The sequence below is a fragment of the Oncorhynchus tshawytscha genome, unplaced genomic scaffold (genome assembly GCF_018296145.1).
Source record: "Oncorhynchus tshawytscha isolate Ot180627B unplaced genomic scaffold, Otsh_v2.0 Un_contig_4684_pilon_pilon, whole genome shotgun sequence".
Classification (NCBI taxonomy): Eukaryota; Metazoa; Chordata; class Actinopteri; order Salmoniformes; family Salmonidae; genus Oncorhynchus; species Oncorhynchus tshawytscha.
In genome coordinates, this window is record NW_024609537.1 from 5,220 (window position 1) to 77,308 (window position 72,089).

General features: G+C 42.0%; 4 protein-coding genes across 7 annotated transcripts; all 4 read right to left on the reverse strand.

Annotated features, from left to right (window-relative positions):
* Positions 1-3,213: 3,213 nt before the first annotated feature.
* On the reverse strand, positions 3,214-15,912 carry LOC112241459 (zinc finger protein 501). 3 transcript variants are annotated; one of them, XR_006082318.1, is made up of 3 exons: positions 15,328-15,912; positions 6,250-8,589; positions 3,214-6,112 (listed from the first exon to the last, which is right to left on the reverse strand). XR_006082318.1 is itself a non-coding variant. In XM_024409568.2 (2 exons), the coding sequence occupies exons 1-2, from the start codon at positions 15,665-15,667 to the stop codon at positions 7,685-7,687; spliced, it is 1,245 nt and encodes a 414-aa protein (XP_024265336.2). In that variant the 5' UTR covers positions 15,668-15,912; the 3' UTR covers positions 6,180-7,684. The 3 variants fall into 3 exon arrangements, 1 of the variants encoding a protein (XP_024265336.2); XR_006082317.1 differs by having other exon boundaries at positions 6,203-8,589; XM_024409568.2 differs by lacking the exon at positions 3,214-6,112 and having other exon boundaries at positions 6,180-8,589.
* Positions 15,913-19,374: 3,462 nt separating this feature from the next.
* On the reverse strand, positions 19,375-43,307 carry LOC121845054 (zinc finger protein 32-like). The gene is made up of 4 exons (XM_042315760.1): positions 43,206-43,307; positions 42,672-42,769; positions 42,315-42,492; positions 19,375-19,664 (listed from the first exon to the last, which is right to left on the reverse strand). The coding sequence occupies exons 2-4, from the start codon at positions 42,672-42,674 to the stop codon at positions 19,411-19,413; spliced, it is 435 nt and encodes a 144-aa protein (XP_042171694.1). The 5' UTR covers positions 42,675-42,769; positions 43,206-43,307; the 3' UTR covers positions 19,375-19,410.
* LOC121845053 (zinc finger protein OZF-like) lies at positions 22,336-31,124 on the reverse strand. Of its 2 annotated transcripts, none has more exons than XM_042315759.1 (2): positions 30,432-31,124; positions 22,336-23,712 (listed from the first exon to the last, which is right to left on the reverse strand). In XM_042315759.1, exons 1-2 carry the CDS (start codon positions 30,862-30,864, stop codon positions 22,937-22,939), a joined length of 1,209 nt encoding a protein of 402 aa, XP_042171693.1. In that variant the 5' UTR covers positions 30,865-31,124; the 3' UTR covers positions 22,336-22,936. The 2 variants fall into 2 exon arrangements, with proteins under 2 accessions (XP_042171693.1, XP_042171692.1); XM_042315758.1 differs by having other exon boundaries at positions 22,336-23,715.
* A 2,483-nt stretch (positions 43,308-45,790) lies between the features above and the next one.
* Positions 45,791-47,641, reverse strand: LOC112241324 (zinc finger protein 239-like). Its single transcript, XM_024409443.2, has one exon. It carries the CDS (start codon positions 47,485-47,487, stop codon positions 46,588-46,590), a length of 900 nt encoding a protein of 299 aa, XP_024265211.2. The 5' UTR covers positions 47,488-47,641; the 3' UTR covers positions 45,791-46,587.
* Positions 47,642-72,089: the final 24,448 nt, after the last annotated feature.

Below are 72,089 nucleotides of genomic sequence, written 5' to 3' on the forward strand. Positions count from 1 at the left end.
GATGTGCTTTGTGTCTTCGACGTAAAAACAAGTTTTGGACTTCCACGCAAAATTACTTTACAATTTTTTGTTCAAGGAAGTGTGTAGGTCGGATTCTGTATCGTACAGCTATGAAAATTATATATTTAGAACCACCTGCTCGATTGGATTCCAGCGACATCTGTGTCTTGAGTGTCCGAGAACTGTTTCTTTTTTGTGTTCTGACTTGTAAAACAGGATGAATAAATTAAGTAATGTAAATATATCAGTAATTACCAGGAAGCGCTACATTTTGTTTTAAAATCACACCAAGATTGTTAAAACTGGCCTCAGGTTATTGAGGGATCTAATTAGGATTTACCCTTGTAGTAAGGATATTTTATCATGTGGAGGTTTAATTCAGGTCTCTACTTAAATAAACACTCTGTCTTTGACAGGAGAAAGACCAGACTCCCAGGAGACGTCCAAACCAACAAGACGACACCACTGCTCCCACTGTGGAAAGGGTTTTAAACAGTTACGGGACCTGAAACAACATGAGAGAATACATACAGGAGAAAAGCCGTACCACTGTGCCCAGTGTGGAAAGAATTTTAACCACAAAGGATACCTGAAACAACATGAGAGAATACACACAGGGGAGAAGCCTTACCACTGTTCCCAGTGTGGAAAGAGCTATAACCAGAGAGGATACCTGAAAAAACATGAGAGAATTCATACAGGGAGGAGTTTTAACCAGAAAGGACACCTGATGCAACATGAGAGAATACATCCAGGGGAGAAGCCATACCACTGCTCACAGTGTGCAAAGAGGTTTACAAGGTTAGGGGGCCTGAAAATACACGAGACAATACATACGGGAGAAAAGCCGTACCACTGCTCCCAGTGTGGAAAGGGTTGTAACCACTTAAGTGGCCTGAAAAGACATGAGAGAATACACACAGGGGAGAAGCCTTACCACTGCTCCCAGTGTGGAAAAAGTTTTACCCAGTTATGTAACCTGAAAACACACGAGAGAATACACACAGGGGTGAAGCCTTACCCCTGCTCCCAGTGTGACAAGAGTTTTAAGGAGTTAGGTAACCTGAGAAGACATGAGATAAACCACACAGGAGGTAAGGATGTAGACTGTTGAACAGTAGGACATAGGACAGGTGTAGGCCTCTGAACACAAGGACATAGTAGAGGAGAATGCCCAATAAATTGTGGGGCAGTAGGATCGTAGTCCTTTCATTCTTAATGCGTTTGAGCCAATCGGTTGTAATGTGACATGGTAAGGGTTGGTATACAGAAGATAGCCCTATTTGTTAAAAATATTAATTCAATATTAGGGCAAGAACAGCTCAAATAAGCAAAGAGAAACAACAGTCCATCATTACTTTAAGACATGAAGTAAGTCGATCCGTTTCTTCATGTGCAAAACTATAAAGTGCTCTGATGACCGTCACAGGAAAGGAAGACCCAGAATGACTTCTGCTGCAGAGGATAAGTTCATTAGAGTTATCTGCCCCAGAAATTGCAGCCCAAATAAATGTTTCACAGAGTTCAAGTAACAGACACATCTCAAAATCAGCTGTTCAGAGGAGACTGTGTGAATCAGTCCTTCATGGTCGAATTGCTGCAAAGGAACCACTGCTAAAGGGTCACCACTAAGAATAAGAGACTTGCTTGGGCCAAGAAACACGAGCAATGGACATTAGACCGGTAGATATCTGTCCTTTGGTCTATTGAGTCCAAATTTGAGATTTTTGGTTCCAACCGCCATGACTTTATGAGATGCAGAGTAGGTTAATCTCCACATGTGGTTCCCACCGTGAAGCATGGAGGAGGAGGTGTGATGGTGCTTTGCTGTTGACACTGTCAGTGATTTTATTTCAAGTTAATGGCACACTTAACCAGCATGGCTACCACAGCATTCTGCAGCGATATCCATCTGTTTTGGGCTTAGTGGGACTATCATTTGTTTTTCAACAGGACAATGACCCAACACACCTCCAGGCTGTGTAAGGGCTGTTTGACCAAGAAGGAGAGTGATGGAGTGCTGCATCAGATGACCTGGCCTCCACAATCACCCGATGTCGATCCAAATGTGATGGTTTGGGATGAATTAGATCGAGGTTAGGAAAAGTGGCCAACATCAGCATGTATTGGAACTCCAACAAGACTGTTGGAAAAGGATTCCAGGTGAAGCTGGTTGAGAGAAAGCCAAGAGTGTGCAAAGCTGTCATCAAGGCAAAGGGTGGCAATTTTGAAGAATCTAACATATATTTTGATTTGTTTAACACTTTTTTTTAGTTACTACATAATTTAGCGTGTTATTACATAGTTACGATGCCTTCACTATTATTCTACAATGTAGAAAAGAGTAAAATAAATAAAAACCCTTGAATGAGTAGGCGTGTCCAATCTTTTGACTGGTACTGTACATTAAATCCCCTGGCAAACGCTCCAGTGGACATTCCTGCAGTCAGCATGCCAATTGCCCACTCCCTATGTGACATCTGTGGCGTTGCGTTGTGACAAAACAGCACATTTTTGTGGCCTTTTATTGTCCCCAGCACAAGGTGCACCTGTGTAATGATAATGCTGTTTAATCAGCTTCTTGATATGCCACACCTGTCAGGTGGATGGATTATCTTGGCAAAGGATAAATGTTCACTAACAGGGATGTACCACTGCTCCCATTGTGGAAAGAGTTTTAGCCGGTTAGGAATCCTGAAAGCTTGTGACCGAAAACACACAGGGGAGAAGCCTTACCACTGCTCCCATTGTGGAAAGAGTTTGAACATGTTAGGAAGTCTAATGAGAGAATACACACAGGGAGAAGTGTCACAGTGCTGACTTTTGCCCGTCGCCTGCAGCATAGGCCTCTATCCCGTCCTCTGGCTGGGCAGAGTACTTTAGGATTTTTGTCACTTCGGTGTAACAAGGGCCTTGCCGTGCAGCCCTACCAACTCTTCTATGTATTCGTAATGGCCCTTCGCGTGAGTTGGGTTTGTTCCTTCGTTCACGTTGTCACTCCCTTATTTTCCGGTCTAGTATGGGGCCTTGGATAGATGATTACTTTATGTTTATAGACTCTTCCTATACTCCCTTACCTTGGGTCTTCTTCTCTTATATATCAATACCTAATAACTAATCTTCTGTTAGTTATTATGCTCGTCAGCTAGTAGTCACTGGGAAACTATATGTATTTGACTTTTCCAAAGATATATTATTGTCCACACAATGAAATATTCTTTAGTGCAATCACTTTAACCTATAACCAGGGTCACTTTCTGTTCAGTGAGAGTGTCAAAGGCGTTTGCTCTCCAGATCGTTAATCTGGCCTAGTTGTCAAAGTTTCAAGCTTTTATTAAGTCACTCTGTTTTTTGTCTTTATACACGCTATTACAATTCAATGGTTCTACAGTTTCCTAATACATCAATAATGCTCAATCAATCCTTAATGCGCTATACTGTGCCAAGTCATATTTAAAAAGGTAAAAAGCTTAACACACTTCTTTATGACTCTTTAAACAAAGCAAACACCCATATATTTACCTTGAAGCTCTGTTCCCTTGGTCCTTCCCGAAACTGGTCTTTATAAGAGTAGTAATATTTGTGCAGCCTCTGCTGTTTATACGACTATAATCTTCTTATTTAGTCCGAATGGTTTTTACTGCCTACTGTTTAGATATTGATTCCTTTTTATTGACTCTTGGCTACTACGAGGCTTTAACTATTTCTGGGCTTTTCCAATCTTGCCGAACTGCGATTGTTACTGACACACCAAAGATGGAATGTTGTTGCTATCAAGATTTCTCCTCGCGCTGTTGAGGGGTGAAGTCCTCTCGTACACAAACTTGTTCACTTATTCTTTTTATAAGGAGTGAGCTTCCAATGTACAACACAATTCTTTAAGATATACCAGTCAATAGTTTTGCTCGCGCCTTGATGTCAAAGTAGTCAATACAAACAGAGTATAGTACAAGTAATTTACCTGGTCTGATGATTCTCTATGATGTCCAAATCATATAGGTTGAGGATCATGCCTTGGCACTGATCTATCCTCCTTTTATACCTCTTTTAGACACTCAGTTTGGGGGAAGATGTTCGGGAGTAGAATCTATCTTAACACAGTGTGCCATTACATTACGTATTAAGTAGCACTTAGTCCAATGTTAGTTCCTTCAGCACTGGTGCCCATAGGTATTCATCCGTTGGGGTGTTGTCTTGGTAGGTCGGTTCATACCACTCCTCCTCAGTCTCCCTGTAGGTCAGTTCATACCACTCCTCCTCAGTCTCCCTGTAGGTCGGTTCATACCACTCCTCCTCAGTCTCCCTGTAGGTCGGTTCATACCACTCCTCCTCAGTCTCCCTGTAGGTTGGTTCATACCACTCCTCCTCAGTCTCCCTGTAGGTTGGTTCATAGCACTCCTCCTCAGTCTCCCTGTAGGTCGGTTCATACCACTCCTCCTCAGTCTCCCTGTAGGTCGGTTCATACCACTCCTCCTCAGTCTCCCTGTAGGTCGGTTCATACCACTCCTCCTCAGTCTCCCTGTAGGTCGGTTCATACCACTCCTCCTCAGTCTCCCTGTAGGTTGGTTCATACCACTCCTCCTCAGTCTCCCTGTAGGTTGGTTCATACCACTCCTCCTCAGTCTCCCTGTAGGTCGGTTCATACCACTCCTCCTCAGTCTCCCTGTAGGTTGGTTCATACCACTCCTCCTCAGTCTCCCTGTAGGTTGGTTCATAGCACTCCTCCTCAGTCTCCCTGTAGGTCGGTTCATACCACTCCTCCTCAGTCTCCCTGTAGGTCGGTTCATACCACTCCTCCTCAGTCTCCCTGTAGGTCGGTTCATACCACTCCTCCTCAGTCTCCCTGTAGGTCGGTTCATACCACTCCTCCTCAGTCTCCCTGTAGGTCGGTTCATACCACTCCTCCTCAGTCTCCCTGTAGGTCGGTTCATACCACTCCTCCTCAGTCTCCCTGTAGGTTGGTTCTTGTTTAATTCCCAGTACTTGTATTTCCCATGCATTTGGCTCCCTCTGCTGGTCACCTGCTGTTGTGGCGATTTCTTCTTTTATCCCCCAGTCAACAGATGGCCTTAGAGCCCATGAATGTGGCCCTGGAACTGGACCGGCCACTGAGGGAGGGGTCTGTTCTTTTTTGCCTTTTGTCCCCCCCTCCCTCTCCAAGATCTTCCCTTGACTCTTTTCCTGCTTTTCCTCGTTGCCTCAATATTTTATTGCTAGAGCCTTCCCATCCTGTGCCTGTACCATCCCATACTGGTCCTGTCTGTTTCTCCTCCCTATCTATTAGGTGCCTGCTCTTTACAAACCTCCAGTCTCTGGTAAGCCCTTTAGCTACTGTTCTACCTCCTAGCATAAGCTGCGTAAATGTGCTTTCAAAGGGCCAAGCTTCTTCTTCCTCCCGATACCATATGCCCTTATCTCTATGACAGGTCATGTTGCAGAAGCAATCCTTACAAAAGGGACTTGTTATTTTAGTCCCTGAGGCCGACTGCCTAGTCAACTCTCCATAGGTGCCCCTGTCACACCCGGTGCACCGAGGGCTCCATGAATCCGTTCTTTTGGGTCCATCCTGTGTAATATATTTCATTATTTAGTCCTGTCATCCTTATCCTACCTGAGTCTTTATCCCACTCTATCTCTTGTCCTAAGTACATTATTCTTAGTCTGGCTTCTTCCCCATCAGTTGTCACTTCCCATGTGTTCCCTCTCTTTACTACCAACCTCATTTTAGGCCTCTACCTTCTGTCAGGCAATCTAGGTCTCTCCCTCTCCAGGCCAGTCTCTACCTTCTGTCAGGCAATCTAGGTCTCTCCCTCTCCATGCCAGTCTCTACCTTCTGTCAGGCAATCTAGGTCTCTCCCTCTCCATGCCAGTCTCTACCTTCTGTCAGGCAATCTAGGTCTCTCCCTCTCCATGCCAGTCTCTACCTTCTGTCAGGCAATCTAGGTCTCTCCCTCTCCATGCCAGTCTCTACCTTCTGTCAGGCAATCTAGGTCTCTCCCTCTCCATGCCAGTCTCTACCTTCTGTCAGGCAATCTAGGTCTCTCCCTCTCCATGCCAGTCTCTACCTTCTGTCAGGCAATCTAGGTCTCTCCCTCTCCAGGCCAGTCTCTACCTTCTCAGGTCAGGCCAATCTCCCCTCCCTCTCCATGCCAGTCTCTACCTTCTGTCAGGCAATCTAATTCCTCTCCAGGCCAGTCTCTACCTTCTGTCAGGCAATCTAAGTCTCTCCCTCTCCATGCCAGTCTCTACCTTCTGTCAGGCTATCTAGGTCTCTCCCTCTCCAGGCCAGTCTCTACGTTCTGTCAAGCAATCTAGGTCTCTCCCTCTCCAGGCCAGTCTCTACCTTCTGTCAGGCAATCTAGGCACGTACTTTCTAAGTCTCTCCCTCTCCATGAAAGTCTCCCTTGCAATCCTCCTCTAAGCTTCTTTGCACAACCCCCACATATATCTAGGTTGTCTGTTGTTGTCCAGCTTAACATGTGTCCTTCACAACAATTGTGAAGGTCCGGTTTATCGAATATATGCCAATGTTTCACATATTCCCCCATGTACTCCATGTACCCCCATGTACTCCCATGTACTCCATGCTCCACTCTCCTATAATTATCTGAAGGTCACTACTTTGGTCTCCCTCTGATTCTTCTCTCATCTCTTTCCTAGAATCAGGGGACAATGGGGTTAGAATCAGGGGACAATGGAGTTAGATACAGGGGACAATGGGGTTAGATACAGGGGACAATGGGGTTAGCAATTTCTATCTCTTATAGCCCTTCCTTCCCCTCTTCTTGTCCTTTCTGCTGGGTCCTAATATCTTAACCCACTGATCCCCTACATATTTTAACTCCCTCCTTAGATCTCCTGCTGCTTCCTCGCATCTCATCACTTCCCTGGAGAGTTGATCCATCTTCTCCCAGTTAGGCGGGTTCCCTACTCCCCTTTCACTCTGTCTGCCTGGTCTTTCCTTATCTCTCACTTCTGCTTTTTCTACTGCTTGTAGTGCCCATATGGGGCACCACTCTTTCCTCCCCGTGGGCCCTGTCCTCCTTGCGCCGGCATCCAACAGTAGTTCTTTCCTAACTCTTTCTGCCATCTCTCCGTCTATTAGCTTGGAGAGGTTACCTCCCCCAAAGGTGGCTGTCCTGGGCCTCTGATCCTTTGTCTTTCTGTCCTGCTGTGTTTCTTGCCTGTGTCTATGGGTGAAGCTTTTTAATTTGGTTACTGCTACTCCTGCACCCTCTCGCTTACTGACTTTCTTTCGGTACACCTCTTCCTTTCGTACCCTTCCCGCCTTTCTCTGGAGTAGCCTATCCTCCTCAGTAAGTTCCCATTTCTTAACTTCGGGCCTATTTATCCATTCCTAAACCAGGTTCAAATCCTGTATCCAACCCCTAAACCAGGTTCATATCCTGTATCCAACCCTACCCCCTAAAACAGGAAATTAAAAAAACATTAAAATGTATTTCTGAGTAGGCTTTCTCCAATCTGATTTCATTTGGCAATAAGGACATAAACAAAAGCACCAACTTTCAGTCCAAAATTAGACAAATGTGGGAGCAGTGTGTTAACTCATGAACTGTAAGTTTGTGTGAAATCTCACACAGTGGGAGCAGCATTGGTAAGGTTTCTCTTTCATGTCATTTCAGTTGCCTTAACCAGGTACATGTCATTCCACAGTGGGAGCAGCTCAAAAAGGCTTCTCCCTAGTGTGTATTTTCTCATGCTGCTTCGGTTTCCCTAACTTCTTAAACCTCCTTTCACAACGAGAACCCTGGAAACGCTTCTTTACAGAGTGTGTTAGCTCATGTTTTTTCCAGTTACTTGAGTCAGTGAAATTCTTTCCACACTGGGAGCAATGGTAAGGCTTTTCTCCTGTGTGTGTCCTCTTATGCGTTGCCAGGGCCCTTGATAGGATAAAACTCTTACCACAGTGGGAGCAGTGATAAGGCTTTTCCCCTGTGTGTATTCTCTTATGTACTTTCAGGTTATATAACCGGTTAAAAGATTTTCCACATTGAGTGCATTTGTGAGGCTTGTCTCCTGTGTGCATTCTCTCGTGTGCTTTCAGGTTCCATAACTGGGTAAAACTCTTTCCACACTGGGAGCAGTGGTGATAAGGCTTCTCTCCAGTGTGTGTTCTCTCATGCACTTTCAGTTGCCTTGACCAGCCAAAACTCTCTTCACAATGGAAACATTGGTAAGGCTTTTTTCCAGTGTGTACTCTTTCATGATCTTTCAGGTTACTTAACCGCTTAAAAGTATTGCCACATTGAGAGCATTTGTGAGGCTTGTCTCCTGTGTGTATTTTCTCGTGTGATTTCAGGGAACTTAACTGTGAACATCTCTTTCCACACTGGGAGCATTGGTAAGGCTTCTCTCCTGTGTGTATTCTATTATGCAATTTTAGGGTCCCTAACTGGGTAAACTGCTTTCCACACTGGGAGCATTGGTAGGGCTTCTCTCCTGTGTGTATTCTATTATGTATTTTCAAGCTCCCTAACTTGGTAAAACTCTTTTCACACTGGGAGCACTGGTGTCGTCTTGCTGGTTTGGACGTCTCTGGCTCTGGTTCCTCCGAGTCTTGTCTCTCTCCTGCCAAAGACAAACAAAGTATTTCATGTAACAGATATTGGTATCTTATTCACAAGAAACGAATGAAAACAGATGGGAAATGGAGAAGGACGAGAAGGGGAACTTGTCCAATAAGAAACGCTTGTTTTTGTTTTCCGATGCAAAACATTTTGCTACGTTTTTCACTAATGAATACGACCTTGAATGAAACCTCCACATGATAAAACTGTCTTCCTATTTAAAAGGGGTTTTAATCCAAATCAGATCCCTCAACCTGAGGTCAAGTTATTCACTATGACAAAGTCAAAAGCTGTACAACAGCTGGAAACCAAGTCTGGTCTAGAAAAGTCTGAAAAATCTACTATAATAGGATACATTTGATCCATTGTTACATTTTGTTGGTGACAAATGATTGGTTCAAGAGTATGGATGACAGGAAGTTAGTTGGTGCAGTGTTGTTAGATTTCAGTGCTGCTTTATTTACTAAATCAATTGTGTAGGTTGTTTTTTTGTTGGTAATTCTTTTAGGGGCGGGGGGGGTCCTGGCTTTCCTTGGCATCCATGAATACACGCCACTGGCTGGGGGACTTGTTGACCCGGGATCATTGATAGCCAGCAACCCCTGGAAGGTAACCCCAATCATGACCATTAGGACTGCTCAGATGGGGGAACGTTCCAATTCTCAATTGGTAGAGGACACTTTCATTCAACATGTGCCGTCCCCGGACTGCAGGGAACATCTCAAATGTTGTCAGTCACCTTTTGCACTCCCATGATAAACAAAATATGTAGTGAACTCAACTCTTGACGAAATAATGTTCTCTAATGCAGTAATGTTTTTCTAGAGGCAGATGATCACCATAGCTTGGAGGAGACTTGTCTTAACAGGATGAAAGTCAGCCCGCTACATCTGCAGCAGACAGGAAGGAAGATTGACCTCTGACCCAGGTTAGTGACACAAAGACAGAGGCTGAGCATGCATGAGAAACAGCCATGGAATTTCATGAGCACAAACTAATGTATTTAAAAAGAAGAGCATGATATGAAGATGTGAATCCTTCATGTTGAGTTGAGTTGTTGAGTTGAAGAAGGAGGACAGAAACATGAAGCAGCTGGTGTACCAATAGTAGGGTAGGTTTTACTAGTAGGGTAGATTCTACTAGGGTTTTACTAGGGTCTGCTAGTAGGGTAGATTCTACTAGGGTTTTACTAGTAGGGTAGGTTTTACTAGGGTCTGCTAGTAGGGTAGATCCTACTAGGGTTTTACTAGTAGGGTAGGTTCTACTAGGGTTTTACTAGTAGGGTAGGTTCTACTAGGGTTTTACTAGTAGGGTAGGTTTTACTAGGGTCTGCTAGTAGGGTAGATTCTACTAGGGTTTTACTAGTAGGGTAGGTTCTACTAGGGTCTGCAAGTAAGGTAGATTCTACTAGGGTTTTACTAGTAGGGTAGATTCTACTAGGGTTTTACTAGTAGGGTAGGTTTTACTAGGGTTTTAATAGTAGGGTAGATTCTACTAGGGTTTTACTAGGGTCTGCTAGTAGGGTAGGTTCTACTAGGGTTTTACTAGTAGGGTAGGTTTTACTAGGGTCTGCTAGTAGGGTAGATTCTACTAGGGTTTTACTAGTAGGGTAGGTTTTACTAGGGTCTGCTAGTAGGGTAGATTCTACTAGGGTTTTACTAGTAGGGTAGGTTCTACTAGGGTTTTATTAGTAGGGTAGGTTTTACTAGGGTCTGCTAGTAGGGTAGATTCTACTAGGGTTTTACTAGTAGGGTAGGTTCTACTAGGGTCTGCAAGTAAGGTAGATTCTACTAGGGTTTTACTAGTAGGGTAGGTTCTACTAGGGTTTTACTAGTAGGGTAGGTTTTACTAGTAGGGTAGGTTTTACTAGGGTTTTACTAGTAGGGTAGGTTTTACTAGGGTTTTACTAGTAGGGTAGATTCTACTAGGGTTTTACAAGGGTCTGCTAGTAGGGTAGGTTCTACTAGGGTTTTACTAGTAGGGTAGGTTCTACTAGGGTCTGCTAGTAGGGTAGATTCTACTAGGGTTTTACTAGTAGGGTAGGTTCTACTAGGGTTTTACTAGTAGGGTAGGTTTTACTAGGGTCTACTAGTAGGGTAGGTTCTACTAGGGTTTTACTAGTAGGGTAGGTTCTACTAGGGTCTGCAAGTAAGGTAGATTCTACTAGGGTTTTACTAGTAGGGTAGGTTCTACTAGGGTTTTACTAGTAGGGTAGGTTTTACTAGTAGGGTAGGTTTTACTAGGGTTTTACTAGTAGGGTAGGTTTTACTAGGGTTTTACTAGTAGGGTAGGTTTTAGTAGGGTTTTACTAGTAGGGTAGGTTTTACTAGGGTTTTACTAGTAGGGTAGATTCTACTAGGGTTTTACAAGGGTCTGCTAGTAGGGTAGGTTCTACTAGGGTTTTACTAGTAGGGTAGGTTCTACTAGGGTCTGCTAGTAGGGTAGATTCTACTAGGGTTTTACTAGTAGGGTAGGTTCTACTAGGGTTTTACTAGTAGGGTAGGTTTTACTAGGGTCTACTAGTAGGGTAGGTTCTACTAGGGTTTTACTAGTAGGGTAGGTTTTACTAGGGTCTGCAAGTAAGGTAGATTCTACTAGGGTTTTACTAGTAGGGTAGGTTTTACTAGTAGGGTAGGTTTTACTAGGGTTTTACTAGTAGGGTAGGTTTTACAAGGGTCTGCTAGTAGGGTAGGTTCTACTAGGGTTTTACTAGTAGGGTAGGTTCTACTAGGGTTTTACTAGTAGGGTAGGTTTTACTAGGGTCTGCTAGTAGGGTAGATTCTACTAGGGTTTTACTAGTAGGGTAGGTTCTACTAGGGTCTGCAAGTAAGGTAGATTCTACTAGGGTTTTACTAGTAGGGTAGGTTCTACTAGGGTTTTATTAGTAGGGTAGGTTTTACTAGGGTCTGCTAGTAGGGTAGATTCTACTAGGGTTTTACTAGTAGGGTAGGTTCTACTAGGGTCTGCAAGTAAGGTAGATTCTACTAGGGTTTTACTAGTAGGGTAGGTTCTACTAGGGTTTTACTAGTAGGGTAGGTTTTACTAGTAGGGTAGGTTTTACTAGGGTTTTACTAGTAGGGTAGGTTTTACTAGGGTTTTACTAGTAGGGTAGATTCTACTAGGGTTTTACAAGGGTCTGCTAGTAGGGTAGGTTCTACTAGGGTTTTACTAGTAGGGTAGGTTCTACTAGGGTCTGCTAGTAGGGTAGATTCTACTAGGGTTTTACTAGTAGGGTAGGTTCTACTAGGGTTTTACTAGTAGGGTAGGTTTTACTAGGGTCTACTAGTAGGGTAGGTTCTACTAGGGTTTTACTAGTAGGGTAGGTTCTACTAGGGTCTGCAAGTAAGGTAGATTCTACTAGGGTTTTACTAGTAGGGTAGGTTCTACTAGGGTTTTACTAGTAGGGTAGGTTTTACTAGTAGGGTAGGTTTTACTAGGGTTTTACTAGTAGGGTAGGTTTTACTAGGGTTTTACTAGTAGGGTAGGTTTTACTAGTAGGGTAGGTTTTAGTAGGGTTTTACTAGTAGGGTAGGTTTTACTAGGGTTTTACTAGTAGGGTAGATTCTACTAGGGTTTTACAAGGGTCTGCTAGTAGGGTAGGTTCTACTAGGGTTTTACTAGTAGGGTAGGTTCTACTAGGGTCTGCTAGTAGGGTAGATTCTACTAGGGTTTTACTAGTAGGGTAGGTTCTACTAGGGTTTTACTAGTAGGGTAGGTTTTACTAGGGTCTACTAGTAGGGTAGGTTCTACTAGGGTTTTACTAGTAGGGTAGGTTTTAGGGTCTGCAAGTAAGGTAGATTCTACTAGGGTTTTACTAGTAGGGTAGGTTTTACTAGTAGGGTAGGTTTTACTAGGGTTTTACTAGTAGGGTAGGTTTTACAAGGGTCTGCTAGTAGGGTAGGTTCTACTAGGGTTTTACTAGTAGGGTAGGTTCTACTAGGGTCTGCTAGTAGGGTAGATTCTACTAGGGTTTTACTAGTAGGGTAGGTTCTACTAGGGTTTTACTAGTAGGGTAGGTTCTACTAGGGTTTTACTAGTAGGGTAGGTTTTACTAGGGTCTACTAGTAGGGTAGGTTCTACTAGGGTTTTACTAGTAGGGTAGGTTCTACTAGGGTCTGCAAGTAAGGTAGATTCTACTAGGGTTTTACTAGTAGGGTAGGTTCTACTAGGGTTTTACTAGTAGGGTAGGTTTTACTAGTAGGGTAGGTTTTACTAGGGTTTTACTAGTAGGGTAGGTTTTACTAGGGTTTTACTAGTAGGGTAGGTTTTACTAGTAGGGTAGGTTTTACTAGGGTTTTACTAGTAGGGTAGGTTTTACTAGTAGGGTAGATTTTACTAGGGTTTTACTAGTAGGGTAGGTTTTACTAGTAGGGTAGGTTTTACTAGCAGGGTAGGTTTTACTAGCAGGGTAGGTTTTAGTAGGGTTTTACTAGTAGGGTAGGTTTTAGTAGGGTTTTACCAGTAGGGTAGGTTTTAGTAGGGTTTTACTAGTAGGGTAGGTTTTACTTGTAGGGTTTTACTAGTAGGGTAGGTTTTAGTAGGGTTTTACTAGTAGGGTAGGTTTTACTAGGGTTTTACTAGTAGGGTAGGTTTTACTAGGAGGGTAGGTTTTACTAGTAGGGTAGGTTTTACTAGTAGGGTAGGTTTTACTAGGAGGGTAGGTTTTACTAGTAGGGTAGGTTTTACTAGTAGGGTGGGTTTTAGTAGGGTTTTACTAGTAGGGTTTTACTAGTAGGGTAGGTTTTACTAGTAGGGTAGGTTTTACTAGCAGGGTAGGTTTTACTAGTAGGGTAGGTTTTACTAGCAGGGTAGGTTTTACTAGTGTTTTACTAGTAGGGTAGGTTTTACTAGTGTTTTACTAGTAGGGTAGGTTTTACTAGGGTTTTACCAGTAGGGTAGGTTTTACTAGTAGGGTAGGTTTTAGTAGGGATTTACCAGTAGGGTAGGGTTTTACTAATAGGGTAGGTTTTACTAGGGTTTTACTAGTAGGGTAGGTTTTACTAGTAGGGTAGGTTTTACTAGTAGGGTAGGTTTTACTAGGGCTGCTCTTCGCACAATTTGAGAATTTGCCACATTAGAATGGTATCATGAGAAAGGTTAAAGTTCTCCTCTATTAAGGTCATGTCTCAATGTGTTTCAGTGTCCAAATGACCGTTTCTATTAGACCAAACCTCAAATAGCGAGTTGAAACTGCTTGTCGTCAGAGAGGAAGAAGTGATCTTTCGTCTGTTGTTGTGAGTAACAGGGGAGGGGCTTGGTGACAGGTAGGGGCTTGGTGGGAAGGTGCACAGTGAACACAGAAGAAGCGAGTGTGAATACTTATGTAATTGAGATATTTCTGTAATTAATTTTCAATAAACTGGCAACAATTTCTAAAAACATGCGTTCACTTTGTCATTATGGGGTATTGTGATGTCATTATGGGGTATTGTGATGTCATTATGGGGTAGTGAACAGTGTGTGTAGATGGTTGAGAAAAGACTAATTTATTAATTTTTGAATTCAGGCTGTGACAACAAAATGTGGAATAAGTGGTATGAATAAGTACTGAAGGCACTGTAAATTGAGGGGCTTTCATTTGTAGAAAATAAATAGACAGATTGTTGATAAACACCTTAAATCATCTTTCTATTAAAACAGTTTTAATTTCAGTATATTTTCTAAGAGAATCCAATTGCTTATGGATGTTAATGATATCAGAACGCTGAGAAATGATACTGAAAAGAGAGAAACCAATTATAGACCATGTAAAACCTTGATGAAAGTTAGCTTTAGAGAGAAAGTTTCAAGATGATCCGAACATTACATTGCCTGTCCCAGTCAACCCCCGTATCTTTACAAGATTCCAGAACAGGCAAACTAAACTCAAGACACTTCAATTTGGCCTGTATGGCTTCATTAACATCATCTTAACTAATACTGGAGGAAAGCTGTGATTGGGGAAAAAATAAGCTTTCTAAAAGCCATGAAATATGATTGACTGAGAACGCCTCTTTATAGACTTGGCCTCCTACTCTGTAATAGTCCAAATTAATGCCATTTCCTACTTAAAACGTCTCAAATGAAGCCTGAACTCCAACATATAGACTTTAACAGTCCTTAAGGATGAAGCCTGAACTCCAACATATAGACTTTAACAGTCCTTAAGGATGAAGCCTGAACTCCAACATATAGACTTTAACAGTCCTTAAGGATGAAGCCTGAACTCCAACATATAGACTTTAACAGTCCTTAAGGATGAAGCTTGTCCATTTCATGTAACATCCATAAAGCTTCCATTTGTTTGTATTTCTCCAACATGCCAAAATGTAGATTCCAGATTTCTTGGGTATACACTCTGCCCAAGGGGTACTACAGACCATTTATATTTTGTCTATCTATTCTGTGAGACATAAATAAAGTTTTGATTTGCGTACAAAATGTATTTTATATACCTTTATTTTACTAGGCAAGTCAGTTAAGAACAAATTCTTATTTTCAATGACGGCCTAGAACGACAGATTTGTACCTTGTCAGCTCGGGGATTTGAACTTGCAACCTTCCGGTTACTAGTCCAACGCTCTAACCACTAGGCTACCCTGCCGCCCCAGGTACAACATGTAATGTCCATAGAACTGGAATCACCCATAACTTCAGTAGAAATACCCTTTAAAATCACATTAGTTCGACAGAAAGAGATATTCAGAGACATGGATTCAACAACAACATAGTTTGTGCCCCAGTTTAAGACAGTACTCACTGGTGTTAATCAGATCTCCATTATTCTCTTCTTCTTCTTCCTCCTCCTCCTCCAATGTGACAGTAATCTCCCCCTCCTCCTTCACTCCAAAAACATGTTCCGTTTCTTTTACTAATACAGTCATATTCTCCTCCTCAACAAAAACGACATTCTCTTGTTTATCTTCCTCCTCTTTCACTCCGAAAGCTTCTTCTTCTTCTTTCACTGTAACAGCTTCACCCTCTACTTCCTTTTTAACTGTAACAGCCTCCTCTTCCTTCTCCTCTTTCACAATAACTTCTTTCTCCGTCCAACAGACCTCCTCTTCTTTAGCAGGAGGGGAGTAGCTTAATGAACTCATGGTCGGGGATGTTAACTAGCTAGTTAGCTTTAGCGACTAGCCTAGTGCTCGGCTAATTTAACCAGTCAGCTAGCTGACTAACAACGTAAATATTAAATGGAGTATCTAGTAAAGACGCAGACAGTATGTTAAAAACACTGAAGTTAATACAAACCCAATGATCTACAGAGCTTCAATGTTTCGGTTTTATGTTAGCAAGCAAGCTACCGAGGTGGTTGAATCAGCCGTTTTGTTGTTGAGGAAGCTGTTCCGTCCACTAGTTAATACGTCACGCAAGAAGCGCCACCTGAAAGACGCATATCGCCATTTGCTGACTGGAGTGGGTAACACAGTTTAGGAAAATATTCCCAACGTTGTGTTTGTTCTGGCATGCAATATCATAACAAGTCATTTCAAAACCTGTTGTTTATTGTATTTAGCCAATTGTAATACTCAAATGCTAGTTGTACTGTTCAGCATGTTGCTGCCATTTGTACAATGTTCTGTTGAAAAATAAACTGTAGAAAACAACATTCCTTCACTGCTCCACTATATATGAGAGGGAGCGAGAGAAGGAATGTTTTTATTCATTTATTACAGTTTATATATATATATGTGTGTGTGTGTGGCTGTAACTACGAATATTTGACTGTAGATATGCCAAAAACGCAAATCTAAGTTTCCTAATGAACCAGAAAATCAACAGATATCTCTAATTCTTTATTAAAGTTAGCTGGCTCTTTTATTGACCCAAATTGCACGATTATCTGAATGACACATAGATATGGATGCGCGCGTACTAATAACACACACACGAAAGAAAGTGTGAAAATGATCTCTTTTTGCAAGTCACAGGCCAGATGTTCCATCTCCTTCCGAAATGTGAAAGATGCTAACGCCTGCAACGTCGTGAAATGAACAAATCGCCAGAAGTAATCGTTATCTCACGCAATTTGTAAATTGCAGTGCATGGAGAATTGTGTTATTTCGATCGACAAAAAGAAATTCTATGTTTTTCCACTTGCTCAACTTTATTCATGGTTTCCTCGCACGTAAAGGTGGAATTATGAGGGAATGAAGCCAAGGTCAGAATACACTTATCTGTAGACACACCTGCCACGACTCTGCGATCTCCACTCCAAACAAACAGTTCAACGTAAGAATGTACAGGGAGATAATTCGATTTTTTATTTAACCGTTATTTAACTAGGAAAGTCACATGTAAGAATGTTTTCTAAACCTCATCACCTTAGTTAACATCACAGAACTCTGTCATACACCCGATAATGACATCACAGAACTCAGTCATACACCCGATAATGACATCACAGAACTCAGTCATATACCAGATAGAAGGATAAACACAACAACATTCATACAGCCACTCTCTCATACTCAGCCCTCTCATCAACATTCATACAGCCACTCTTTCATACTCAGCCCTCTCATCAACATTCATACAGCCAGTCTTTCATACTCAGCCCTCTCATCAACATTCATACATCCACTCTCTCATACTCAACCTTCTCATCAACATTCATACAGCCACTCTCTCATACTCAGCCCTCCCTTCTAGATAGAGAAGGAAGGGCACAAGTGAAGGCCTCCCTTCTAGATAGAGAAGGCAGGGAATCAGTGAAGGCCTCCCTTCTAGATAGAGAAGGCAGGGCACAAGTGAAGGTCTCCCTTCTAGATAGAGAAGGCAGGGCACCAGGGAAGGCCTCCCTTCTAGATAGAGAAGGCAGGGAACCAGTGAAGGCCTCCCTTCTAGATAGAGAAGACAGGGCACAAGTGAAGGCCTCCCTTCTAGATAGAGAAGGCAGGGAATCAGTGAAGGCCCCCTTCTAGATAGAGAAGGCAGGGCACCAGGGAAGGCCTCCCTTCTAGATAGAGAAGGCAGGGAACCAGTGAAGGCCTCCCTTCTAGATAGAGAAGGAAGGGCACAAGTGAAGGCCTCCCTTCTAGATAGAGAAGGCAGGGAATCAGTGAAGGCCTCCCTTCTAGATAGAGAAGGCAGGGCACAAGTGAAGGTCTCCCTTCTAGATAGAGAAGGCAGGGCACCAGGGAAGGCCTCCCTTCTAGATAGAGAAGGCAGGGAACCAGTGAAGGCCTCCCTTCTAGATAGAGAAGACAGGGCACAAGTGAAGGCCTCCCTTCTAGATAGAGAAGGCAGGGAATCAGTGAAGGCCTCCCTTCTAGATAGAGAAGGCAGGGCACCAGGAAGGCCTCCCTTCTAGATAGAGAAGGCAGGGAACCAGTGAAGGCCTCCCTTCTAGATAGAGAAGGCAGGGCACCAGTGAAGGCCTCTCTTCTAGATAGAGAAGGCAGGGCACCAGGAAGGCCTCCCTTCTAGATAGAGAAGGCAGGGAACCAGTGAAGGCCTCCCTTCTAGATAGAGAAGGCAGGGCACAAGTGAAGGCCTCCCATCTAGATAGAGAAGGCAGGGAATCAGTGAAGGCCTCCCTTCTAGATAGAGAAGGCAGGGCACCAGTGAAGGCCTCCCTTCTAGATAGAGAAGGCAGGGCACCAGTGAAGGCCTCCCTTCTAGATAGAGAAGGCAGGGCACCAGTGAAGGCATCCCTTCTAGATAGAGAAGGCAGGGCGCCAGGGAAGGCCTCCCTTCTAGATAGAGAAGGCAGGGAACCAGTGAAGGCCTCCCTTCTAGATAGAGAAGGCAGGGCACCAGTGAAGGCCTCCCTTCTAGATAGAGAAGGCAGGGCACCAGTGAAGGCCTCCCTTCTAGATAGAGAAGGCAGGGCACCAGTGAAGGCCTCCCTTCTAGATAGAGAAGGCAGGGCACCAGTGAAGGCCTCCCTTCTAGATAGAGAAGGCAGGGCACCAGTGAAGGCCTCCCTTCTAGATAGAGAAGGCAGGGCACCAGTGAGCCTTCTAGATAGAGAAGGCAGGGCACCAGTGAAGGCCTCCCTTCTAGATAGAGAAGGCAGGGCACCAGTGAAGGCCTCCCTTCTAGAAAAGAAGGCAGGGCACGGTGAAGGCCTCCCTTCTAGAAAGAGAAGGCAGGGCACCAGTGAAGGCCTCCCTTCTAGAAAGATTCAAACTGAAATATATTCAATTAAATGTTGAGATAAAAATATAAAACATAAATGTAGAAAAAGGCAGGGCACCAGTGAAGGCCTCCCTTCTAGATAGAGATTAAAGGCAGGGCATTTTAAAGGCCTATTTTTTCTAGAAAGAGATTTCAGGGCACCGGTGGCCTCCCTTCTAGAAACAAACAAAGTGAACAACTTTTCAGAAAAGAAGGAGGGACAGTGAAGGCATTCCCTTCTAGAAAGAGAAAGCAGGGCACCAGTGAAGGCCTTTCTAGTGATGAAAGTAAATGAAGGCCTCCCTTCTAGAAAGAGAAGGCAGGGCACCAGTGAAGGCCTCCCTTCACATTCCCTTAAAGCTGTAAGATACATATCCAGCCACTGTAAACAATATAGCACCATGGAAACAGCACCATGGAAACAGCACTTGGAAACATTGGAAACAGCACTCTGCCAGAGTTGAAGAAAATGACCATTTAATCACAGTCCAATGTACTCTACATTCAAACTGAAATATATTCAATTAAATGTTGAGATAAAAAATATAAAACATTTTAAATGTATTTTTTTTGTAGAAATTTGATTTCATATGGCACAAACAAAAGCACAACTTTTCAGTAAAAAATATGAGACAATGGGAGCATTGTCTTCTCTGGAATTGTAAGATTTCTCAGCTGTGTGCGTGTTCTCTTATGTGATTTCAGGTTTGCTAGCTGGTTAGCTTTTTCCACGCTGGGAGCATTGATGAGGCTTCTCTCCTGTGTGTAATCTCTCATGTATTTTTAGGCTGCATAACTTGGTAAAGCTCTTTCCACACTGGGAGCATTGGTAAGGCTTTTCTCCAGTGTGCATTCTCTCGTGGTCTTTAAGGTTCCCTAACTTAGTAAAGCTCTTTCCACGGTGGGAGCAGGGGTGTGGTCTTGCTGATTTGGACATCTCTGGCTCTGGTTCCTCTGAGTCTGGTCTCTCTCCTGCCAAATACAGAGTAGTTAGTTTAACAGAGAGATCAGGGTCCTTTTCACTAGAAACTAAATGGAAGAAAACAGACCGAAATGGCAAGGGTCTAGTGGACGTTGTACATTTAAGAAACGCTTGTTTTTTGTTTTCTGTTGCAGAAATTTTGCTACGGCACTAATTAATACAACCTAGCAACAGCTGAAAACCAAGCCAAATCTAGCACTGTCTTCATACATACACCAACCCGTAGCGTGAGTAATATCCAAGACATTGGTCACCAACCTTTTCTGAGTTAAGATACATTTCTCAGTCAAACATCAATTTTTTAACATGAAAAATAATGTAATGCTATGCAACATTAACCTATCAAACAACAGTTCTGTAGCAATGAGGTTTGTGCCGTAGGCTAAAGTCCCAGTACAGATGTAGGATCTGCAATGCAGGAATTTTAAAACCTTTTTTTTTTATTTTGAAGTTTATAAAGACTTCTGAAGTTTGTAGTTTCCACTTTTACATTTCAGACTTGATTTTCCCTTACAAACACCATTTCAACCGCTACAAATATATTCATTAATTATAATCCACATAATAATTGGGTTAAATGCTGAAGACACATTTCAGTTGAAGGCATTTAGTTGTACACCTGACTAGGTATCCCCCTTTCCATAATTCACATTTCTTGTTGCTGCAGGATTACTTCCTGCTGTAGCAAACTGGCTCAAATTAAGATCCTACTGAAAGGACGAAGCACCCCATTTAGCCACGGTAAAAGTCAAGTCAGGACTTATCCTGTTAACTGAAAGGACGAAACACCCCATTTAACCACGGTAAAAATGACTGCAAACATGGACGAGTATGAAACAGCTATGAGCTCCATAAGACAATCAAAGAGGCAAAACAGACAGTATAGGGACCAAACGGCTCAGACATGGGATGTATGTGGAAGAGATTACAAAGGGAAAACCACACCGATGCCTCACCTCCCCAGCCAGCTGGTCTGCACATGCTCTGAGGACGCTATAAAGGTGTTTGTATGGACACCATTGTTCCTGTACGCAAGCAAGCAAAGGTAACAGAACTAAAAATGACTGTCACTCCCCCGTACTACTCACTTCTGTCATCGAGTGGCTCCCAAGTGGCGGCAGCGAGAGGCGTCACTAGAGACACCCTGGTTCTAGTCCAGGCTGTACCACAGTGGTCTGAGACACTGCATCTCTACAGTACCTGGTTCTAGTCCAGGCTGTACCACAGTGGTCTGAGACACTGCATCTCTACAGTACCTGGTTCTAGTCCAGGCTGTACCACAGTGGTCTGAGACACTGCATCTCTAAAGTACCTGGTTCTAGTCCAGGCTGTATCACAGTGGTCTGAGACACTGCATCTCTACAGTACCTTTGTTCTAGTCCAGGCCGTATCACAGTGGTCTGAGACACTGCATCTCTACAGTACCTGGTTCTAGTCCAGGCTGTATCACAGTGGTCTGAGACACTGCATCTCTACAGTACCTGGTTCTAGTCCAGGCTGTATCACAGTGGTCTGAGACACTGCATCTCTACAGTACCTGGTTCTAGTCCAGGCTGTATCACAGTGGTCTGAGACACTGTATCTCTACAGTACCAGGTTCTAGTCCAGGCTGTACCACAGTGGTCTGAGACACTGCATCTCTACGGTACCTGGTTCTAGTCCAGGCTGTACCACAGTGGTCTGAGACACTGCATCTCTACGGTACCTGGTTCTAGTCCAGGCTGTATCACAGTGGTCTGAGACACTGTATCTCTACAGTACCAGGTTCTAGTCCAGGCTGTACCACAGTGGTCTGAGACACTGCATCTCTACAGTACCAGGTTCTAGTCCAGGCTGTACCACAGTGGTCTGAGACACTGCATCTCTACAGTACCTGGTTCTAGTCCAGGCTGTATCACAGTGGTCTGAGACACTGCATCTCTACAGTACATGGTTCTAGTCCAGGCTGTACCACAGTGGTCTGAGACACTGCATCTCTACAGTACCTGGTTCTAGTCCAGGCTGTATCACAGTGTTCTGAGACACTGCATCTCTACAGTACCTGGTTCTAGTCCAGGCTGTATCACAGTGGTCTGAGACACTGTATCTCTACAGTACCAGGTTCTAGTCCAGGCTGTACCACAGTGGTCTGAGACACTGCATCTCTACGGTACCTGGTTCTAGTCCAGGCTGTATCACAGTGGTCTGAGACACTGCATCTCTACAGTACCTGGTTCTAGTCCAGGCTGTATCACAGTGGTCTGAGACACTGCATCTCTACAGTACCTTTGTTCTAGTCCAGGCTGTATCACAGTGGTCTGAGACACTGCATCTCTACAGTACCTGGTTCTAGTCCAGGCTGTACCACAGTGGTCTGAGACACTGCATCTCTACAGTACCTGGTTCTAGTCCAGGCTGTACCACAGTGGTCTGAGACACTGCATCTCTAAAGTACCTGGTTCTAGTCCAGGCTGTATCACAGTGGTCTGAGACACTGCATCTCTACAGACACCCTGGTTCGATTCCAGGCTGTATCACAACCGGCCGTGATTGGGAGTCCCATTGGGCGGCGCACAATTGTCCCAGCGTCGTCCGGGTTTTGGCCGGTGTAGGTCGTCATTGTTCTTAACTGACTTGTTAAGTAAAAGGTTAAATAACAAAAAAACACATCCGCTCATTAAGTCTTCTTTTATTTATTTATTGAACTAGGCACGTTGGGCTCGGGGATGGAACAACTGTTTATGCCTACATCATTATATTATTCATCAATAGTGGGAATATGGGTTAAGATATGCAACATCATTTTGTATATATAGGGTATGTAAGATTACCCCTTCAAATAAGTGGATTCATCTATTCCATCTAGTTAGCACTGACTCACAAACCTACCTCAAACTTCCCCCATACTGGACACGGACACCTAAAAAATAATATCCACGAGTTCATCGGACTCTGGTGAGGTAGATAAAGGGCCTCATTGCCAAAATCACAAAGTATCCCTTTAATGACATGTATACGCCCACAACATTCTGTAGTTGGGATACGCACACCGTTCCAACACAGAAAAGCTACCTTTTTTAATATACTTAATTACCATTTTTTGGAAAATGATTTCACTCATATTGTAATTAATTATATGTCATAGAAATCTGGGAAAGCCATGCACTTACTCACTCCATATTCAATTTATATTTTAAAATAAAATAAATAAATCAGACAAATGTATTTTTGAGTCCACTTTCTATAATTAGATTTCATGTATAGCATAAACAAAAACACATTCTCAGTCAAAAATATGAGACAATTGTGGGAGCACAATGTGTGTTTTCTGATGAATTTTAAGTCCATGTGAGGTGCTATATCTCTTTCCACACTCGGAGCATTGGTATGGCTTCTCCCCTGTGTGTGTTACCTCATGGACTTTCAGGTGCCCTAACTGCATAAATATCTTTCCACACTGGAGGCACTGATAACTTTTCTCTACAATGTGGATTCTTTCATGCTCTTTAAGTTGTTGAAACCATGTAAATTTAATTCCACAGTGGGAGCATTGGAAAGGCTTCTCCATTGTGTGTCTTTGCTCATGTTCTTTCAGGTTCCATAAATTCTTAAAACTCTTTTCACAATGAGAACAGTGGAAAGGTTTTTCCACAGAGTGTGTCCCCTCATGTCTTTTCAAGGACCCCGATGAGAAAAAATTCCTTTCACACTGTGAGCAGTGGTAAGGCTTCTCTCCTGTGTGAGTCCTCTCATGTGATTTCAGGTCCCCCCGTTGGGTAAAACTTCTTTCACACTGGGAGCAGTGGTAAGGCTTAGAGTGTATTTTTTCATGTTTTTTCATATATTCTGATGAATTAAAATTCTTTCCACACTGAATGCATTGGTAGGGTCTCTCCTTTGTGTGTGTCCTCTCATGTCGTTTCAGGTTCCCAAACCAGCTAAAACTCTTTCCACACTGAGAGCAGTGTCGTCGTCTTTCTGGTTTGGACGTCTCTGGGTCTGGTTCCCCTGAAGCACTCTTCAAGCTGTCACAGTGAGAGTCTGTGTCTGGTCTCTCCCCTGCTGAAGACAAACAGAGAGTTTAGTTAAACAGAGAGACCTCAATGAAACCTCCACATAATAACAGTCTTCCTATGAGGTTTAATCTAGACTAGAGCTTGTCATCACAGAGTGGCTGTAGTGCTTTGTAAGCTAATAAAAACACTATTAAACTTAGTGGTGTTGTGCATTTATTAGACCTAATGGGTAAATAGACTAGTCAGTATAGGATACATGTAATAGACTAGTCAGTATAGGATACATGTATTAGACCTAATGGATAAATAGACTAGTCAGTATAGGATACATGTAATAGACTAGTCAGTATAGGATACATGTATTAGACCTAATGGATAAATAGACTAGTCAGTATAGGATACATGTATTAGACCTAATGGATAAATAGACTAGTCAGTATAGGATACATGTATTAGACCTAATGGATAAATAGACTAGTCAATATAGGATACATGTAATAGACTAGTCAGTATAGGATACATGTATTAGACCTAATAGATAAATAGACTAGTCAGTATAAGATACATGTATTAGACCTAATGGATAAATAGACTAGTGATGGTATTAATGACAATTTTAAAAGCGTCTATGAAAATCTATATAAATCTGAATTAAACAACCGTTGAACTGATCCTACGGCATTATTAGACTCAATACCCCTGAAGCAACTATCAGCAGACAAAAAATGATCCTCCCTCCCCCCCAAAAATACTAGACACTTTTAAAACATTCACGTGGAGAAAAGCACCAGACTGCTTTGCCATAGAATTGTATTTAACATTCTGGGAAAAGATAGCACCCCTATTTACTCAGACTAACAACACACATGCAACTCAACAAAAATATGAACGCTACATGTAAAGTGTTGGTCCCATGTTTCATGAGCTGAAAATAAAAGATCCCAGAAATGTTCCATACGCACAAAAAGCTTATTTCTCTCAAATGTCGCGCACACATTTGTTTACACCCCTGTTAGTGAGCATTTCTACTTTGCCAAGATAATCCATCCACCTGACAGGTATGGCAAATCAAGAAGCTGATTGAACAGCTTGATTATTACACAGGTGCACCTTGTGCTGGGGCCAATAAAAAGCCACTCTAAAATGTGCAGTTTTGTCACAACACAATACCACAAATGTCTGACATTTTGAGGGGGAGTGGAATTGGCATGCTTACTGCAGGAATATCCACCAGAGCTGTTACCAGAGAACTGAATGTTCATTTCTCTACCATAAAGCCACCTCCAACATAGTTGTAGGGAACTTGGCAACAGGCCTCACAACTACAGACCACGTGTATGACGTCGTTTGGGCGAGCGGGTTGTGAACAGAGTGCCCCATGGTATCGGTGGGGTTATGGTATGGGCAGGCATAAGCTACGGACAACGAACAAAAACTGAATTTTATCGATGCCAATTTGAATGCATGAAAATGCACGGCTCAATGTCGCAAGGGTCTGTACACAATTCCTGGAAGCTGAAAATGTCCCAGTTCTTCCATGGCCTGCAGACTCACCCAGAACACCACCCAGTTTTACTTCACATTATGGGACATGTCTTACCTTGCTTCAAAGTAGCCGAGGCAAAATCTAACCATAGAAACATGGAGGCTATTATTTATAAAGACTGCCTCAAGTCAGTGAAACCAGCATTTATAAAGACTGCCTCATATGAAACCAGCATTTATAAAGACTGCCTCATGTCAGTGAAACCAGCATTTATAAAGACTGCCTCATGTCAGTGAAACCAGCATTTATAAAGACTGCCTCATGTGAAACCAGCATTTATAAAGACTGCCTCATGTGAAACCAGCATTTATAAAGACTGCCTCATATGAAACCAGCATTTATAAAGACTGCCTCATATGAAACCAGCATTTATAAAGACTGCCTCATATGAAACCAGCATTTATAAAGACTGCCTCATGTCAGTGAAACCAGCATTTATAAAGACTGCCTCATGTCAGTGAAACCAGCATTTATAGACTGCCTCATATGAAACCAGCATTTATAAAGACTGCCTCATGAAACCAGCATTTATAAAGACTGCCTCATGTCAGTGAAACCAGCATTTATAAAGACTGCCTCATGTCAGTGAAACCAGCATTTATAAAGACGGCCTCATATGTCAGTGAAACCAGCATTTATAAAGACTGCCTCATGTCAGTGAAACCAGCATTTATAAAGACGGCCTCATATGTCAGTGAAACCAGCATTTATAAAGACTGCCTCATGTCAGTGAAACCAGCATTTATAAAGACTGCCTCATGTCAGTGAAACCAGCATTTATAGACTGCCTCATATGAAACCAGCATTCATAAAGACGGCCTCATATGTCAGTGAAACCAGCATTTATAAAGACTGCCTCATGTCAGTGAAACCAGCATTCATAAAGACGGCCTCATATGTCAGTGAAACCAGCATTTATAAAGACGGCCTCATGTGAAACCAGCATTTATAAAGACTGCCTCATGTCAGTTAAACCAGCATTTCACTCCTATTCTATTGGTTTTCATTTCGTTGTCCAGAAGTCAAAGGCACAATCCTAGACATATTAGCAACCCATCCTAGTTGTTGCAGCTTTACAGGCAGAATTCTGGTGGCAGAAATTTGAATGGTTCGCCTAATTTCAGTTTGTGGCAAAACAAGTCGATGAATAGTGTAGAGGATCATTGTAGCATCTAAACCGCTGTGAAACATATTTTCATGAACTAAAAATATAGTATTTTCAGGTGTTCGAAGCTTTTGTGCGAAACCCCGAAAGTAAAACGAGCAAAAGCGAAACTTAAGAGCGAGGAAGCATAGAAATAGATCATGTCGAACAGATCTACAGCTTCTTAGACTTGCTTTAAAATGAGAATGGACTATATTTCTATGTGAATTTGGTCAGGGGTGCCTAAAAAGCTTCCTACTGCCCCTGTACGTTTCCAACAAAGATTTTCACATCGTTCACAGAGGAAGAAAACATTAGAAACGTTCTTTCCATGACAGACGGACCAGGTGAATCCAGGCTAAAGCTATGATCCCCTTATTGATGTCACTAGTTAAATCCTCTTCAATCAGTGTAGATGAAGGGGGGGGAAGAAGAAGGATTTATAAGCTTCGAGACAATTGAAACATGGATTGTGTTCAGTGCCTTCAAAAAGTATTCACACCCCTTGACTTATTCCACATTTTGTGGTATTACAGCCTGAATTCAAAATTGCTTAAATATGATTTTTCTCTCACCCATCTATCTACACATAATACTCCATAACGACAAAGTTATTTTTCTGTTGACATTTTTAGCAAATTTATTACAAATGAAATATCTCATTTACTTAAGTATTCACACCACAGAGTCAATACATGTTGGAATCACATTTGACAGTGATTACAGCTGTGAGTCTTTCTGGGTAAGTCTGTAAGAGCTTTGTATTGGATTTGACAGTGATTACAGCTGTGAGTCTTTCTGGGTACGTCTCTAAGAGCTTTGTATTGGATTTGCCCCAAACATAACACATCGTATTCAGGACCCTTTCTTCTTTAAGGTTGCTGCCCCTAACATCTTCAACCTTTTTAACCTGTCTCTCCTCTCTGGGGAGGTTCCCATTGCTTGGAAGGCAGCTACAGTTCGTCCTTTATTTATAGGGGGAGATCAAGCTCATCCTAACTGTTATAGGCCTATTTCTATTTTCCCTTGTTAATCAAAAGTGTTGGAAAAACTTGTCAATAATCACCCGACTGGTTTCTTGATGTCTATGGTATTCTCTCTGGTGTGCAATCTGGTTTCCGCTCAGGTTATGGATGTGTCACCGCAACCTTAAAGGTCCTCAATGATGTAACCATTGCCCTTGACACGAAGCAATGTTGTGCTGATATTTTTATTGACTTGGCCAAAGGTTTTGATACGGTAGACCATTCCCTTCTTGTGGGCCGGCTAAGGAGTATTGGTGTCTCTGAGGGGTCTTTGGCCTGGTTTGCTAACTACCCTTCTCAAAGAGTGCAGTGTATAAAGTCAGAAAATCTGCTGTCTCAGCCACTGCCTGTCACCAAGGGAGTACACCAAGGCTCAATCCTAGGCCCCACACTCTTCTCAATTTACATCAACAGCATAGCTCAGACAGAGGAAGCTCTCTCATCCACACCTCCAAAACAAAGGTAATGTGGTTTGGTAAGAAGAATGCCCCTCTTCCCACAGGTGTTATTACTACCTCTGAGGATTTAGAGCTCGAGGTAGTCACCTCATACAAGTACTTGGGAGTATGGCTGGACGGCGCACTGTCCTTCTCTCAGCACATATCAAAGCTGCAGGCTAAAGATAAATCTAGACTTGGTTTCCTCTATCGTAATCGCTCCTCTTTCACCCCAGCTGCCAAACTAACCCTGATTTAGATGACCATCCTACCCATGCTAGATTACGGAAACATAATTTATAGGTCAGCAGGTAAGGGTGCTCTCGAGCGGCTAGATGGTATTTACCATTCGGCCATCAGATTTGCCACCAATGCTCCTTATAGGACACATCACTGCACTCTATACCTCTCTGATAACCGGTCATCTCTGTATACCCGTCGCAAGACCCAGTGGTTGATGCTTCTTTATAAAACCCTCTTAGGCCTCCCTCCCCACTATCTGAGATATCTACTGCAGCCCTCATCCTCCACATACAACACCCGTTCTGCCAGTCACATTCTGGTAAAGGTCCCCAAAACACACATCCCTGGGTCGCTCCTCTTTTCAGTTCGCTGCAGCTAGCGACTGGAACGAGCTGCAACAAACACTCAAACTGGACAGTTTTATCTCAATCTCTTCATTAAAAGACTCAATCATGGACACTCTTACTGACAGTTGTGGCTGCTTTGTGTGAAGTATTGTTGTCTCTACCTCCTTGACCTTTGTGCTGTTGACTGTGCCCAATAATGTTGCTACCATGTTGTGTTGTCATGTGTTGCTGCCTTGCTATGTTGTTGTCTTAGGTCTCTCTTTATGTAGTGTTGTCTCTCTTGTTGTGATGTGTGTTTTGTCCTATTTATATTGCATTTATTTATTTATTTTAATCCCAGGCCCCCGTCCCCACAGGAGGCATTTTGTCTTTTGGTAGGCCGTCATTGTCAATAAGAATTTGTTCTTAACTGACTTGCCTAGTTACATAAAGGTTAAATAAATAAAACTATAGTTAATTTCTTTGCCACATTCTTTGCAGTTTTGCTTTAGTTCCTTATTGCAAACAGGATTCATGTTTTGGAATATTTGTATTCTGTACAGGCTTCCTACTTTTACTTGTCAATTAGGTTAGGTTAGTGTTAGTGTTATGGAGTAACTACAATGTTGTTGATCCGCTGGGGCGCTACTTGGCTCATCGTGCTCTTTAGTGACTCCTTGTGGTGGGTCAGACGCCTGCAGGCTGATTTCGGTCGTCAGTTGAACTGTGTTTCCTCTGACACATTGGTGCAGAGTTAAGCAGGCGGGTGTTAAGGAGCGCGGTTTTGGCGGGTCATGTTTCAGAGGACACATGACTCTACCTTCACCTCTCCCAAGCTTAAGTATTTTTAAAACCAAATACTTTCTTGGCTTATTTCTCTCGTATTTTTCCATTTGAGCCATTTTCATTAAGGTATCTTTTACTCAGGTATGACAATCAGGTACGACAACAACTGTATTGGCTGCTGCGTGTCGGGCCAATCTGCGGTTAAACACGAGTGCAGGTGGTAAATTATTTTAGGACAGTGGGGACAAGACATTGACATTAATACATGTCAATGTATTGTCAGTAAGCATTTCACTAAGGTCTACACACCTGTTGTATTTGGTGCGTGTGACCAATAACATTTGGTTTGACGCTAATTGCTCAATAGTTAACTAGATGATTTGAATTGCCTATCTAGTTCCTCTGTTGTCTGACTATTATTTTTTTAATTTGTGCAAGCGGACAAAGCGTTAATATCGCTATTTTAAAAAATGTCTAAATTATTTTACCTTTATTTAACCAGGCAAGTCAGTCAATAACAAATTATTATTTACAATGGTGGCCTACCAGGGGAACAGTGGGTTAACTACCTTGTTTCAGGGGCAGAACGGCAGATTTTTTTTACCTTGTCAGTTCGGGGGATTCGATCTAGCAACCTTTACGGTTACTGGCCTAACACTAACCGCTAGGCTGCCTGACCACCCCAAAAGCCTTCCACATGCTTCGGTTCGGCTGGCGAACCTAACGAGTGTGCTCACATAAGTACTATTAAGGAGAGTAGCCTAAAACTGCAATAGTACTGTTTGTCCATCTTGAGATGCCGTAGGCAGTATACATTTCTTCAAAATGGTCAGAATTAATCTAAGATATACTGTTTATACAAAAGGATGTGGACACCACTTCAAATGAGTGAATTTGCCTATTTCTGTAAGTCTCTCTGGATAAGAGTGTCTGCTAAATGATTCACAACTGTAAGTCTCTCTGGATAAGAGTGTCTGCTAAATGACGCAAGTAAATAGGCCTACCCCTGGGGTACGACAGTTGCACTAAGCTCATTGGGCTTTTATAATTATCCTAGAATCAATGGTTAGGGCTGTTGGCCACAGAATTGAGTTAAACAAAACACGCATGTACCATTGGCCATCTTCTCCTTTAACAACGCATACAATACTGAACAACATATTCAAGTGTAGAACTTCAGTAGAATCCCCCATTTAAAACCACATTAGTTCAACAATTGCATCGTTTGTGCCCCTGTTTTTAAGACAGTACTCACTGATGGTAATCGGATATTCTGACTCCTCCTCCTTTTTCACTCCTAAAACATCTTCCTCCTCTTTTATTGAGATAGCCTCCTCTTCCTCTTTTACTCCAAAAGGTTCTTCCTCTTTTTTCACTAAATTCCCTTCTTCTTTCAATGTTATGGCCTCTTCCTCCTTTTTCATTCTGAAAGCTTCTACATCTTCCTCTTCCTCTTCCACTGTGACAGCCTCTATCCCCTCTTCCTCTTTCACTCCAAAAGGTTCTTCCTCTTCTTTCACTGTAACAGCCTCCTCTTCCTCCTGTTTTATTCTGAAAGCTTCTTCCTCTCCTTTCACTGTAATATTCTCCTCTTCTTCTTTTACAATAATATTCAGCCCCAGAGCTCCTTTCTCCGTCCAGTAGACATCCTCTTCTTTAGCAAGGGGGCAGTAGCTTAGTGAGCTCATATTAGCTAGCTAGCTAGTTAGCATTAGCAACTAGCCTAGTGCTAAACTCAGTACGAATTTAACAAATATGCTTATTTAAGTAAACAAGCAAATTGCATGTAAGTTAAGTAGTGTATATGTAAACAGAATTGTGTTTAAAACACTGAGATTCATATTAACACAAATGGTCGAAAGAGCTTCAATGTTTAGGTTTTGTGTTTGCTTGCAAGCTAGCGAAGTGGTTGAATCAGTAGCCGTGTTGTTGTTGAAGAAGCCCCGTCCACTAGAATACACGTCACCAAGAAGCATCACCTGAAAGACACGTCGCCATCTGCTGACTGGAGTGGGTAACGCTGTTCAATTAAATAAAACATTCTGGCAAACCAACTTCACAAAAATATTATTGGCAAATAACCAGATATGTTTTCTCTTACTTCTAAGTACCTTTACACAGATGTAGAAGCTGAATATGAATATGTACATAATTAATCAATCCTGTTTTGAAAAGATAATGTGTTAAACAATGATCTGTTGTTGTTGTTGTTTGTTATGTTTTCACCACCGGAGTTTTTATCTCGATGAGAGCATTTTATTACTTTACAGGGGAAATCTGCAGTTCAACCAATAACAAGTCGCTACCCCGCCACTGTTTTGGTAAAAAAAAAAAAAGGATTATAGTTTTAACCAAACTGTGAGAATATACAGCGTTTGTTTAGAATTACATTGTTTTACAAACAACGAGGTAAAAACAGGCTTTTATGTTCTGATGGGGTGCGGCAGTTGACCTAAGCCCATGAGGCATGTATAAGTTATAGGTGGGTTCTGATGGGGTACGGCAGTTGACCTAAGCCCATGAGGCATGTATAAGTTATAGGTGGGTTCTGATGGGGTACGGCAGTTGACCTAAGCCCATGAGGCATGTATAAGTTATAGGTGGGTTCTGATGGGGTACGGCAGTTGACCTAAGCCCATGAGGCATGTATAAGTTATAGGTGGGTTCTGATGGGGTACGGCAGTTGACCTAAGCCCATGAGGCATGTATAAGTTATAGGTGGGTTCTGAGTTGACCTAAGCCCATGAGGCATGTATAAGTTATAGGTGGGTTCTGATGGGGTACGGCAGTTGAACTAAGCCCATGAGGCATGTATAAGTTATATTTGGGTTCTGATGGGGTACGGCAGTTGAACTAAGCCCATGAGGCATGTATAAGTTATAGGTGGGTTCTGATGGGGTACGGCAGTTGAACTAAGCCCATGAGGCATGTATAAGTTATAGGTGGGTTCTGATGGGGTACGGCAGTTGAACTAAGCCCATGAGGCATGTATAAGTTATAGGTGGGTTCTGATGGGGTACGGCAGTTGAACTAAGCCCATGAGGCATGTATAAGTTATATTTGGGTTCTGATGGGGTACGGCAGTTGAACTAAGCCCATGAGGCATGTATAAGTTATAGGTGGGTTCTATACGGCAGTTGAACTAAGCCCATGAGGCATGTATAAGTTATAGGTGGGTTCTGATGGGGTACGGCAGTTGAACTAAGCCCATGAGGCATGTATAAGTTATAGGTGGGTTCTGATGGGGTACGGCAGTTGACCTAAGCCCATGAGGCATGTATAAGTTATAGGTGGGTTCTGTTGACCTAAGCCCATGAGGCATGTATAAGTTATAGGTGGGTTCTGATGGGGTACGGCAGTTGACCTAAGCCCATGAGGCATGTATAAGTTATAGGTGGGTTCTGATGGGGTACGGCAGTTGACCTAAGCCCATGAGGCATGTATAAGTTATAGGTGGGTTCTGATGGGGTACGGCAGTTGACCTAAGCCCATGAGGCATGTATAAGTTATAGGTGGGTTCTGATGGGGTACGGCAGTTGAACTAAGCCCATGAGGCATGTATGTTATAGGTGGGTTCTGATGGGGTACGGCAGTTGAACTAAGCCCATGAGGCATGTATAAGTTATAGGTGGGTTCTGATGGGGTACGGCAGTTGACCTAAGCCCATGAGGCATGTATAAGTTATAGGTGGGTTCTGATGGGGTACGGCAGTTGAACTAAGCCCATGAGGCATGTATAAGTTATAGTTGACCTAAGCCCATGAGGCATGTATAAGTTATAGGTGGGTTCTGATGGGGTACGGCAGTTGAACTAAGCCCATGAGGCATGTATAAGTTATAGGTGGGTTCTGATGGGGTACGGCAGTTGAACTAAGCCCATGAGGCATGTATAAGTTATAGGTGGGTCCTGATGGGGTACGGCAGTTGACCTAAGCCCATGAGGCATGTATAAGTTATAGGTGGGTTCTGATGGGGTACGGCAGTTGACCTAAGCCCATGAGGCATGTATAAGTTATAGGTGGGTTCTGATGGGGTACGGCAGTTGACCTAAGCCCATGAGGCATGTATAAGTTATAGGTGGGTTCTGATGGGGTACGGCAGTTGACCTAAGCCCATGAGGCATGTATAAGTTATAGGTGGTTGTTGAGGCATGTATAAGTTATAGGTGGGTTCTGATGGGGTACGGCAGTTGACCTAAGCCCATGAGGCATGTATAAGTTATAGGTGGGTTCTGATGGGGTACGGCAGTTGACCTAAGCCCATGAGGCATGTATAAGTTATAGGTGGGTTCTGATGGGGTACGGCAGTTGAACTAAGCCCATGAGGCATGTATAAGTTATAGGTGGGTTCTGATGGGGTACGGCAGTTGAACTAAGCCCATGAGGCATGTATAAGTTATAGGTGGGTTCTGATGGGGTACGGCAGTTGACCTAAGCCCATGAGGCATGTATAAGTTATAGGTGGGTTCTGATGGGGTACGGCAGTTGACCTAAGCCCATGAGGCATGTATAAGTTATAGGTGGGTTCTGATGGGGTACGGCAGTTGACCTAAGCCCATGAGGCATGTATAAGTTATAGGTGGGTTCTGATGGGTTACGGCAGTTGACCTAAGCCCATGAGGCATGTATAAGTTATAGGTGGGTTCTGATGGGGTACGGCAGTTGACCTAAGCCCATGAGGCATGTATAAGTTATAGGTGGGTTCTGATGGGGTACGGCAGTTGACCTAAGCCCATGAGGCATGTATAAGTTATAGGTGGGTTCTGATGGGGTACGGCAGTTGAACTAAGCCCATGAGGCATGTATAAGTTATAGGTGGGTTCTGATGGGGTACGGCAGTTGAACTAAGCCCATGAGGCATGTATAAGTTATATTCTCCAATAATCCATGAGTGTATATCATTATAAATTTGAAAATAGATGTAGCAATCCCAGATTTCCCCTTTAAAGCCACACACTCTGTAAAATGTGAACATACTATTTCCTTAAAATCACACACTGGTCAGGTCACTGCACTTTCCATTCAGCTTCAGGCAACCTGGATGTAAGGCTTGTTCACACCTGTAGTGACTCCTTCTATCCGTCACAACCCCATTGTTACGTATCCATTGTTTACTAGATACATCAACGTAATGACACCCAACACAATGTTGAAAAATCAGAATGCTTCCCACCACTAGATCACATGACGAGACGTGAGCTGGACGTGATCCCAGTGAACCGGTAGAGAGAGGACTCTAACCAGGAATCATACGTGGTAAAGTAACGCCCGTTGTCATGACAGCCTAGTATTCCTCTGGGCAGAGGCAGTAGGTCTACCACACTGGCGTGTGCCTTGTTACAACAGCCTAAGTATATAACATGATTGACACGACCGTAATAATCATCATGAAACCGCCTTTGGAAGTGCCATAAGCGTAAACCAACATTATTCAGGATTTTACATTAACCTGTTTAACTGCATTGATATGGTTTAATTGATCATAGTCCAGACATCGTTATAGATATGTCTTAATTGATCATAGTCCAGACTCTTTATAGATATGTCTTAACTGATCAAAGTCCAGACTCGTTATAGATATGTCTTAATTGATCAAGTTCAGACTCTTTATAGATATGTCTTAACTGATCAAGTCCAGACTCGTTATAGATATGTCTTAACTGATCAAGTCCAGACTCGTTATAGATATGTCTTAATTGATCATAGTCCAGACTCCTTATAGACATGGTTACATTGATCAAAATCCAGACATGTTATAGATATGTCTTAATTGATCATAGTCCAGACGTCGTTATAGATATGTCTTAACTGATCAAAGTCCAGACTCATTATAGATATGTCTTAACTGATCAAGTCCAGTCTCGTTATAGATATGTCTTAATTGATCAAGTTCAGACTCTTTATAGATATGTCTTAACTGATCAAGTCCAGACTCGTTATAGATATGTCTTAACTGATCAAGTCCAGTCTCGTTATAGATATGTCTTAACTGATCAAGTCCAGACTCGTTATAGATATGTCTTAACTGATCAAGTCCAGACTCGTTATAGATATGTCTTAATTGATCATAGTCCAGACTCGTTATAGATATGTCTTAATTGATCAAGTTCAGACTCTTTATAGATATGTCTTAACTGATCAAGTCCAGACTCGTTATAGATATGTCTTAATTGATCATAGTCCAGACTCGTTATAGATATTTAATTGATCAAGTCCAGACTCGTTATAGATATGTCTTAACTGATCATAGTCCAGACGTCGTTATAGATATGTCTTAACTGATCAAAGTCCAGACTCATTATAGATATGTCTTAATTGATCAAGTCCAGACTCGTTATAGATATGTCTTAACTGATCATTCCAGACTCGTTATAGATATGTCTTAACTGATCAAGTCCAGACTCGTTATAGATATGTCTTAACTGATCAAGTCCAGACTCGTTATAGATATGTCTTAACTGATCAAGTCCAGACTCGTTATAGATATGTCTTAACTGATCAAGTCCAGACATCGTTATAGATATGTCTTAATTGATCAAGTCCAGACTCGTTATAGATATGTCTTAACTGATCAAGTCCAGACTCGTTATAGATATGTCTTAACTGATCAAAGTCCAGACTCGTTATAGATATGTCTTAATTGATCAAGTTCAGACTCTTTATAGATATGTCTTAACTGATCAAGTCCAGTCTCGTTATAGATATGTCTTAACTGATCAAGTCCAGACTCGTTATAGATATGTCTTAATTGATCATAGTCCAGACTCGTTATAGATATTTCTTAATTGATCATAGTCCAGACTCGTTATAGATATGTCTTAATTGATCATAGTCCAGACTCGTTATAGATATGTCTTAACTGATCAAGTCCAGACTCGTTATAGATATGTCTTAATTGATCATAGTCCAGACTCGTTATAGATATGTCTTAACTGATCAAGTCCAGACTCGTTATAGATATGTCTTAACTGATCAAGTCCAGACTCGTTATAGATATGTCTTAACTGATCAAGTCCAGTCTCGTTATAGATATGTCTTAACTGATCAAGTCCAGACTCGTTATAGATATGTCTTAACTGATCAAGTCCAGACTCGTTATAGATATGTCTTAACTGATCAAGTCCAGACTCGTTATAGATATGTCTTAACTGATCAAGTCCAGACTCGTTATAGATATGTCTTAACTGATCAAGTCCAGACTCGTTATAGATATGTCTTAACTGATCAAGTCCAGACTCGTTATAGATATGTCTTAACTGATCAAGTCCAGACTCGTTATAGATATGTCTTAACTGATCAAGTCCAGACTCGTTATAGATATGTCTTAACTGATCAAGTCCAGACTCGTTATAGATATGTCTTAACTGATCAAGTCCAGTCTCGTTATAGATATGTCTTAACTGATCAAGTCCAGACTCGTTATAGATATGTCTTAACTGATCAAGTCCAGACTCGTTATAGATATGTCTTAACTGATCAAGTCCAGACTCGTTATAGATATGTCTTAACTGATCAAGTCCAGTCTCGTTATAGATATGTCTTAACTGATCAAGTCCAGACTCGTTATAGATATGTCTTAACTGATCAAGTCCAGACTCATGATTAGTTCTAAATACCATGCAGTTGAATCAGATGAATTTAAACCAGACATTTTTTTTGCAGGTCTTCTATTTCCCCTTTTATTCATTGATAATTTCCCATCATGAAAATGTATCTCTATTCCCCAACCAAACACGATACCACAAAAAAAAAACATAACAAAAACAGCTTTTTACACCAATCTGGCAACCCTCATGAAATCAGACAGCACCAGAATCCCAAAGTATTAAGCGAAAACAAGCATAGAGAACAGTTTTGGCTTTAATTTTAAAAAACAATGGAAGACTACTATTATAAGTATTTCGGTGACAACCTGGTTGATTAATAACAATATTGGATTGTTAACACGTTTGTTTTTTTAATATAAATAAATGTGGGACACAAAAAAAAGCCAGTGTAGAACCCCATTACCCAAAATGCACTGCTCCAATTACTTTCAAATGTTTGTCCCCCCAATGTATTTTCCGAAAAATGAAGTCTCACAAAAACCTGTATTTTCCTACGAATTGAGTTGCACAAAAATGTGTATTTTCACACTAATTAAGCCACACAAAAACGAAACAAAACCTACAAAAACGCACAAAACAAAAAATACTTTTTTTGTACATATTTGCAGGAATTGAGTGTGAGACAGTCTTTATTCAGGAGCCTGTTGGTGTCAGACTTGATGCTCCTGTACCGCTTGCTGTGCAGAAGCAGAGAGAACAGTCTGTGGCTTTTGATTGGTTGGAGTATTTAGACTTGATGCTCCTGTACCGCTTGCTGTGCAGAAGCAGAGAGAACAGTCTTTTGATTGGTTGGAGTATTTAGACTTGATGCTCCTGTACCGCTTGCTGTGCAGAAGCAGAGAGAACAGTCTTCTGATTGGTTGGAGTATTTAGACTCCCTGAGTCAGTGTTTTATTTTACCTTTATGTAACTAGGCAAGTCAGTTAAGAACTAATTCTTATTTTCAATGACGGCCTGGGAACAGTGGGTTAACTGGCCTGGGAACAGTGGGTTAACTGGCCTAGGAACAGTGGGTTAACTGGCCTGGGAACAGTGGGTTAACTGGCCTAGGAACAGTGGGTTAACTGGCCTGGGAACAGTGGGTTAACTGGCCTGGGAACAGTGGGTTAACTGGTCTAGAAACAGTGGGTTAACTGGCCTAGGAACAGTGGGTTAACTGGCGTGTGATTATACCCTGATGAAGACAGCTTGGAGCTCCTAGAGGGTGATTATACCCTGATGAAGACAGCTTGGAGCTCCTAGAGTGTGATTATACCCTGATGAAGACAGCTTGGAGCTCCTAGTGTGATTATACCCTGATGAAGACAGCTTGGAGCTCCTAGAGTGTGATTATACCCTGATGAAGACAGCTTGGAGCTCCTAGAGGGTGATTATACCCTGATGAAGACAGCTTGGAGCTCCTAGTGTGATTATACCCTGATGAAGACAGCTTGGAGCTCCTAGAGGGTGATTATACCCTGATGAAGACAGCTTGGAGCTCCTAGAGGGTGATTATACCCTGATGAAGACAGCTTGGAGCTCCTAGAGGGTGATTATACCCTGATGAAGACAGCTTGGAGCTCCTAAATCAAATCAAATCAAATCAAATTTTATTTGTCACATACACATGGTTAGCAGATGTTAATGCGAGTGTAGCGAAATGCTTGTGCTTCTAGTTCCGACAATGCAGTAATAACGAGCAAGTAATCTAACTAACAATTCCAAAAAAAAACTACTGTCTTATACACAGTGTAAGGGGATAAAGAATATGTACATAAGGATATATGAATGAGTGATGGTACAGAGCAGCATAGGCAAGATACAGTAGATGATATCGAGTACAGTATATACATATGAGATAAGTATGTAAACCAAGTGGCATAGTTAAAGTGGCTAGTGATACATGTATTACATAAGGATGCAGTCGATGATATAGAGTACAGTATCAACGTATGCATATGAGATGAACAATGTAGGGTAAGTAACATTATATAAGGTAGCATTGTTTAAAGTGGCTAGTGATATATTTACATCATTTCCCATCAATTCCCATGATTAAAGTGGCTGGAGTAGAGTCAGTGTCATTGACAGTGTGTTGGCAGTAGCCACTCAATGTTAGTGGTGGCTGTTTAACAGTCTGATGGCCTTGAGATAGAAGCTGTTTTTCAGTCTCTCGGTCCCAGCTTTGATGCACCTGTACTGACCTCGCCTTCTGGATGACAGCGGGGTGAACAGGCAGTGGCTCGGGTGGTTGATGTCCTTGATGATCTTTATGGCCTTCCTGTAGCATCGGGTGGTGTAGGTGTCCTGGAGGGCAGGTAGTTTGCCCCCGGTGATGCGTTGTGCAGACCTCACTACCCTCTGGAGAGCCTTACGGTTGAGGGCGGTGCAGTTGCCATACCAGGCGGTGATACAGCCCGCCAGGATGCTCTCGATTGTGCATCTGTAGAAGTTTGTGAGTGCTTTTGGTGACAAGCCGAATTTCTTCAGCCTCCTGAGGTTGAAGAGGCGCTGCTGCGCCTTCCTCACGATGCTGTCTGTGTGAGTGGACCAATTCAGTTTGTCTGTGATGTGTATGCCGAGGAACTTAAAACTTGCTACCCTCTCCACTACTGTTCCATCGATGTGGATGGGGGTGTTCCCTCTGCTGTTTCCTGAAGTCCACAATCATCTCCTTAGTTTTGTTGACGTTGAGTGTGAGGTTATTTTCCTGACACCACACTCCGAGGGCCCTCACCTCCTCCCTGTAGGCCGTCTCGTCGTTGTTGGTAATCAAGCCTACCACTGTTGTGTCGTCCGCAAACTTGATGATTGAGTTGGAGGCGTGCATGGCCACGCAGTCGTGGGTGAACAGGGAGTACAGGAGGGGGCTCAGAACGCACCCTTGTGGGGCCCCAGTGTTGAGGATCAGCGGGGAGGAGATGTTGTTGCCTACCCTCACCACCTGGGGGCGGCCCGTCAGGAAGTCCAGTACCCAGTTGCACAGGGCGGGGTCGAGACCCAGGGTCTCGAGCTTGATGACGAGCTTGGAGGGTACTATGGTGTTGAATGCCGAGCTGTAGTCGATGAACAGCATTCTCACATAGGTATTCCTCTTGTCCAGATGGGTTAGGGCAGTGTGCAGTGTGGTTGAGATTGCATCGTCTGTGGACCTATTTGGGCGGTAAGCAAATTGGAGTGGGTCAAGGGTGTCAGGTAGGGTGGAGGTGATATGGTCCTTGACTAGTCTCTCAAAGCACTTCATGATGACGGATGTGAGTGCTACGGGGCGGTAGTCGTTTAGCTCAGTTACCTTAGCTTTCTTGGGAACAGGAACAATGGTGGCCCTCTTGAAGCATGTGGGAACAGCAGACTGGTATAGGGATTGGTTGAATATGTCCGTAAACACACCGGCCAGCTGGTCTGCGCATGCTCTGAGGGCGCGGCTGGGGATGCCGTCTGGGCCTGCAGCCTTGCGAGGGTTAACACGTTTAAATGTCTTACTCACTTCGGCTGCAGTGAAGGAGAGACCGCATGATTCCGTTGCAGGCCGTGTCAGTGGCACTGTATTGTCCTCAAAGCGGGCAAAAAAGTTATTTAGTCTGCCTGGGAGCAAGACATCCTGGTCCGTGACTGGGCTGGGTTTCTTCCTGTAGTCCGTGATTGACTGTAGACCCTGCCACATACCTCTTGTGTCTGAGCCGTTGAATTGAGATTCTACTTTGTCTCTGTACTGGCGCTTAGCTTGTTTGATAGCCTTGCGGAGGGAATAGCTGCACTGTTTGTATTCAGTCATGTTACCAGACACCTTGCCCTGATTAAAAGCAGTGGTTCGTGCCTTCAGTTTCACACGAATGCTGCCATCAATCCACGGTTTCTGGTTAGGGAATGTTTTAATCGTTGCTATGGGAACGACATCTTCAACGCACGTTCTAATGAACTCGCACACCGTATCAGCGTATTCGTCAATGTTGTTGTCTGACGCAATACGAAACATCTCCCAGTCCACGTGATGGAAGCAGTCTTGGAGTGTGGAGTCAGCTTGGTCGGACCAGCGTTGGACAGACCTCAGCGTGGGAGCTTCTTGTTTTAGTTTCTGTCTGTAGGCAGGGATCAACAAAATGGAGTCGTGGTCAGCTTTTCCGAAAGGGGGCGGGGCAGGGCCTTATATGCGTCGCGGAAGTTAGAGTAACAATGATCCAGGGTCTTTCCACCCCTGGTTGCGCAATCAATATGCTGATAAAATTTAGGGAGTCTTGTTTTCAGATTAGCCTTGTTAAAATCCCCAGCTACAATGAATGCAGCCTCCGGATAAATCGTTTCCAGTTTGCAGAGAGTTAAATAAAGTTCGTTCAGAGCCATCGATGTGTCTGCTTGGGGGGGATATATACGGCTGTGATTATAATCGAAGAGAATTCTCTTGGTAGATAATGCGGTCTACATTTGATTGTGAGGAATTCTAAATCAGGTGAACAGAAGGATTTGAGTTCCTGTATGTTTCCTTCATCACACCATGTCACGTTGGCCATAAGGCATACGCCCCCGCCCGTCTTCTTACCAGAGAGATGTTTGTTTCTGTCGGCGCGATGCGTGGAGAAACCCGCTGGCTGCACCGCTTCGGATTGCGTCTCTCCAGTTAGCCATGTTTCCGTGAAGCAGAGAACGTTACAGTCTCTGATGTCCCTCTGGAATGCTACCCTTGCTCGGATTTCATCAACCTTGTTGTCAAGAGACTGGACATTGGCAAGAAGAATGCTGGGGAGTGGTGCACGATGTGCCCGTCTCCAGAGTCTGACCAGAAGACCGCTTCGTTTCCCTCTTTTTCTGAGTCGTTTTTTTTTTTTTTTGGTCGCTGCATGTGATCCACTCGGTTACACTGGTTGTAAGGCAGAACTCAGGATCCGCATCGCGAAAAACATATTCTTGGTCGTACTGATGGTGAGTTGACGCTGATCTTATATTCAGTAGTTCTTCTCGGGTGTATGTAAAGAAACCTAAGATGACCTGGGGTACTAGTGTAAGAAATAACACGTAAAAAAACAAAAAACTGCATAGTTTCCTAGGAACGCGAGCGAGGCGGCCATCTCTGTCGGCGCCGGAAGTACAAGTCACCTAGAGGGTGATTATACCCTGATGAAGACAGCTTGGAGCTCCTAGAGGGTGATTATACCCTGATGAAGACAGCTTGGAGCTCCTAGAGGGTGATTATACCCTGATGAAGACAGCTTGGAGCTCCTGTTCTACAGTCTTCTAAAGATAGGGGGGTTGACTGGGACAGGCAATGTAACATCCATAATGTTTTAAGGAAAAGTTTTTGTAAAACAAGCACCTTACATCAGATCATCTTGAAACTATCTCTCCAAAGCTAACTTTCATCAAGGTTATCAAGGTTTTATATGGTCAATTGGTTTCTCTCTTTTCATTGGCAGAATCCTTTTCAGTGTTATGATATTCATAACATCCATATCCACCAGTCTATCTTCCTGTCAACTAACAGAACTCTGCTGGTTGTCCTGGTAACAGATACCAGTGGGCAGATCTATTGTATTTGTTCAAACTAAACTACAGCACTTACTTTGATGTGTCAAATCTGATCCTTTCTTCTCTTCTCCTCCTCTCACAGTTCCACTCAGCCCCATTGTTTTCCTGCAGTCCACCAGCAGCACAGACAACCTCTTTATACCCAGCAGTAAGGCGCTACCGGGAGAGGCACGACACAGGGACTCCGGGAGGGTGGAAGGGCTAGCATTGTCCTGGTAACCATAAAGAGGGGACACAGACACATATCATTATGGATGCTGATGCCACTGTTGACATAAAGTGCTTTACAGAAACCCAGCCCAGACCAAGAGAGAGAAAGCTGTATACTAGACCAGACCAAGCTGTATGCTAGACCAGACCAAGCTGTATGCTGGACCAGACCAAGCTGTACCATCTGGTGTTCTGATCTGGAGAGACTCTTCTCTGCCTCGTCAGCATCAGGATGTTGTTGAGGCTTCCCAGAGGATCCACCATAGTCACGTCTCTCTCCTGTGTGAATGAGAACAGCAAACAGATGGTAAACTTATGATCTTCTATTACAATCAGAGTCTGACAAGAGGCATGACTATGTCTACAAAGGTCCTATAAAATATTGTTTGTGATGCAAATGTAAAAGGGTCGTTCCACTAAATGGATGCCTTTTCCGTCCCTTTGATATTTTAAGTAGAGATTATGCTTCAATATAGAATTTTAAAAGCCTGTTATACTAGATGAGGGGAACTTTAATATAGACCACATGGAGAATTCAATACATCAAATTGAAAAGTCCCTAAAATATATGAACCAATGGCAGATTGACCCTTTAACAATTCCTACAGTACTGAACAACATATTCAAGTGTAGAACTTCAGTAGAATGCCACTTTAAAACCACACATTAGTTCAACAACGGCATAGTTTGTGCCCCTGTTTAAGACAGTACTCACTGGTGGTAATCTGATATTCTGTCTCTTCCTCTTTCACTCCCAAAACGTCTTCCTCCTTCACCTTTATTGAGATAGCATCCTCTTCCTCTCCAAAAGGTTCATATATCTTCTTTTCACTATAACTCTTCCTCCTTTTTCATTCTGAAAGGTTCTTTCTCTTTTTCTCTTCCTCTTCTTCTTTCACTATAACAGTCTCATCTTCCTCCTTTTTCATTCTAAAAGGTTCTTTCTCTTCTTTCACTGTAACATCCTCCTCTTCATCTTCCACGACAATGTTCAGCGCCAGAGCGGCAAACCTCCTCTTCTTTAGCAGGGGATGAGTACTTTAATGAACTCATGGTCAGGGATGTTAGCTAGCTAGTTAGCATTAGCGAATAGCCTAGTGCTAGGCTCAGCATCAGTCTTTAACAAGTTTGCAAATTAGGTTACAGTTAACCAGTTAATACGTCATCAGAACTGTGTTTAAAACACTGAGATTAGATAATGTACATTAAGATGGTCTAAAGCGTCAATCTTTCAGTTTTATGTTGGCTAGCAAGCTACCGAGGTGGTTGAAAGAGTTGGCGCCTTGTTGTTCCTGAAGAAGCGTCCGTCCAGTCCATTATACGTCACGGAAGAATCATCACCTGAAAGACGCTCATCGCCATCTGCTGTCTGGAGTGGGTAACGCAGTTTGGAAACAATAGTTACTACACTTTTTGTATTGGAAAGAACGTCATAATAATTTAACAATAAGCTGATATATTTTCTCTTACGTCTTACAACTAATACTTTCCTGTACACAGACGTAGAAGCGTAATATGAATATGTAGATGATGAATAAATACTTCCATGAATAGGAAGTGTGTTTATACACATTTACTCTGTTAATTTTTTATCTAGATGTGACCATACTATTCCCTTAAAGCTACAATACAAAGCTACAACAGGTGTAGACATTACCATGAAATTCTTACTGACAAGCCCTTAACCAACAATGTAGTTAAGAAAAATAAGAGGTAAGAAAAAAAGTTACACAATAAAAAAACTATACCGTGTTTACAGAGTCAATGTGGAGGTTATATACAGGGGGTACCAGTACAGAGTCAATGTGGAGGCTATATACAGGGGGTACCAGTACAGAGTCAATGTGGAGGTTATATACAGGGGTACCAGTACAGAGTCAATGTGGAGGCTATATACAGGAGGTACCAGTACAGAGTCAATGTGGAGGCTATATATAGGAGGTACCAGTACAGAGTCAATGTGGAGGCTATATACAGGAGGTACCAGTACAGAGTCAATGTGGAGGCTATATACAGGAGGTACCAGTACAGAGTCAATGTGAAGGCTATATACAGGAGGTATCAGTACAGAGTCAATGTGAAGGTTTGCATACAGTACTATATACAGGGGGTACCAGTACATACAGTACTATATACAGGAGGTACCAGTACATACAGTACTATATACAGGAGGTACCAGTACATACAGTACTATATACAGGGGGTACCAGTACATACAGTACTATATACAGGGGGTACCAGTACATACAGTACTATATACAGGAGCTCGTGTTTCTTGGCTCAAGTCTCTTCTTCTTTTTGGTGTCCTTGAGTAGTGGTTTCTTTGCAGCAATTCGACCATGAAGGCCTGATTCACACAGTCTCCTCTGAACAGTTGATATTGAGATGTGTCTGTTAGTTCAACTCTGTGAAGCATGAGCTGAGTGAGTGAGGATGAGCCTTGACTTGTTGCTATAGGAGTTTATGATTAATAATCCTATTTACTTCAAGACACACTAAGATGTCACCATACTATTCATTTAAAGCCCCTCTGTCAGATATAAATCATCAGAGTGGGAAACCAACTGACATGGAAACAATGGAGCAAATGTATCACTATCAGAGGGGTGTATTATGACATCAGATAGAACTACTCAGACATTCCAAATATCACTTGATTATCAGAGGGGTGAATTATGACATCAGATAGAACTACTCAGACATTCCAAATCAGGCTTCATCCACATCATGAAGGTGGATATTGATCCAACCATTTCAAAAGTAATGACCGGGCTGACGGAAACAGGATATGCCTGTACACTTTTATAAATGCCGACAGACGATTTGTTACTTCGTTTGACAATTTGTTTGTATATTTGTGTCAGTAAAAATGTCTAAGCGAGAAATGGCTGTGGAAACTCCTTAATGATAACAATCACATCTTAGTTAACTTGGAGTCACATGACATGTTGTGTGGTCCTCCCACTATGACTTGAGAAACCATGTAGTTTATTAGGCTACAGATGAAATAAGTTATGAACTTCACAGGGTGGTGAAAGTGCACGTGATGAGCTTGATGCTCCTTTCCAATACATTTTGAGGTTCTTATTCTGGTGACATGATGATCGATGCTTGGTTGCCATTTGACAAATAAAATAATAATCTCATCATTCGGGTAACAACGTTTATTCAACCAGTGGGAGGCTTGTAAATGCCCCCAGGAAAGTCGAAAGAGGAACTCTTCATTGAGACAATAATAAACAGCAATCCGTGGGAGAGTTGTGGTGGATATTATAAAATAAGGATCTGCTGGAGTCCAAGTCAAACCAAGATTCTTTATTTCTGAGCTCAGAGAGAATAACAGAGTTACACAGCGCAGTGGAGACAGTCTGAATTACTGAAGCATTGAGTGATTAGCACATATCTTTATAGTTTCCTGTTCCTGGGAGGGACTTTATTCATACAAGGATGCAGGTGCAGCTGGTTTGCAACACAGAATGATCCTCCCAAGAACAGGAGATTATAATAGGACAGTTTCACAAGGTTAGTCACATACTCAGTTATGTGGACACACAAACAATTAACATTTTCCATTACAGAGTCTGAACATTTTCATTTCATTAAATCATCAGTGGGCTACAATGGAGATGTCAACAATGGAACTAATGCATCACATCCAAATATCACTTGATTATCTGTAGTGCTGGAGGAATGACACCCCCAGATAAACACACAGAGAGTTTTAAAAAAGGACCGTTTAAAAGAAGGAACCTGATCTTCTTTATATTCAAACTGACAGACTCCATATTCAATTCATGTTTTCTAATAAAAACAAACAAATATATGTTTGAGTATACCCTGTACCATTTAATTTCATCTGGTAAAGACAGGTAAACACATTGTCAGTCAACAATATAAGACAACGGGAGCACTGTGTATGTTCTCTGATGAATTTTAAGTCAATGTGATGTGAAATATCAACATACACGCTAAGAGAAGTAATTTCTCTCTCCTGTGTGGATTCTCTAATGACTGTTATGAGTAATATGTTTTCCCACAGTCTGAGCTTTTCTAAGCCTTCTCCTCTGTGTGCAGTCTAATGTGTTCGTTCAGGCTTCCTAAATGGGCAAAAGCTTTGCACCCTGGGAGGAGTGGTAAGGCTTCTCTCCTGTGTGTATTCTCTCGTGTTGTTTCAGCTCCCCCGAACGGACGAAACACTTTCCACATTGGGAGCAGTGGTAAGGCTTCTCTCCTGTGTGTATTCTCTCATGTTGTTTCAGGTTTACTCTCTGGTTGAAACTCTTTCCACACTGGGAGCAGTGGTAAGGCTTCTCCCCTGTGTGTATTCTCTCATGTAGTTTCAGCTCCCCCGACTGGTTGAAACACTTTCCACATTGGGAGCAGTGGTAAGGCTTCTCTCCTGTGTGTATTCTCTCATGTTGTTTCAGGTGTCCTCTCTGGTTAAAACACTTTCCACATTGGGAGCAGTGGTAAGGCTTCTCCCCTGTGTGTATTCTCTCATGTTGTTTCAGCTCCCACGACTGGTTGAAACACTTTCCACATTGGGAGCAGTGGTAAGGCTTCTCTCCTGTGTGTATTCTCTCATGTTGTTTCAGGTGTCCTCTCTGGTTGAAACCCTTTCCACACTGGTAGCAGTGGAAAGGCTTCTCCCCTGTGTGTATTCTCTCATGCCGTTTCAGCTCCCCCGACTGGTTGAAACACTTTCCACATTGGGAGCAGTGGTAAGGCTTCTCTCCTGTGTGTATTCTCTCATGAGCTTTCAGGTTTGCTTTCCGGTTGAAACTCTTTCCACACTGGGAGCAGTGGAAAGAATTCTCTCCTGTGTGTATTCTCTCATGTTGTTTCAGGTCCCATAACCGGTTACAACTCTTTCCACAGTGGGAGCAGTGGTGTCGTCTTGCTAGTTTGGACGTCCCTGGCTCTGGTTCCTCCGAGTCTGGCCTTTCTCCTGCCAAAGACAGTGTTATTTTTAAATAGAGCCCCGAATGAAACCACATGATAAAACAACCTTGCTACGAGGGCAAATCCTAAATCAGATCTCTCAATAACCCGAGGCCAGTTTTAACAATCTTAGTGTGATTTTAAAACAAATGTAGAGCTTCCTGGTAATTACTGATATGTTTACATTACTTATTCATCCTGTTTTACAAGTCAGAACACAAAAACCTAGACAGTTCTAGGACACTGAAGACACAGTGGTTCTAAATATATAACTTTCATAGCTGTATGATACAGAATGTGACCTACACACTTCCTTAAACATAAAATAACTAAAGAAGTAATTTTGTGTGGAAGTCCAAAACTTGTTTTTACGTCGAAGATACAAAGCACATCAGTAACATTGTTGAAAGGGTTCGACACATTGCTGTTTAAATGGACCAATTTCTTATTTAGACATTCACAGATTTTCAACATTTTGATTATCGCTGATGTCATATTTTGGGTAAATGTTCCATAAAACTGATAGTAACAACAAAAAACAAAAATATAAACGCAACATGTAAAGTGTTGGATGTTTCATGAGCATCACTGTTAGTCAACATTTATTCTTTGCAAAGATAATCCATCCACCTGACAGGTGTGGCATATCAAGAAGCTGATTGAACAGCTTGGTTATTACACAGGTGCACCTTGTACTGGGGATAATAAAAGGCAACTCAAAATTTGCAGTTTGTTCACACAACAATGCCACAGGTCTCTGAGGGAGCGGGCAATTGGCATGCTGATTGCAGGAATGTCCACTGGAGCTGTTAGGAAATTTAATGTACAGTACCAGTCAAAAGGTTGGACTCACCTACTCATTCAAGGGTTTCTTTATTTTTACTATTTTCTACATTGTAGAATAATAAAGACATCAAAATGATTAAAAAACACATGGAATCATGTAGTAACCACAAGTGTTAAATCAAAATATATATTTTATTCTTCAAAAGTTGCCACCCTTGCTTTCTCTCAAACAGCTTCACCTGGAATCCTTTTCCAACAGTCTTGTAGGCGTTCCCACATATGCTGAGAACTTGTAGGCCGCTTTCCCTTCACCTCTGCGATCCAACTCATCCCAAACCATCTTGATACAATACATTAGATTCAAAGGTACCAAAAAGTACAGTAAAAATTACTTCCATCTCTGGAAATGTGGACCAAAAAAAAAAAAAGATAAAATAAAAAACCGTGGGGGATTGTGTCTGGGGATTGTGTAGGTCAGGTCATCTGATGCAGCACTCCATCACCCAGATGGGATGGCATATAGCTGTAGAATGCTGTGGAAGCCATGCTGGTTAAGTGTGACTTTGATTTATTTATTCATGGCATTGTCAACAGCAAAGCACCCACACACCATCACATCTCCTCCTCCATGCTTCACGGTGGGAACCACACATGCGGAGATAATCTGTTCATCTACTCCTCGTCTCACAAAGACATGACGCTCGGATCCAAAAATCTCAAATTTGGACTCATCAGACCCAAGGACAGATATCCACCGGTCTAATGTCCATTGCTCATGTTTCTTGGCCCAAGCAAGTCTCTTCTTCTTATTGGTGTCCTTTAGTAGTGGTTTCCTTGCAGAAATTCGACCATGAAGGCCTGATTCACGCAGTCTCCTCTGAACCGAGGATGTTGAGATGTGTCTCTTGCTTGAACTTTGTGAAGCATTTATTTGGGCTGCAATTTCTAAGTCTGGTAACTCTAATGAACTTATGCATCAGAAGTAACTCTGGATCTTCCATTCTTGTGGTGGTCCTGCTTAAGACTCCATAATGTTTCATCATTAGATGCTACAGTCCTCCTTTAAGACTCCATAATGTTTCATCATTAGATGCTACAGTCCTCCTTTAAGACTCCATAATGTTTCATCATTAGATGCTACAGTCCTCCTTTAAGACTCCATAATGTTTTATCATTAGATGCTACAGTCCTCCTTTAAGAATCCATAATGTTTCATCATTAGATGCTACAGTCCTCCTTTAAGACTCCTAATGTTTCATCATTAGATGCTACAAGGCTCCTTTAAGACTCCATAATGTTTCATCCTTAGATGCTACAGTCCTCCTTTAAGACTCCATAATGTTTCATCATTAGATGCTACAGTCCTCCTTTAAGACTCCATAATGTTTCATCATTAGGTGCTACAGACCTCCTTTAAGACTCCATAATGTTTCATCATTATTTATTTTATTTTACCTTTATTTAACCAGGCAAGTCAGTTAAGAACAAATTCTTATTTTCAATGACGGCCTAGGAACATTGGGTTAACTGCCTGTTCAAATCAAACTGGAGTAGAGTCAGTGTCATTGACAGTGTGTTGGCAGTAGCCACTCAATGTTAGTGGTGGCTGTTTAACAGTCTGATGGCCTTGAGATAGAAGCTGTTTTTCAGTCTCTCGGTCCCAGCTTTGATGCACCTGTACTGACCTCGCCTTCTGGATGACAGCGGGGTGAACAGGCAGTGGCTCGGGTGGTTGATGTCCTTGATGATCTTTATGGCCTTCCTGTAGCATCGGGTGGTGTAGGTGTCCTGGAGGGCAGGTAGTTTGCCCCCCGGTGATGCGTTGTGCAGACCTCACTACCCTCTGGAGAGCCTTACGGTTGAGGGCGGTGCAGTTGCCATACCAGGCGGTGATACAGCCCGCCAGGATGCTCTCGATTGTGCATCTGTAGAAGTTTGTGAGTGCTTTTGGTGACAAGCCGAATTTCTTCAGCCTCCTGAGGTTGAAGAGGCGCTGCTGCGCCTTCCTCACGATGCTGTCTGTGTGAGTGGACCAATTCAGTTTGTCTGTGATGTGTATGCCGAGGAACTTAAAACTTGCTACCCTCTCCACTACTGTTCCATCGATGTGGATGGGGGGGGTGTTCCCTCTGCTGTTTCCTGAAGTCCACAATCATCTCCTTAGTTTTGTTGACGTTGAGTGTGAGGTTATTTTCCTGACACCACACTCCGAGGGCCCTCACCTCCTCCCTGTAGGCCGTCTCGTCGTTGTTGGTAATCAAGCCTACCACTGTTGTGTCGTCCGCAAACTTGATGATTGAGTTGGAGGCGTGCATGGCCACGCAGTCGTGGGTGAACAGGGAGTACAGGAGGGGGCTCAGAACGCACCCTTGTGGGGGCCCCCAGTGTTGAGGATCAGCGGGGAGGAGATGTTGTTGCCTACCCTCACCACCTGGGGGGCGGCCCGTCAGGAAGTCCAGTACCCAGTTGCACAGGGCGGGGTCGAGACCCAGGGTCTCGAGCTTGATGACGAGCTTGGAGGGTACTATGGTGTTGAATGCCGAGCAGACCGCATGATTCCGTTGCAGGCCGTGTCAGTGGCACTGTATTGTCCTCAAAGCGGGCAAAAAGTTATTTAGTCTGCCTGGGAGCAAGACATCCTGGTCCGTGACTGGGCTGGGTTTCTTCCTGTAGTCCGTGATTGACTGTAGACCCTGCCACATACCTCTTGTGTCTGAGCCGTTGAATTGAGATTCTACTTTGTCTCTGTACTGGCGCTTAGCTTGTTTGATAGCCTTGCGGAGGAATAGCTGCACTGTTTGTATTCAGTCATGTTACCAGACACCTTGCCCTGATTAAAAGCAGTGGTTCGTGCCTTCAGTTTCACACGAATGCTGCCATCAATCCACGGTTTCTGGTTAGGGAATGTTTTAATCGTTGCTATGGGAACGACATCTTCAACGCACGTTCTAATGAACTCGCACACCGTATCAGCGTATTCGTCAATGTTGTTGTCTGACGCAATACGAAACATCTCCCAGTCCACGTGATGGAAGCAGTCTTGGAGTGTGGAGTCAGCTTGGTCGGACCAGCGTTGGACAATCGATATGCTGATAAAATTTAGGGAGTCTTGTTTTCAGATTAGCCTTGTTAAAATCCCCAGCTACAATGAATGCAGCCTCCGGATAAATCGTTTCCAGTTTGCAGAGAGTTAAATACCTGGTGATCTGGTGATATAATGACAGTCGATGGTGGACCAGGGTAATATAGTGACAGTAGTTGGTAGACCAGGGTAATATAATGACAGTAGATGGTAGACCAGTGTAATATAATGACAGTAGAGGGGAGACCAGGGTAATATAATGACAGTAGAGGGGAGACCAGGGTAATATAATGACAGTAGAGGGGAGACCAGGGTAAAATAATGACAGTAGATGGTAGACCAGGGTAATATAATGACAGCAGATTGTAGACCAGGGTAATAAAATGACAGTAGTTGGTAGACCAGGGTAATATAATGAAAGTAGGTGGTAGATGGCTCTACCGTCATTATATTACCCTGGTCTACCATCTATTGTCATTATAGTACCCTGGTCTCCTCTCTACTGTCATTATATTAGACTGGTCTACCATCCACTGTCATTATATTACCCTGGTCTACCATCTACTGTCATTCCATTACCCTGGTCTACCCTCTACTGTCATTATATTACCCTGGTCTACCATCTACTGTCACTAGATTACCCTGGTCTACCCTCTACTGTCATTATATTAACCTGGTCTACAATCTACTGTCATTATATTACCCTGGTCTACCATCTACTGTCATTATATTACCCTGGTCTCCTCTCTACTGTCATTATATTACACTGGTCTACCATCTACTGTCATTATATTACCCTGTTCTACCATCTACTGTCATTTTATTACCCTCTACTGTCATTAAATTACCCTGGTCTACACTACTGTCATTATATTACCCTGTTCTACCATCTACTGTCATTATATTACCCTGGTCTCCAATCTACTGTCATTATATTAACCTGGTCTACCATATACTGTCAATATATTAACCTCTACCGTCATTATATTACCTTGGTATACCATCTACTGTCATTATATTACCCTGGTCTTCCCTATACTGTCATTATATTACCCTGGTCTACAATCTACTGTCATTATATTACCCTGGTCTACCATCTACTGTCATTATATTACCCTGATCTATCCTCTACTGTCATTATATTACCCTGGTCTACCATCTACTGTCATTATATTACCCTGGTCTACCATCTACTGTCATTATATTACCCTGGTCTCTACTGTCATTATATTACCTTGGTCTACCATCTACTGTCATTATATTACCCTCTACTGTCATTATATTACCCTGTTCTACCATCTTCTGTCATTATATTAACCTGGTCTACCATCTACTGTCAATATATTACCCTGGTCTACCATCTACTGTCATAATATTAACCTGGTCTACCATCTACTGTCATTATATTACCCTGGTCTTCCATCTACTGTCATTATACTAACCTGGTCTACCATCTACTGTCATTATATTACCCTGGTCTACCATCTACTGTCATTAGATTACCCTGGTCTACCATCTACTGTCATTATATTTCCCTGGTCTACCATCTACTGTGATTATATTACCCTGGTCTACCATTTACTGTCATTATATTACCCTCTACTGTCATTATATTACCCTGGTCTACCATCTACTGTCATTATATTACCCTGGTCTCCTCTCTACTGTCATTATATTACACTGGTCTACCATCTACTGTCATTATATTACACTGGTCTACCATCTACTGTCATTCCATTACCCTGGTCTACCCTCTACTGTCATTATATTACCCTGGTCTACCATCTACTGTCACTAGATTACCCTCTACTGTCATTATATTACCCTGGTCTACCATCTACTGTCATTATATTACCCTTGTCTACCATCTACTGTGATTATATTACCCTGGTCTACCATCTACTGTCATTATATTACCCTGTTCTACCATCTACTGTGATTATATTACCCTGGTCTACCATCTACTGTCATTATATTACCCTGTTCTACCATCTACTGTCATTTTATTACCCTCTACTGTCTTTAAATTACCCTGGTCTACAATCTACTGTCATTATATTACCCTGTTCTACCATCTACTGTCATTATATTACCCTGGTCTCCAATCTACTGTCATTATATTAACCTGGTCTACCATATACTGTCAATATATTATCCTCTACCGTCATTATATTACCTTGGTATACCATCTACTGTCATTATATTAACATGGTCTACTATCTCCTGTCAATATATTACCCTGGTCTACCATCTGCTGTCATTATATTACCCTGGTCTTCCCTATACTGTCATTATATTACCCTGGTCTACCATCTACTGTCATTATATTACCCTGGTCTACCATCTACTGTCATTATATTACCCTGATCTATCCTCTACTGTCATTATATTACCCTGGTCTACCATCTACTGTCATAATATTAACCTGGTCTACCATCTACTGTCATTATATTACCCTGGTCTTCCATCTACTGTCATTATACTAACCTGGTCTACCATCTACTGTCATTATATTACCCTGGTTTACCATCTACTGTCATTATATTACCCTCTACTGTCATTATATTACCCTGGTCTACCATCTACTGTCATTATATTACCCTCTACTGTCATTATATTACCCTGGTCTACCATCTACTGTCATTATATTACCCTTGTCTACCATCTACTGTGATTATATTACCCTGGTCTACCATCTACTGTCATTATATTACCCTGTTCTACCATCTACTGTCATTTTATTACCCTCTACTGTCATTATATTACCCTGGTCTCCAATCTACTGTCATTATATTAACCTGGTCTACCATATACTGTCAATAAATTAACCTCTACCATCATTATATTACCATGGTATACCATCTACTGTCATTATATTAACCTGGTCTACCATCTCCTGTCAATATATTACCCTGGTCTACCATCTACTGTGATTATATTACCGTGGTCTACCATCTACTGACTGTCATTATATTACCCTGGTCTACCATCTACTGTCATTATATTACCCAGGTCAACCATCTAATAAAACCCTGGTCAACCATCTAATAAAACCCTGGTCTACCTTCTCCTGTCATTATATTACCCTGGTCTACCCTCTAATGTCATTATACTACCCTCTACTGTCATTATATTACCCTGGTCTACCATCTACTGTCATTAGATTACCCTGGTCTACCATCTACTGTCATTATATTTCCCTGGTCTACCATCTACTGTCATTATATTACCCTGGTCTACCATTTACTGTCATTATATTACCCTCTACTGTCATTATATTACCCTGGTCTACCATCTAATGTCATTATATTACCCTGGTCTCCTCTCTACTGTCATTATATTACACTGGTCTACCATCTACTGTCATTATATTACCCTGGTCTACCATCTACTGTCATTCCATTACCCTGGTCTACCCTCTACTGTCATTATATTACCCTGGTCTACCATCTACTGTCACTAGATTACCCTCTACTGTCATTATATTACCCTGGTCTACCATCTACTGTCATTATATTACCCTTGTCTACCATCTACTGTGATTATATTACCTGGTCTACCATCTAATGTCATTATATTAACCTGGTCTTCCATCTACTGTCATTATATTACCCTGGTCTACCATCTACTGTCATTATATTACCCTGGTCTACCATCTACTGTCACTATATTACCTTGGTCTACCATCTACTGTCATTATATTTCCATGGTCTACCATCTACTGTCATTATATTACCCTGGTCTACCATCTACTGTCATTATATTACCCTGGTCTACAATCTACTGTGATTATATTACCCTGGTCTACCATGTACTGTCATTATATTACACTGGTCTACCATCTACTGTCATTATATTACCCTGTTCTACTATCTACTGTCATTATATTACCCTGGTCTACCATGTACTGTCATTATATTACACTGGTCTACCATCTAGTGTCATTATATTAACCTGGTTTACCATCTACTGTCATTATATTACCCTGGTCTACCATCCACTGTCAATATATTACCCTGTCCTAGCATCTACTGTCATTCTATTACCCTGGTCTACAATCTACTGTCACTATATTACCCTGGTCTACCATCTACTGTCATTATATTACCCTGGTCTACCATCTACTGTCATTATATTAACCTCTACTGTCATTATATTACCCTGGTCTACCATCTACTGTCATTATATTACCCTGGTCTACCATCTAATGTCATTATATTAACCTGGTCTTCCATCTACAGTCATTATATTACCCTGGTCTACCATCTACTGTCATTATATTACCCTGGTCTACCATCTACTGTCATTATATGACCCTGGTCTACCATCTACTGTCATTATATTACCCTGGTCTACCATCTACTATGACTATATTACCCTCTACTGTCATTATATTACACTGGTCTACCATCTACTGACATTATATTAGCCTGTTCTACCATCGACTGTCATTTTATTACCCTGGTCTACCCTCTACTGTCATTATATTACCCTGGTCTAATGTCATTATATTACCCTGGTTTACCATCTACTGTCAATATATTACCCTGGTCTACCTTCTACTGTCATTATATTACACTGGTCTACCATCTACTGTCATTATATTACCCTGGTCTACCATCTACTGTTATTCCATTACCCTGGTCTACCCTCTACTGTCATTATATTACCCTGGTCTACCATCTACTGTCACTAGATTACCCTCTACTGTCATTATATTACCCTGGTCTACCATCTACTGTCATTATATTACCCTTGTCTACCATCTACTGTGATTATATTACCCTGGTCTACCATCTAATGTCATTATATTAACCTGGTCTTCCATCTACTGTCATTATATTACCCTGGTCTCTACTGTCATTATATTACCCTGGTCTACCATCTACTGTCACTATATTACCTTGGTCTACCATCTACTGTCATTATATTTCCATGGTCTACCATCTACTGTCATTATATTACCCTGGTCTACCATCTACTGTCATTATATTACCCTGGTCTACAATCTACTGTGATTATATTACCCTGGTCTACCATGTACTGTCATTATATTACACTGGTCTACCATCTACTGTCATTATATTACCCTGTTCTACTATCTACTGTCATTATATTACCCTGGTCTACCATGTACTGTCATTATATTACACTGGTCTACCATCTAGTGTCATTATATTAACCTGGTTTACCATCTACTGTCATTATATTACCCTGGTCTACCATCCACTGTCAATATATTACCCTGTCCTAGCATCTACTGTCATTCTATTACCCTGGTCTACAATCTACTGTCACTATATTACCCTGGTCTACCATCTACTGTCATTATATTACCCTGGTCTACCATCTACTGTCATTATATTAACCTCTACTGTCATTATATTACCCTGGTCTACCATCTACTGTCATTATATTACCCTGGTCTACCATCTAATGTCATTATATTAACCTGGTCTTCCATCTACAGTCATTATATTACCCTGGTCTACCATCTACTGTCATTATATTACCCTGGTCTACCATCTACTGTCATTATATGACCCTGGTCTACCATCTACTGTCATTATATTACCCTGGTCTACCATCTACTATGACTATATTACCCTCTACTGTCATTATATTACACTGGTCTACCATCTACTGACATTATATTAGCCTGTTCTACCATCGACTGTCATTTTATTAACCTGGTCTACCCTCTACTGTCATTATATTACCCTGGTCTAATGTCATTATATTACCCTGGTTTACCATCTACTGTCAATATATTACCCTGGTCTACCTTCTACTGTCATTATATTACCCTGGCCTACCATCTACTGTCATTATATTAACCTCTCCTGTAATTATATTACCCTGGTCTATCATCTACTGTCATTATATTACCCTGGTCTACCAACTACTGTCATTATATTACCCTGGTATACCATCTAATGTCATTATATTAACCTGGTCTACCATCTACTGTCATTATATTACCCTGGTCTACCCTCTACTGTCATTATATTACCCTGGTATACCATCTACTGTCATTATATTGACCTGGTCTACCATCTACTGGCATTATATTAACCTAGTCTACCATCTACTGTCAATATATTACCCTGGTCTACCCTCTACCGTCATTATATTACCCTGGTCTACCATCTACTGTGACCAAATTACCCTCTACTGTCATTATATTACCCTGGTCTACCATCTACTGTCATTATATTACCCTGGTCTACCATCTACTGTCATTATATTACCCTGGTCTACTGTCATTATATTACCCTGGTCTACCCTCTACTGTCATTATATTATCCTGGTCTACAATATACTGTCACTATATTACCCTGGTCTACCCTCTACTGTCATTATATTACCCTGGTATACCATCTACTGTCATTATATTAACCTGGTCTACAATCTACTGTGACCAAATTACCCTCTACTGTCATTATATTCTCCTGGTCTACCATCTACTGTCATTATATTACCCTGGTCTACCATCTACTGTCATTATATTACCCTGGTCTACTGTCATTATATTACCCTGGTCTACCCTCTACTGTCATTATATTACCCTGTTCTACCATCTACTGTCATTATATTACCCTGGTCTCCAATCTACTGTCATTATATTAACCTGGTCTACCATATACTGTCAATAAATTAACCTCTACCATCATTATATTACCATGGTATACCATCTACTGTCATTATATTAACCTGGTCTACCATCTCCTGTCAATATATTACCCTGGTCTACCATCTACTGTGATTATATTACCGTGGTCTACCATCTACTGACTGTCATTATATTACCCTGGTCTACCATCTACTGTCATTATATTACCCTGGTCAACCATCTAATAAAACCCTGGTCAACCATCTAATAAAACCCTGGTCTACCTTCTCCTGTCATTATATTACCCTGGTCTACCCTCTAATGTCATTATACAACCCTCTACTGTCATTATATTACCCTGGTCTACCATCTACTGTCATTAGATTACCTTGGTCTACCATCTACTGTCATTATATTTCCCTGGTCTACCATCTACTGTCATTATATTACCCTGGTCTACCATCTAATGACATTATATTAACCTGGTCTTCCATCTACTGTCATTATATTACCCTGGTCTACCATCTACTGTAATTATATTACCCTGGTCTACCATCTACTGTCACTATATTACCTTGGTCTAAACTCAACTGCCATTATATTACCGTGGTCTACCATCTACTGTCACTAGATTACCCTGTTCTACCATCTACTGTCATTATATTACCCGGGTCTACCATGTACTGTCATTATATTACACTGGTCTACCATCTAGTGTCATTATATTAACCTGGTTTACCATCTACTGTCATTATATTACCCTGGTCTACCATCCACTGTCAATATATTACCCTGTCCTAGCATCTACTGTCATTCTATTACCCTGGTCTACAATCTACTGTCACTATATTACCCTGGTCTACCATCTACTGTCATTATATTACCCTGGTCTACCATCTACTGTCATTATATTAACCTCTACTGTCATTATATTACCCTGGTCTACCATCTACTGTCATTATATTACACTGGTCTACCCTCTACTGTCATTATATTACCCTGGTCTACCATCTACTGTCATTATATTATCCTGGTCTACCATCTACTGTCATTATATTACCCTGGTGTACCATCTACTGTCATTATATGACCCTGGTCTACCATCTACTGTCATTATATTACCCTGGTCTACCATCTACTATGACTATATTACCCTCTACTGTCATTATATTACACTGGTCTACCATCTACTGACATTATATTCGCCTGTTCTACCATTGACTGTCATTTTATTACCCTGGTCTACTGTCATTATATTACCCTGGTCTAATGTCATTATATTACCCTGGTTTAGCATCTACTGTCAATATATTACCCTGGTCTACCTTCTACTGTCATTATATTACCCTGGCCTACCATCTACTGTCATTATATTAACCTCTCCTGTAATTATATTACCCTGGTCTATCATCTACTGTCATTATATTACCCTGGTCTACCATCTACTGTCATTATATTACCCTGGTCTACCATCTACTATGACTATATTACCCTCTACTGTCATTATATTCTCCTGGTCTACCATCTACTGTCATTATATTACCCTGGTCTACCATCTACTGTCATTATATTACCCTGGTCTACTGTCATTATATTACCCTGGTCTACCCTCTACTGTCATTATATTACCCTGTTCTACCATCTACTGTCATTATATTACCCTGGTCTCCAATCTACTGTCATTATATTAACCTGGTCTACCATATACTGTCAATAAATTAACCTCTACCATCATTATATTACCATGGTATACCATCTACTGTCATTATATTAACCTGGTCTACCATCTCCTGTCAATATATTACCCTGGTCTACCATCTACTGTGATTATATTACCGTGGTCTACCATCTACTGACTGTCATTATATTACCCTGGTCTACCATCTACTGTCATTATATTACCCTGGTCAACCATCTAATAAAACCCTGGTCAACCATCTAATAAAACCCTGGTCTACCTTCTCCTGTCATTATATTACCCTGGTCTACCCTCTAATGTCATTATACAACCCTCTACTGTCATTATATTACCCTGGTCTACCATCTACTGTCATTAGATTACCTTGGTCTACCATCTACTGTCATTATATTTCCCTGGTCTACCATCTACTGTCATTATATTACCCTGGTCTACCATCTAATGTCATTATATTAACCTGGTCTTCCATCTACTGTCATTATATTACCCTGGTCTACCATCTACTGTAATTATATTACCCTGGTCTACCATCTACTGTCACTATATTACCTTGGTCTAAACTCAACTGCCATTATATTACCGTGGTCTACCATCTACTGTCACTAGATTACCCTGGTTTACCCTCTACTGTCATTATATTACCGTGGTATACCATCTACTGTCATTTTATTAACCTGGTCTACCATCTACTGTCATTATATTACCTTGGTCTACCATCTACTGTCATTATATTTCCATGGTCTACCATCTACTGTCATTATATTACCCTGGTCTACCATCTACTGTCATTATATTACCCTGGTCTACAATCTACTGTGATTATATTACCCTGGTCTACCATGTACTGTCATTATATTACACTGGTCTACCATCTACTGTCATTATATTACCCTGTTCTACCATCTACTGTCATTATATTACCCTGGTCTACCATGTACTGTCATTATATTACACTGGTCTACCATCTAGTGTCATTATATTAACCTGGTTTACCATCTACTGTCATTATATTACCCTGGTCTACCATCCACTGTCAATATATTACCCTGTCCTAGCATCTACTGTCATTCTATTACCCTGGTCTACAATCTACTGTCACTATATTACCCTGGTCTACCATCTACTGTCATTATATTACCCTGGTCTACCATCTACTGTCATTATATTAACCTCTACTGTCATTATATTACCCTGGTCTACCATCTACTGTCATTATATTACACTGGTCTACCCTCTACTGTCATTATATTACCCTGGTCTACCATCTACTGTCATTATATTATCCTGGTCTACCATCTACTGTCATTATATTACCCTGGTGTACCATCTACTGTCATTATATGACCCTGGTCTACCATCTACTGTCATTATATTACCCTGGTCTACCATCTACTATGACTATATTACCCTCTACTGTCATTATATTACACTGGTCTACCATCTACTGACATTATATTCGCCTGTTCTACCATTGACTGTCATTTTATTACCCTGGTCTACTGTCATTATATTACCCTGGTCTAATGTCATTATATTACCCTGGTTTAGCATCTACTGTCAATATATTACCCTGGTCTACCTTCTACTGTCATTATATTACCCTGGCCTACCATCTACTGTCATTATATTAACCTCTCCTGTAATTATATTACCCTGGTCTATCATCTACTGTCATTATATTACCCTGGTCTACCATCTACTGTCATTATATTACCCTGGTCTACCATCTACTATGACTATATTACCCCCTCTACTGTCATTATATTACACTGGTCTACCATCTACTGACATTATATTCGCCTGTTCTACCATCGACTGTCATTTTATTACCCTGCTCTACTGTCATTATATTACCCTGGTCTAATGTCATTATATTACCCTGGTTTACCATCTACTGTCAATATATTACCCTGGTCTACCTTCTACTGTCATTATATTACCCTGGCCTACCATCTACTGTCATTATATTAACCTCTCCTGTAATTATATTACCCTGGTCTATCATCTACTGTCATTATATTACCCTGGTCTACCACTCTACTGTCATTATATTACCCTGGTATACCATCTTATGTCATTATATTAACCTGGTCTACCATCTACTGTCATTATATTACAATGGTCTACCCTCTACTGTCATTATATTACCCTGGTATACCATCTACTGTCATTATATTGACCTGGTCTACCATCTACTGGCATTATATTAACCTAGTCTACCATCTACTGTCAATATATTACCCTGGTCTACCCATCTCTTCCGTCATTATATTACCCTGGTCTACCATCTACTGTGACCAAATTACCCTCTACTGTCATTATATTACCCTGGTCTACCATCTACTGTCATTATATTACCCTGGTCTACCATCTACTGTCATTTTATTACCCTGGTCTACTGTCATTATATTACCCTGGTCTACCTCTACTGTCATTATATTATCCTGGTCTACAATCTACTGTCACTATATTACCCTGGTCTACCCTCTACTGTCATTATATTACCCTGGTATACCATCTACTGTCATTATATTAACCTGGTCTACAATCTACTGTCATTATATTACCCTGGTCTACCATCTACTGTCACTGTATTACCCTGGTCTAAACTATACTGCCATTATATTACCCTGATCTACCATCTACTGTCAGTATATTACCCTGGTCTACCCTCTACTGTCATTATATTACCCTCTACTGTCAATATATTACCCTGGTCTACCATCTACTGTCATTTTATTACCCTGGTCTACCCTCTACTGTCATTATATTACCCTGGTCTACCCTCTACTGTCATTATATTACCCTGGTCTACCCTCTACTGTCATTTTATTACCCTGGTCTACAATCTACTGTCACTATATTACCCTGGCCTACCCTCTACTGTCACTATATTACCCTGGTTTACCCTCTACTGTCATTATATTACCCTGTTCTACCATCTACTGTCATTTTATTACCCTGGTCTACTGTCATTATATTACACTGGTCTATCATGTACTGTCATTATATTACCCTGGTCTACCATCTACTGTCATTATATTACCCTGGTCTACCTTCTACTGTCATTATATTAACCTGGTCTACCATCTACTGTCACTATATTACCCTCTACTGTCATTATATTACCCTGGTCTACAATCTACTGTCACTATATTACCCAGGTCTACTATCTACTGTCATCATATCACCCTGGTCTACCATCTACTGGCAATATATTACCCTGGTCTACAATGTTTCATCATTATTTTACCCTGGTCTACCCTCTACTGTCATTATATTACCCTGGTCTACCATCTACTGTCATTATATTAACCTCTACTGTCATTATATTACCCTGGTCTACCATCTACTGTCATTATATTACACTGGTCTACCCTCTACTGTCATTATATTATCCTGGTCTACCATCTACTGTCATTATATTACCCTGGTCTACCTTCTACTGTCATTATATTAACCTAGTCTACCATCTACTGTCACTATATTACCCCTGGTCTACCATCTACTGTGATTATATTACCCTGGTCTACCATCTACTGTCATTATTTTACCCTGGTCTACAATCTACTGTGATTATATTACCCTGGTCTACCATGTACTGTCATTATATTACACTGGTCTACCATCTACTGTCATTATATTACCCTGGTCTACCATCTACTGTCAATATATTACCCAGGTCTACTCTACTGTTTTATTACCCTGGTCTACCATCTACTGTCCTTATATTACCTGGTCTACCATCTACTGTCATAATATTACACTGGTCTACTGTCATTATATTACCCTGGTCTACCATCTACTGTCATTATTTTAACCTTGTCTACCATCTACTGTCACTATATTACCCTCTACTGTCATTATATTACCCTGGTGTACAATCTACTGTCACTATATTACCCTCTACTGTCATTATATTACCCTGGTCTATCATCTACGGTCATTATATTACCCTGGTCTACCATCTACTGTCAATATATTACCCTGGTCTACAATCTACTGTCACTATATTACCCTGGCCTACCCTCTACTGTCATTATATTACCCTGGTCAACTGTCATTATATTACACTGGTCTATCATCTACTGTCATTATATTACCCTGGTCTACCATCTACTGTCATTATATTACCCTGGTCTACCTTCTACTGTCATTATATTAACCTGGTCTACCATCTACTGTCACTATATTACCCTCTACTGTCATTATATTACCCTGGTGTACAATCTACTGTCACTATATTACCCTCTACTGTCATTATATTACCCTGGTCTATCATCTACGGTCATTATATTACCCTGGTCTACCATCTACTGTCAATATATTACCCTGGTCTACAATCTACTGTCACTATATTACCCTGGCCTACCCTCTACTGTCATTATATTACCCTGGTCAACTGTCATTATATTACACTGGTCTATCATCTACTGTCATTATATTACCCTGGTCTACCATCTACTGTCATTATATTACCCTGGTCTACCTTCTACTGTCATTATATTAACCTGGTCTACCATCTACTGTCACTATATTACCCTCTACTGTCATTATATTACCCTGGTCTACAATCTACTGTCACTATATTACCCAGGTCTACCATCTACTGTCATTATATCAACCTGGTCTACCATCTACTGTCATTATATTACCCTGGTCTACAATCTACTGTCATTATATTACCCTGGTCTACCCTCTACTGTCATTATATTACCCTGGTCTACTGTCATCTACTGTCATTATATTATATTACCCTGGTCTACCATCTACTGTCATTATATTACCCTGGTCTACCATCTACTGTCATTATATTACATCTGGTCTACCCTCTACTGTCATTATATTATCCTGGTCTACCATCTACTGTCATTATATTACCCTGGTCTACCTTCTACTGTCATTATATTAACCTGGTCTACCATCTACTGTCACTATATTACCCTGGTCTAAACTCTACTTCCATTATATTACCCTGGTCTACCCTCTACTGTCATTATATTACCCTGGTCTACCATGTACTGTCACTATATTTCCCTTGTCTAAACTATACTGTCATTATATTACCCTGGTCTACCATCTACTGTCACTAGATTACCCTGGTCTACCCTCTACTGTCATTATATTAGCCTGGTATACCATCTACTGTCATTATATTACCCTGGTCTACCATCTACTGTCATTATATCACCCTCTACTGTCATTAAATTACCCTGGTCTACCATCTACTGTGATTATATTACCCTGGTCTACCATCTACTGTCATTATATTACCCTGGTCTACAATCTACTGTGATTATATTACCCTGGTCTACCATGTACTGTCATTATATTACACTGGTCTACCATCTACTGTCATTATATTACCCTGGTCTACCCTCTACTGTCAATATATTACCCTGTTCTACCATCTACTGTCATTTTATTACCCTGGTCTACATCTACTGTCATTATATTACCCTGGTCTACCATCTACTGTCATTATATTAACCATCTACTGTCATTATATTACTCTGGTCTATCATCTACTGTCATTATATTACCCTGGTCTACCATCTACTGTCAATATATTACCCTGGTCTACCATCTACTGTGATTATATTACCCTGGTCTTCCACCTACTGTCATTATATTACCCTGGTCTACCATCTACTGTCATTATTTTACCCTGGTCTACCCTCTACTGTCATTGTATTACCCTGGTCTACCATCTACTGTCATTATATTAAGCTCTACTGTCATTATATTACCCTGGTCTATCATCTACTGTCATTATATTACCCTGGTCTACCATCTACTGTCAATATATTAACCTGGTCTACCATCTCTACTGTCATTATATTACCCTGGTCTACGATCTACTGTCATTATATTACCCTGGTCTACCATCTACTGTCATTATATTACCCTGGTCAACCATCTACTGTCATATTACCCTGGTCTACATATACGTCATTATATTCTCCTGTCATTATATTACCCTGGTCTACCCATCTACTGTCATGATATTACCCTGGTCTACCATCTACTGTCATTTTATTACCCTGGTCTACCATCTACTGTCATTATATTACCCTGGTCTACCATCTACTGTCATTTATATTACACTGATCTACCATCTACTGTCATTATATTACACTGATCTACCATCTACTGTCATTATATTACACTGATCTACCATCTACTGTCATTATATTAACCTGGTCTACCATCTACTGTCAATATATTACCCTGTTCTACCATCTACTGAATGATCCAAGATGGCGTAGCAGTAAGTCGTCCTGTCGCGTCGTGTCCTTTGTATATATCGTTTCTTTTTCGTTTTTACATATTTTACATATTTTTCTTCGCATTATCTCTTTAAAAACATTTTGCTAAACCTAAGCTTCCAAATCCTCTCCTGCAACCCGCCTCACCCAATGTAGCTATTTTTCCTAAAGTATTTATATTTACTTCGGAACCGGAACCCCTCAACTGAAGCTAGCCAGCTAACCACCAGCTATGCTAGCGGTCTTCAGCTAACCGGTCATCAGCTATCGCCAGTTCGAACAACGCGACTCTAACCAGAGCATAACGCACCTATTTATTTTTCATCCCCGGATTCATCCCCGGATTCCCACCGCAAACGGAACATTTTTCAGCTGGATCTTCACAACTAGCTATAGTATAACTAGCCCGGCCAGCGCACCTGTACTACCACCGTAGCATACTCCTGGGCTACAATACCCGGGCCCACGACCGGTCTATCGATGTCACCGCATGAAGAGGAATAAACAGACTCACCCCATCGCGACGTCCCCCAAAGGCCAACTCTCTAGCCCTCGCTATCTCCCTGCTTGCTAAACTCGGCCTGCTAACTGCTAGCTTGTCTAGCCCCGGTCCGCTAACTGCTACCTTATTTAGCCCGGGCCTACGAACTGTTAGCTTGTTAGCACAGGCCTGCTAACCGCCTGAATCGCCGCGTCCCAAACACTCACCGGACCCATATTTACTTTCTATCTCTTCTTGATTTTTAATCTGTTTATACCTTTCCGGAAACCTGCCTCACCCAATGTGATACGGAATCGCTATTATTTTAAATTTTTAGAACACTCTCAAGAACCTCCAGAAGCTAACCAGCTAACTAGCTACAAGCTATTTAGTCATTGTTAACTTTTTTTCAACCTGGATAACACTCGCCAGTCCAGCTTCCCTGCCCCATCCACCAGCTTCCCTGCCCCATCCACCGCTGCCCCCTGGACACTGATCTCTTGGCTACATAGCTGATGCACTCTAGCTGATGCACTCTGGACTGTCCATTAATCACGGTACTCCATTCTGCTTGTTTATGTTTTATCTGTCGGCCCCGTTGCCTAGTCAACGCCATTTTACCTGCTGTTGTTGTGCTAGCTGATTAGCTGTTGTCTCACCTACTGTTTTAGCTAGCTTTCCCAATTCAACACCTGTGATTACTGTATGCCTCGCTGTATGTCTCTCTCAAATGTCAATATGCCTTGTATACTGTTGCTCAGGTTAGTTATCATTGTTCTAGTTCACAATGGAGCCCCTAGTTCTACTCTTCATACCCCTGATAACTCCTTTGTCCCACCTCCCACACATGCGGTGACCTCACCCATTACAACCAGCTTGTCCAGAGATATAACCTCTCTCATCATCACCCAGTGCCTGGGCTTGCCTCCGCTGTACCCGCACCCCACCATACCCCTGTCTGCGCATTATGCCCTGAATATATTCTACCATGCCCAGAAACCTGCTCCTCTTATTCTCTGTCCCCAACGCTCTAGGCGACCAGTTTTGATAGCCTTTAGCCGCACCCTCATACTACTCCTTCTCTGTTCCGAGGGTGATGTGGAGGTAAACCCAGGCCCTGCATGTCCCCAGGCACCCTCATTTGTTGACTTCTGTGATCGAAAAAGCCTTGGTTTCATGCATGTCAACATCAGAAGCCTCCTCCCTAAGTTTGTTTTACTCACTGCTATAGCACACTCTGCTAACCCTGATGTCCTTGCTGTGTCTGAATCCTGGCTCAGGAAGGCCACCAAAAATTCAGAGATTTCCATACCCAACTATAACATCTTCCGTCAAGATAGAACTGCCAAAGGGGGAGGAGTTGCAGTCTACTGCAGAGATAGCCTGCAAAGTAATGTCACACTTTCCAGGTCCATACCCAAACAGTTCGAACTACTAATTTTGAAAATTACTCTCTCCAGAAATAAGTCTCTCACTGTTGCCGCCTGCTACCGACCCCCTCAGCTCCCAGCTGTGCCCTGGACACCATTTGTGAATTGATCGCCCCCATCTAGCCTCAGAGTTTGCTCTGTTAGGTGACCTAAACTGGGATATGCTTAACACCCCGCCAGTCCTACAATCTAAGCTAGATGCCCTCAATCTCACACAAATCATCAAGGAACCCACCAGGTACAACCCTAACTCTGTAAACAAGGGCACCCTCATAGACGTCATCCTGACCAACTGGCCCTCAGAATACACCTCCGCTGTCTTCAACCAGGATCTCAGCGATCACTGCCTCATTGCCTGTATCCGCTACGGAGCCGCAGTCAAACGACCACCCCTCATCACTGTCAAACGCTCCCTAAAACACTTCTGTGAGCAGGCCTTTCTAATCGACCTGGCCCGGGTATCCTGGAAGGACATTGACCTCATCCCGTCAGTTGAGGATGCCTGGTCATTCTTTAAAAGTAACTTCCTCACCATTTTAGATAAGCATGCTCCGTTCAAAAAATGCAGAACTAAGAACAGATACAATCCTTGGTTCACCCCAGACCTGACTGCCCTCGACCAGCACAAAAACATCCTGTGGCGGACTGCAATAGCATCGAATAGTCCCCGTGATATGCAACTGTTCAGGGAAGTCCGGAACCAATACACACAGTCAGTCAGGAAAGCTAAGGCCAGCTTCTTCAGGCAGAAGTTTGCATCCTGTAGCTCCAACTCCAAAAAGTTTTGGGACACTGTGAAGTCCATGGAGAACAAGAGCACCTCCTCCCAGCTGCCCACTGCACTGAGGCTAGGTAACACGGTCACCACCGATAAATCCATGATTATCGAAAACTTCAATAAGCATTTCTCAACGGCTGGCCATGCCTTCCGCCTGGCTACTCCAACCTCGGCCAACAGCTCCGCCCCCGGCAGCTCCTCGCCCAAGCCTCTCCAGGTTCTCCTTTACCCAAATCCAGATAGCAGATGTTCAGAAAGAGCTGCAAAACCTGGACCCGTAAATATCGGCTGGGCTTGACAATCTGGACCCCCTATTTCTGAAACTATCCGCCGCCATTGTCGCAACCCCTATTACCAGCCTGTCTAACCTCTCTTTCATATCGTCTGAGATCCCCAAGGATTGGAAAGCTGCCGCAGTCATCCCCCTCTTCAAAGGGGGAGACACCCTGGACCCAAACTGTTACAGACCTATATCCATCCTGCCCTGCCTATCTAAGGTCTTGAAAGCCAAGTCAACAAACAGGTCACTGACCATCTCGAATCCCACCGTACCTTCTCCGCTGTGCAATCTGGTTTCCGAGCCGGTCACGGGTGCACCTCAGCCACACTCAAGGTACTAAACGATATCATAAACGCCATCGATAAAAGACAGTACTGAGCAGCCGTCTTCATTGACCTTGCCAAGGCTTTCGACTCTGTCAATCACCATATTCTTATCGGCAGACTCAGTAGCCTCGGTTTTTCGGATGACTGCCTTGCCTGGTTCACCAATTACTTTGCAGACAGAGTTCAGTGTGTCAAATCGGAGGGCATGCTGTCCGGTCCTCTGGCAGTCTCTATGGGGGTGCCACAGGGTTCAATTCTCGGGCAGACTCTTTTCTCTGTATATATCAATGATGTTGCTCTTGCTGAGGGCGATTCCCTGATCCACCTCTACGCAGACGACACCATTCTATATACTTTCGGCCCGTCATTGGACACTGTGCTATCTAACCTCCAAACAAGCTTCAATGCCATAAAACACTCCTTCCGTGGCCTCCAACTGCTCTTAAACGCTAGTAAAACCAAATGCATGCTTTTCAACCGATCGCTGCCTGCACCCGCATGCCCGACTAGCATCACCACCCTGGATGGTTCCGACCTTGAATATGTGGACATCTATAAGTACCTAGGTGTCTGGCTAGACTGCAAACTCTCCTTCCAGACTCATATCAAACATCTCCAATCGAAAATCAAATCAAGAGTCGGCTTTCGATTCCGCAAAAAGCCTCCTTCACTCACGCCGCCAAGCTTACCCTAGTAAAACTGACTATCCTACTGATCCTCGACTTCGGCGATGTCATCTACAAAATGGCTTCCAACACTCTACTCAGCAAACTGGATGCAGTCTATCACAGTGCCATCCGTTTTGTCACTAAAGCACCTTATACCACCCACCACTGCGACCTGTATGCTCTAGTCGGCTGGCCCTCGTTACATATTCGTCGCCAGACCCACTGGCTCCAGGTCATCTACAAGTCCATGCTAGGTAAAGCTCCGCCTTATCTCAGTTCACTGGTCACGATGGCAACACCCATCCGTAGCACGCGCTCCAGCAGGTGTATCTCACTGATCATCCCTAAAGCCAACACCTCATTTGGCCGCCTTTCGTCCCAGTACTCTGCTGCCTGTGACTGGAACGAATTGCAAGAATCACTGAAGTTGGAGACTTTTATCTCCCTCACCAACTTCAAACATCAGCTATCTGAGCAGCTAACCGATCGCTGCAGCTGTACATAGTCTTTTGGTAAATAGCCCACCCATTTTCACCTACCTCATCCCCATACTGTTTTTATTTATTTACTTTTCTGCTCTTTTGCACACCAATATCTCTACCTGTACATGACCATCTGATCATTTATCACTCCAGTGTTAATCTGCAAAATTGTAATTATTCGCCTACCTCCTCATGCCTTTTGCACACATTGTATATAGACTCCCCCTTTGTTTTCTACTGTGTTATTGACTTGTTAATTGTTTATTCCATGTGTAACTCTGTATTGTCTGCTCACACTGCTATGCTTTATCTTGGCCAGGTCGCAGTTGCAAATGAGAACTTGTTCTCAACTAGCCTACCTGGTTAAATAAAGGTGAAATAAAAAAATAAAAAAAAAATCTACTGTCATTATTTTACCCTGGCCTACCCTCTACTGTCATTATATTACCCTGGTCTATCATATACTGTCATTATATTAACCTCTACCGTCATTATATTACCCTGGTATACCATCTACTGTCATTATATTAACCTGGTCTACCCTCTACTGTCAATATATTACCCTGGTCTACCTTCTACTGTCATTATATTACCTCTACTGTCATTATATTACCCTGGTAACCATCTACTGTCATTATATTAACCTGGTCTACCCTCTACTGTCATTATATTACCCTGGTCTACCTTCTACTGTCATTATATTACCCTGGTATACCATCTACTGTCATTATATTACACTGGTCTACCCTCTACTGTCATTATATTACCCTGGTCTACCATCTACTGTCATTATATTACACTGATCTACCCTCTACTGTCATTATATTACCCTGGTCTACCATCTACTGTCATTATATTGCCCTGGTCTACCATCTACTGTCATTATATTACCCTGGTCTACCATCTACTGTCATTATATTACACTGTTCTACCATCTACTGTCATTATATTACCCTGGTCTACCATCTACTGTGATTATATTACCCTGGTCTACCATTTACTGTCATTATATTACACTGATCTAACATCTACTGGCATTATATTACCCTGTTCTACCATCTACTGTCATTATATTACCCTGGTCTACCATCTACTGTATTTATTTTACCCTGGCCTGCCCTCTACTGTCAATATATTACCCTGGTCTACCATATACTGTCATTATATTAACCTCTACTGTCATTATATTACCCTGGTCTACCATCTACTGTCATTATATTACCCTGGTCTACAATCTACTGTCATTATATTACCCTGGTCTACCATCTACTGTGATTATATTACCCTGTCTACCATCTACTGTCATTATATTACCCTGGTCTACCATCTACTGTGATTATATTACCCTGGTCTACCATTTACTGTCATTATATTACCCTCTACTGTCATTATATTACCCTGGTCTACCATCTACTGTCATTATATTATCCTGGTATCCTCCCTACTGTCATTATATTACACTGGTCTACCATCTACTGTCATTTTATTACCCTGGTCTACCATCTACTGTCACTCCATTACCCTGGTCTACCCTCTACTGTCATTATATTACCCTGGTCTACCATCTACTGTCACTAGATTACCCTGGTCTACCCTCTACTGTCATTATATTAACCTGGTCTACAATCTACTGTCATTATATTACCCTCTACTGTCATTATATTACCCTGGTCTACCATCTACTGTCATTATATTACCCTTGTCTACCATCTACTGTGATAATATTACCCTGGTCTATCATGTACTGTCATTATATTACCCTGT

What these genes read in the sequence shown, in the direction of transcription:
- LOC112241459 (XM_024409568.2), bottom strand. Translation starts at nt 15,667, where the DNA reads ATGAGTTCATTAAGCTACTCCCCTCCTGCTAAAGAAGAGGAGGTCTGT. An exon ending in TGGAGATCTGATTAACACCA is followed by an intron (nt 8,590 to 15,327) that starts GTGAGTACTGTC and finishes TGTCTTTGGCAG; the next exon opens with GAGAGAGACAAGACTCGGAG.
- LOC121845053 (XM_042315758.1), bottom strand. Translation starts at nt 30,864, where the DNA reads ATGAGCTCACTAAGCTACTGCCCCCTTGCTAAAGAAGAGGATGTCTAC. An exon ending in AGAATATCCGATTACCATCA is followed by an intron (nt 23,716 to 30,431) that starts GTGAGTACTGTC and finishes GTTTGTCTTCAG; the next exon opens with CAGGGGAGAGACCAGACACA.
- LOC121845054 (XM_042315760.1), bottom strand. An exon ending in ATCAGATTTGACACATCAAA is followed by an intron (nt 19,665 to 42,314) that starts GTAAGTGCTGTA and finishes TGTATTTGGCAG; the next exon opens with GAGAGAGACCAGACTCAGAG.
- LOC112241324 (XM_024409443.2), bottom strand. Translation starts at nt 47,487, where the DNA reads ATGTGGTTTCATTCGGGGCTCTATTTAAAAATAACACTGTCTTTGGCA.